Here is a 69,896-nt window from a genome sequence, read left to right on the forward strand (position 1 = left end):
ACACACATACACACATACACACATACACACATACACACATACATCAGCACACTCTTACACTCACACACAGACACTCACACACAGACACACACACACAGACACTCACACACAGACACTCACACACAGACACACACACACTGTCACACAGGTTATCTAGGCAGGGAAGATAAAGGTTAGAAAGCAGGCTGTTCTGACAGAGACCAAGGTTAAGTCCAGCTCAGATGGAAAACACTACAGCTGGACCACATGTTAGAGGTCTATATCTTAGGTCACATGTTAGAGGTCTATATCTTAGGTTACAGGCCACAGGATAAGCTAACTCTGGATGCTAAATTAGCTCAAACTTGACCTTTAGTCTATCATATATCTTTTACCAACTAGTTGTATACATCTCATGTTCATGTGAAGTCATTTAAGGACTTTATTTAAACCTTTACTGCTTCAAGATCACATTAGATGTTAACTCTCTTTCACTGTGTCTCTGCCAACGTTCAAAGACAACCTTTGCCCTTGCACACACACACACACACACACACATACACACACATACACACACACACACACACACACACACACACACACACACACACACACGCACACACACACACACACCTGTTCTCTGAACCTGGACCTGTCTGCAATAACATGTCATATCCAGTTTGTCCCAGTACAGCCTGCAAGCCACTTTTACAGGTAACATGAGTTCAACTATAGAATGGGATAGCAGACTTAAAACATACAGCATATTTAACAGCTTCAGTTGTATGGCATCGACTGCATCCTATAATATTTCTGTCATCTGGCAACATTCTGTTCGATAATGGGGCTACACTGCTATTATCACTGTGTGGTGCCGGCCTTGACTTAGCCTTCAAAGCTTTGTTTAGCAGGACTAAAGCGTGCTCGTGAAGCACGCGCGGGGAGAGTTCCCGGGAAACCCTGACGCCTTGTCATTCTGCTCGCCTGCCGCCTCTCGCCCGTTTACCGAATACTGCAGCGGAAAGGTGCGGCTCGGAATTCCCGCCACGTGCGCTCAAATCGCCCCGTCTACGATCATCAACGTTTATCGATTGGACGATATTGAAAACACGGTATTTATACCCTCCATCTGATTGGCTGGGAGCTGCAGGTTGACGGTGAACGAGAGTGCATCGAGTCCAGACAGGGGGTGGTTGTCGCGTCTAGTACTATGAGAAAGTAGTGCGTGTGTACATAAGCATAGCACCAAGGAATTCAACGCAAGGTCGTTTTTAGACGGACTGATAGAATACAACAATACCGTTAGTGTCAAATTGAGAAAGATTTGTAAGTTTCCTACGACAATATGTTGTGGAAGCATCGAAAATAGTCAGACGCGGAGGGATACCATCCCACTACGCGTCAAAATATTAGCATTATAAAGCCAGGCGGAGGACGCGGCAAAGCATAGACAGAATCTCCTGGAGTCAGCACGGTGTCATGTAGGGATAACCGCAATATCAGTTATACTACTGTACGGTATAGCTGCACGCGGCGGGGTGTAGTTTGTCCGTGTAGTCTTCAACAGGACCGTACTTGTTCCACTACAGGACTCTAATATAAAACAGGAAATCGTTTTTATCTCAAGCGTCGTTCTCCCAACGGGATAAGGGCAACAACTGGTGACATTTTTATTTGACAGCGCGGTGCAGCGGAGTTGGCGCACTGGATATATAACTGAGTCGTTTACAAGATCCGTCTTAAATATTTATATACCTATATTTCGCGTTTAACTGAGTTGAAATAGCATTTAAAGAAAACAAACGAGGAATACAATTGGCATTTTCGATGTGACTATGTTGCTGTCAAAGTTTGGCTCATTTTCACACATTTGCAATCCCTCAAGCATGGATCACTTGCCGGTGAAAATACAGCTCCAAACAGGTAGAGATTCCGTCTCTTTGTAGTCACCTTTACTGCGAGCTAACGCAACATTTATTAAAACATATTTAGTGGACAGATTATGTAGGCCTAGACCTACAGATATCGTGGTGCTAATGGTATAATTTGCATTTATGGACTCGCTTTAATAGCTTGCACTAGCGTCAACTAGATGCTTGCTATCTGGATAGTTGGTGCTAACGTCAGTAGTAGCAGATTAGCTGTACAGGACACGAAGCCTCTGGCCACTCCAGTCAGCTCAATATCCCGGTTGTCGAAGTCTGTTCTTACGAATGTCCTTGTTGATATTCACAGTTAAACTGGACAAGGAGCCTTTCGAGAAAGTTTATCAGGTCGGGACAGTGCTGGGAAGTGGGGGCTTCGGCACGGTGTACGCAGGAAACCGGATTTCTGATGGAGCACCGGTAAGGACGGAGAATTTGCAATGTTTTGATTCTGCCTAGCCAGCACATGGCGCCCGTTGTCGCTTCGCACTACAACCAACGGAATATTCACGTCACGTTTTGGTACCATTTTATGTGATTTCTTATTTATTTGGTGTGATCTAATTTCAGGTCGCTGTAAAACATGTAGCAAAGGAAAGAGTGACCGAGTGGGGCACAATTGTAAGTATCCTAATTTAAACCGTTACGAGTTTGTTTATGTTACGTCTAAGTGTGGCATTAAATCGTTCGTTCGCTTTTCACAGAACGGTGCCATGGTGCCTTTGGAAATCCTCCTACTGAAGAAAGTGAGTTCGTCGTTTCGGGGGGTTATTAAACTGCTGGACTGGTACGAGCGACCGGACGGCTGGTTGATCGTCATGGAGAGACCGGAGCTCGTCAAGGATTTATTTGATTTCATCACGGAGAAGGGCGCGCTGGACGAGGACACGGCGAGGGGGTTTTTCCGGCAGGTTGTGGATGCGGTGAGGCACTGTTACAGCTGCGGGGTGGTGCACAGAGACATCAAAGACGAGAACTTGCTCGTGGATCTCCGTACCGGGGAACTTACGCTTATTGACTTTGGCTCCGGAGCCATTCTCAAGGACACGGTGTACACCGATTTTGACGGTACGTAGCTTTTTAAATCCAACTGTTAATTGCTGTGCTTTTAGGGCGATGGGTCAGTACACATTGGCTATGTGACAATTATGTTTTGGTGTTTCTGTGGTACGTTGCACAGTTCTGTAAAACGTGGTGTGTGAATCACGACCGTATGTTTACATACTACGGATGTACGCAATTCCGTTGATTTGCCCTTGATAGCCTGCTGGGCCGGTAGCTCATGATAACGGCGGGGGCGTTCACGAGCCTGTGACGCAAATGTTTGTTTTCTGTGCCTCGTAGCGGATTTTCCCTCAAGGTGTAGCTCCGATGCGTAGGTAAGATTTATTATCGACGTATACCTGACGGAAATTAACCATTTTTATTACAACAACTTGATTATATAGAGGTGTAAATATAAACGTTTTGAACGTCGTGTGTGATGCAACTCGTTTTGTTTAGTCTACATTTAGATGTTTACCGCTGTTGTATTGGTCTAAGTCGCTCTGGATAAGTGCGTCTGCTAAATGACTAAATGTAAGGTTGTGTCGGTCTAAACGGCTGGCTTTCGGCAGGTTGTGTGGGTGTTGGGTCAGTCGCCACGTAACATCTGTTTGTTGTGAAACCGGAGCCTGGTGTTCACGTGATGGCTCTCATTGCGCATTCGAGTTTGTTTGGTTTCCAAGTTACTCTTGCCCGGGGGAGGGGGAGGGGGAGGGGGAGGGGGAGGGGGAGGGGGAGGGGGAGGGGGAGGAACAGAACAGGGGGAGAGAGGGGGGCAGGTCACGCGGATGGAAAGCTCTGTGCTAGAGAGAGGGAAGGAGAGATTTCATGTTTTGAAAGTATAAATATGACAGGGCCATATCAGATGACTGTCTACTTTGATGTCAACATTCCCCCCTAAAAGGACTCTTTCTTATGCATTTTAAAAACAAAACAAAAAACACCAGCAGTCATCACGATGTTGTTAACACTGACAGTGACGTTATAAAATTCACATAACATCACAGATCTTTGGAACGTCACCGCTCATCTGCTTCCTGTTTCCTGCCCCCAGGTACCAGAGTGTACAGCCCCCCTGAGTGGATCCGCTTCCATAGATACCACGGTCGCTCGGCAACGGTGTGGTCGCTCGGCGTCCTGCTGTATGACATGGTGTGTGGGGACATCCCCTTTGAGCAGGACGAGGAGATACTGAGAGGACGACTGTACTACAGGAGACGGGTGTCCAACGGTAAGTACACACACACACACACACACACACACACTTATAGGGAAGGGGCTCCCTCTACAGGAACAGGGAGTTATAATCACTGTTGGATGGAGAGACACTAACAGTGTTGTTGTTGTTGTACAGAGTGCCAGCAGCTGATCGACTGGTGCCTGTCTGTGCGTCCATCGGACCGGCCCACTCTGGACCAGGTGCTGGAGCACGTCTGGATGAGCCTCCCGCTGGGGCCCCCGTCTGGCACTGGGGGGCAGGGCCACGTCACCCTCACCAGTCTGGACCCCCTGCAGCCAGGCCCAGAGAGGCCCAGCCAGGACTCTCTCTGAGGGGTAGGAGAAGGGGGAGGGGGGGGGGGCTTTGATGAACATGCTGGTTTGATGAACATGCTGGCTGGCTGGCTGGTTTGATGGCTGGTCTCTTCCTGCCCTCACCTGATGAGTGAAAACAATTTATATTTTTCCTTTTGTGGGGAATTTAAAAATGTATAACCAGTTTGTTCTTCCTTTTTTATTTAAAAGTGGTCTCTTTTTCTCGGTCTGTCTCTTGACAGAAGAGTAGCTGTTTAGGTGGTCCTACCAGAACTATTTATTTATATTTACTTTCATTGTTACCTGGCTGGCTAATGCTGTTGGTGAGGCTCCTGTTCAGAGTTGGTTGTTTTTGTAGAACCTTAAAGAGAGACCGCGAGCCTTAAAGAGAGACCGCAGCCATCCGTCTCTCACGGGGAGAGATCATCTGGTCTCTCGTCTGGGAAAGAGACTCCTGTTGTTGACAGTGTTGAATCGTCTGTTGCTACACGTTCATCATCTGTTGTTCCAGAGGGGCTAGGCCTCCTGTCACTACCACCTGGAACTGGACACGCACGCACACACACACACACACACACACACACACACACACGCTCACACACACAGGGGACTAGCCTGGGTCCGTGTCCTGCTGGAGGGAGGGTTGTGTCCTGCTGGAGGGAGGGTTGTGTCCTGCTGGAGGGAGGGGCGTGTCCTGCTGGAGGGAGGGGCGTGTCCAGGTGGAGGGAGGGGCGTGTCCAGGTGGGATGCAGAGGAAGGCTGATTACGGCTCCTCCATCGCTTTCACATGAAGGTCAAAGGTCACAAGAGTTCAACCAGGGATAGAGGCGTTCAGAACGGAAACGTCTGAAGTATTTTTTCTTCTTCTTAATGACCTGACTGTTGATGTTGGAGGAGTGTTCTGGACGGGTCAATATTGAATTTGACCTCGTATGGCCTCTTCACCCCTCCCCACTCCCTCCTCCACCAGCCCCACAAAGATCAAATGTGCATTTTATCATTTTTTGTCAGACTCAGAAAACGTCTGATTTAAAAAAAAAGAATATGTGGAATATTGGAGTGCCTTTCTCTGTGTTTTATTTCTCTGGTTCAGTTTTTGAGGCCTTTGTCTAACGGGGCATTCACACCCGCACGACAAGGCAGCACTGTGATGGTCGGATTTGACCATCACACCATGCTAACATGATGTCATCACACACCATGCTAACATGATGTCATCACACACCATGCTAACTTGATGTCATCACACACCATGCTAGCATGATGTCATGCTTGCCGAGCAGTGCAGATCGTTGAATAGTCGTGTCACTGTTGGTGTGAATGCCCCATTAACGGTCAGTTTGGGGCGGGGCCAATGCTGTTGTCCTTGGTGATGATGTGAGAATGGCCAATCAGCCTCAAGCCCCCTCCCCTGATTGGGGGAGACCGTAGATTACTTGAAGCACTCTCCTGTCATGGTGTCAAAGCTGCTGTCTTCAACACCAACAGGTGTTGAAACATCATATCTTTTCTCTATGGATGTCTATGGACACAGTCGCCACACAAACACTACCCCCTCCCCCCTCCTTAAACTGCCCCCCTCCTTGTACCCTGGCACAGGTGCTCCCCCTAGAGGTGTGGGAGGAGAATGCACGATCAATGCAATAGTCAAGAACTCAGTTATGTACTTTGAACTTTATTTTTACGTATATATTTTCTCTCTACATGCATTTTAATTTATTTGTAAACATTGTAGACATTCCCCGATGTGGCTTATTTATTTTTATTTTATATTTATTTATTTTATTGTCTCTGCTTAAAGAACCTGCCCTCTGGTGTTTTCATATCTTAAATGGCCTTTTATTTGCATTCCTGTCATTTTATTTGAACATTTAGTATTTTTGAGTTGGTGGACAGGTGCACTGAAGCTGTTGATGTGAAAAGGAATAAAACTTTTAAAGGTTTACTTAAGGAAAATACAGAAAGAGGATTGAATGTTATTTAAGTAGGATTAGCGTTGGAAAACATCTGTCTATTTAAATGTTTCTTTCATAGAGAAACGTGAGGTTTAGGAGTTTGCTACCTGTCTCTCTTCTGTTCCCCCCCTCTGCTCTCTGCCCCGACCCCCCACCCCCATCTCTGCCCCCCCATCTCTCTCCCCCTCTCTGCCCCCCCCCCCCCTGTTCTCGTCCGTTTGTCTAGTTCGCAGTGACGGGTGACTGTACATCTGTGGTGGGGATATTTTTTTATCAGCAATAAAATATCTTTTTTTGTACACAAAACTGAGAGGGCTGTGTCCTTGGTATTCCTAAACACACACACACGCGTACATCAACTCATAACAGAGTTTCATATTATGGGATAAAAAAAATCCGCCAGAAAACGAACTTCATCGAACAGAAAAAAATATATCTTACTTCTCCGAGAAGGGTCCAACTGCTTGACCTCCTGACTTCTCTCCTCATCTTGTCAGATAAGTGAACCTTGGATTTTTGGATCAGATTTCTTTTTGTTGTTGAAATAAATTAATGGTTAACATTTGGGAGGTGAATTCAAAACCAACAAATTCGGTGGTGTTTGAATTTCAATACTTAGTATTCAATGCCTTTTAAAATTCCAAAACACTGATTTGCTTCCATAAGGAGGGGGTTGAGGAGAAGTGACAGTATCACAGTATGCTTCTCTCACGCACACCCACTCACTGCATTAAAGAAAAGTCATTCAAACAATCAAGGGGTTCTAATCATCAACGTTTCACGTTAGAAAACCTTCCGTGTCTTGTAACTCCCGAATTACGAAAAGTAAACCACCACAACTCCTGTCCTGTCGATCAGCGACAAGCTGATTGGCGTTTTTTCTTCTCTCGTCTCAAGACGGGGCATCTACCGCAACCGGGGGTAAGGGCTATTGTTTCTGTCGCTGGAGGTCTTTCACATGGAGATGAGCTACTTGTCTTAAAGAGACCTTCTGTTGTTAGCCTGGTCCTAACCAGACTCTCGAACATTTTATTTGTACATTTGTACCATTGATAAGCGTTAACTTCCTTGAAGGCGGGTACTCTGTTGAAGTTTAGAACTATTGGATCTGCCCAGAGCCCCTCTGGATCTGCCATAACCAATCGCTAGCGTTCGCCTTAGCCAACTCCTTCACCACTAACGGAGCTAGGCTAATGTACATTTTATTCGTCAAGTAAGTTCGCACAAACAAGGAATTTACTATGGCAGGAACTTGTATACGGTAAACATCGTAGGTAGCGTAGTTTCGTTCCTGTGTGCATTATCTCAGTTAGCTTGAAATAACAAATTCACACTGAATTATAAGCGTTAGAAATATTGATTGAAGAAAATAGATTATAGGTATCAGTGTGGAGGTTGGGTGTAGCTCAGTGGTAGAGTAGATCAAGAGCTTGCAGGTCACACCGGTACTGTCATACCCGGTACTGTCACACCCAGTACTCTGTCACACCCAGTACTCTGTCACACCCGTAAAGAGAATCATGTCCTGGCTGACAGAAGAGCTGAACATGCTGGAGAGACGTCTGGGCAGGTGGGCCAGTCAGCACGGAAGGATGAGCAGAAGCAACACAGAGAGAGAGAGACAGATAGAGAGAGAGAGCGAGAGAGAGGGAGGGGGGGGGGGAGACAGAGAGAGTGAGAGAGTGAGAGGGAGGGGGGGAGGGAGGGAGGAAGGGAGAGAGACAGAGAGAGAGAGAAAGAGAGAGAGAGGGAGGGGGGAGGGAGACAGAGAGAGAGAGGGAGGGGGGAGGGAGGGAGGGACAGAGAGAGAGGGAGTGAGGGAGGGACAGAGAGAGAGGGAGGGACGGATGTAGTGTGGGAGAAGGGGGGAGAGGGGTGGTTGGCGTGGCGACATGTGGAGATGTAGTTGAGGCTGTGAGACAAGGAGGCGCCAGATGGCACAGATGGAGAGGTGGGCGGAACACTGGGGGGTGCTGCCACGGCGATGGTTGGTGTGGGGGGGGTGCTGCCACGGCGATGGTTGGTGTGGGGGGGTGCTGCCACGGCGATGGTTGGTGTGGGGGGGTGCTGCCACGGCGATGGTTGGTGTGGGGGGGGTGCTGCCACGGCGATGGTTGGTGTGGGGGGGTGCTGCCACGGCGATGGTTGGTGTGGGGGGGTGCTGCCACGGCGATGGTTGGTGTGGGGGGGTGCTGCCACGGCGATGGTTGGTGTGGGGGGGTGCTGCCACGGCGATGGTTGGTGTGGGGGGGTTCTGCCATGGCGATGGTTGGTGTGGGGGGGTGCTGCCACAACGATGGTTGGTGTGGGGGGGTGCTGCCACGGCGATGGTTGGTGTGGGGGGGTGCTGCCACGGCGATGGTTGGTGTGGGGGGGTGCTGCCACGGCGATGGTTGGTGTGGGGGGGTGCTGCCACGGCGATGGTTGGTGTGGGGGGGTTCTGCCATGGCGATGGTTGGTGTGGGGGGGTGCTGCCACAACGATGGTTGGTGTGGGGGGGTTCTGCCATGGCGATGGTTGGTGTGGGGGGGGTTCTGCCACGGCGATGGTTGGTGCGTGGGGGGACACTAGGGGTATGGGGGTGGGGGGGTAAGGGGGGGGTGAGGAGAGGAGAGGAACAGTAGAGGCAGGGCTCCAGTAGAACAGTAGAGGCAGGACAGGGTACTAGAGGCAGAGCTCCAGTAGAACAGTAGAGGCAGGACAGGGTACTAGAGGCAGGGCTCCAGTAGAACAGTAGAGGCAGGATACTAGAGAGCAGAGCTCCAGTAGAACAGTAGAGGCAGGACAGGGTACTAGAGGCAGGGCTCCAGTAGAACAGTAGAGGCAGGATACTAGAGAGCAGAGCTCCAGTAGAACAGTAGAGGCAGGACAGGGTACTAGAGGCAGGGCTCCAGTAGAACAGTAGAGGCAGGATACTAGAGAGCAGAGCTCCAGTAGAACAGTAGAGGCAGGACAGGGTACTAGAGGCAGGGCTCCAGTAGAACAGTAGAGGCAGGATACTAGAGAGCAGAGCTCCAGTAGAACAGTAGAGGCAGGACAGGGTACTAGAGGCAGGGCTCCAGTAGAACAGTAGAGGCAGGATACTAGAGAGCAGAGCTCCAGTAGAACAGTAGAGGCAGGACAGGGTACTAGAGGCAGGGCTCCAGTAGAACAGTAGAGGCAGGATACTAGAGAGCAGAGCTCCAGTAGAACAGTAGAGGCAGGACAGGGTACTAGAGGCAGAGCTCCAGTAGAACAGTAGAGGCAGGACAGGGTACTAGAGGCAGAGCTCCAGTAGAACAGTAGAGGCAGGACAGGGTACTAGAGGCAGGGCTCCAGTAGAGGAAGGACACAGTGTGCTGCAGATCCCTGAGGTTTTTCCAGGAACAGTCTGTTTACATCAGCCCTTGACAACAACCTCAACATGCAGCACACTGTTATGGAGGGGCAAGATAAGAGAGGAAGAGAGAGAGGAGAGACCTCTGCTCTGTTCTCCTCTTTCTTTTTGCGTCCATGGTGATCAGATTCCACAGGCATTTCCCAGGAAGACAGACTTGTTGCCGTGGCAACAAGCACCTATTGTTCCGGAAGGTTCCATGAGGTCAGCCGTCACCTGAAACCGTGACAACCAAAAAGAGGGCAGTGTTGCTATGCATAACGCCCTGACAACCATCACAGATAGACAGCGCTGTATTGCCATGTAGTTGTCACGGCAATGCCATCCCAAATCAGGTCCAACATAAACTGTTCAATAAGGGATGGAGATGTTCTGGTATTAGGGTCTGCCTCTGATCCAGGGACTGAGAGTGAAGGAGAGTGAATGAGAGAGTGAAGGAGAGTGAAGGAGAGAGTGAGAGAGAGAAGGAGCGTGAATGAGAGAATGAGAGACAGAAGGACAGTGAATGAGAGAGATGCAGGGATAGAAAAGGAGGGAGGGAAGGAGGGAGGTTATTTAGACCTGATGTGCACTAAAAGCTTGATGCCGCCAGTCTGTGGAACACAGTGTGCCTGACAGCCTGAGACGAAGCCATGTTGGGTCAGGAGGTTCTCTGAGGGAGAGGGGGGAGGGGGGAGGAGAGGGAAAGAGGGAGAGAAGGGAAATACTCTTCTATAGCTCATCAACTAGACTGTTATCTACCTCTCCTCCCCTCCTGAAGTTCAGTGTGTGTGTATGTGTGTTCTGATAAATATGATTTTGCCACTGTTGACAGAGTGAGAGAGATGGATGGGGGGAGAGAAGAGAGGCTCAGCGTGCCTGGTAACTAAGGAACAGGTTTGGTAACTAAGGAACAGGTTTGGTAACTAAGGAACAGGTTTGGTAACTAAGGAACGAGGTTGGTAAGTAAGGAGTGGTGCTACTGGGAATCTCAGCGAGATTACCCAGAAGGCTTTGGGGTTCATCAAGAGTGCAGGGCTCAAATCTGGGACGAGGGGGGGGGGGTAAAAATGTCTCTCTCCCTCCCTGTCCTCCCTCTCTCTCTCCCTCCCTCCCTCCCTCTCTCTCTCTGTCTCTCTCTCTCCCCCCCCCTCTATCCCCCCCCCCTCTCTCTCTGCTTTCTCACTTATCTGCCATTTCAGGACTTCTCTCTCCTTTCTTACATAATCACTGTTCTGACCAGGCCTGCTGGTACTGCCTGGCTGACTAGATGCTTGTGTGCCTCTGTGTGTAGGTCTTCTATGGTGAGTGTGTGTGTGTGTGTGAGTGTGTGTGTGTGTGTGTGTGGGCAGCAGCAGGGATGGTGGGTGGTTCACACCATTCATGCCTACAGATCAGATCAAACGCGCCTGTCGCCATGGCAGCCTCACTGCTTAATCAACTCAGCCAGGAACTGAGTCTTGGCTGGAGACACACGCACACACACACGCACATACACATACACACACGCACAGAAACACGCAGACAGACACACACACACACACACACACACTGAGACTGTGCCATTTATGATATAACTGTATCAAGCTGTTGATTCATTCAGACAGTGAGTCCATTCAGACAGATCTCAGTGATGAACAGCCCCTGTCCCCTGACCCAGAGAAAACAGGAGAGCTGAACTGTTTCTCTCTCTCTCTCTCTCTATCTCTCTCTCTCTCTCTCTCTCTCTCTCTCTCTCTCTCACACCCACACACACACACACACACACACACGTGGCATACGTGTGTGTGTATGTGTGTGGTGGTGTTGACACCTCTGTTGTTTCTTCACAGAGATGGCAGACAGACAGGACAGACAGACAGACAGACAGACAGGACAGACAGACAGACAGACAGACAGACAGACAGACAGGCAGACAGACACACAGACAGGCAGACAGGACAGACAGACAGACAGACAGGCAGACAGACACACAGACAGGCAGACAGGACAGACAGACAGACAGACAGACACACAGACAGACAGACAGACACACAGACAGGCAGACAGACACACACACAGACAGGCAGACAGACAGGCAGACAGACAGGCAGACAGACACACAGACAGGCAGACAGACAGGCAGACAGACAGACAGAAAGGTCAGAGGGTTTGATGTACTCTGCTTCTCTTTCATCTGAGCACCTGTGTGTGTGTGTGTGTGTGTGTACCTTCTCTCTGATCTTACACACTTCAAGAATGAGGTACAATAGACTTTGATCTCTCAGGCTTCCTCTCCTCCTAAATCCCATGCGGTCTGGTAATCCTTCCTGGTTTTCTGATTAGAAACTGTAAACATTGCAGGGATTGGCTGCAGGTGAAGGGACTACTTCACCTGGCCTCTCTCGCTCATCTCTGCATCAGAGCTGGCTGGAGGCCTGCAGTCTGCTGCTCAGACAGTGAGGCCATGTGTGCATGTGTGAGATTTGACGCCTGGTCTGAGAGACAGGACTCTGGTGATGATGGAATCTCTTACAGCATGCTGTGACACGAACACACAGTTCCCAGCTGCTGTGTGTGTGTGTCAGCTAGGTGTTGATTATGAGGTCTTCATTCTGTTTCCAGCCTTTAGGCTGCTGAGGTCATACACTGACACACAGACACACGCGTAACCTCTTTCTGCAGAAGGAAGATCTACTGTCGCAGCTAATGAGAAACACACACACACACACACACACACACACACACACACACACACACACACACAGCGGCCCAGTCCAGTGTGTGTGTGATGTCGAGAGAGACCTCCAGGCTGGTATGAATGTGCTGACTCACATGGAAAAGATTCATAATTCAAACACAACAATCTGTCAAGGGTGGTATCAATATGGCTGCTGCTGTTTTACAGACCTTGCATGTTCCTGCGTTCTGAAGCTTGCTGTGACATCACTCTCGTAGACCCTGGGGTACCACAGCGCAGGACACAGAGGTGTGTGTGTGTGTGTGTGTGCGGGGAGGGGGGGGTGGTAGTCTTGACGACCTAGACAGATGAGTGGAGGGAGGAGGGAGACTGTTATTATCGGGGGAGAGCAGAGCTGGTCTAGACAGGTTCAGACTGGCTTCACACCTCTCCTCCTTCTCTTCTCCCTCCTCCTCTCCTCCTTCTCTTCTCCCTCTCCCTCTCCTCCCTTCCCCCTCTCCCTCTCCTCCCTTCTCCCTCCTCCTCTCTTCCCCCTCTCTCCACTCCATCTCTTTAGAAGACCTGCTTAAGCAGGATTCAAAACAGCTGAAGACACACACTCACAGATACACACAAACACACACACACAACTGACTTCATCCCTGAGGAACTCAGCCAGCATGATTACAGTCAGAAGCAGGTTACTGGAACAGACAGGAACCAGGAGACAGATTCCCTCCCTCCCTCCCCCCCTCCTCCCCCCTCTTCTTCCTTCTCTACTCTCTCTCACAGACACCGTCCTCCTAGGTGGATGAAAGGTAGGTTTTCCCCAGGAAAGTGTGTTTGATGAGAACAGGGGGGTGTTCCATCAACGTAGGTTAAGGAAAAGCCAGGCTCATTTTGAAGTCTTGCTTACTTCAGCGACAGTTCTGTTCCATTAAAAAGGCTTATTCTAGTTCTAGCTAAGTAACCAAGGTAACTTATACTTCTGAACTAGCTTGCTCAGTGTCAGGCTAAAAGTCGAGCTAAATGTCGAGCTATATTAAGTTGTGTTGCAAATAATTTCAAACAGGCGGAAACAGAAATGTCTAAAGACAGTTCCGTCGAGTACATTTCAGCCTGCAAAACATTTTTGCCCGCAAACCATGGGGCTGCATCTGTACTTGTGAAGGCAGAGTATGTTCATTGGAAATCGTTCCTTACCCTAAATGTACAGGTGTGCATTTAGGTTATGGGGAAGCTGTCCATACACTGTCGGTCAGAATAGTAATCATTGGATTATTTCCCTTTTATTTTAAAGCTTCGTGTAAGCGTGGCTTTCGTTAGCGACATTGATGGAATACCCCCCCCCCCCCCCCCCAGAGTTTCATAAACGCATCCAGTCGCAACGGCTCATGGTCTGTGTTTTGTGTGATTACAGCACCACTGTGTGGTCAACAATAGGCACTGCAGCCGTAAAAAAAGAATCCTGGTATAGATTGCCCCCTAGAGGCCTTATTACATACAGAATAACTATTATTCTGATGATGATAAAAATCAAACATCTAAACAAACTCTCTTTCTTTCTTCCAATTTTATTGAATCATTTCCTGAATGTTATTTATTTATTTTTAAAACCAGACATCATTTTACATCATAATCAAAACATAGGAGAAATAATCATGACAAAAACCAGCAATGATTGAATAAACTAATACTTATGTTTCTTGAACATGAAAATGTCTGTGGGTGTTTCTCAGCCTCAGTGAGCCTGTGTCTGTGTTCACGCTCCAAGTCCCTCCTCAGGGACAGTACAGGGAAGTTAGAGCGTTTGGTTCATGAGGAGAGGGCTCAGACTTCCTGCTGTGATTTGTCAACCAATAGTAACTCCCTAAAGTTCTTTTCTGGTTTGCTCCCATTGGTCCTCTCAGGGTCAAAGGTCCTCGTGTCCCTCTGGGTGATTGGCGGTCTCATTTGCTGGCTCCTCCTCTTCCCCCTCTTCAACTTTTGAGGTAGAAAAGTACAGAATACTTTTAGTCCACATACATACAGCCTCCTATAACCAGGGGCGGACTGGGGGGGAAAAGTGACCCGGGAGTTACTGTCAGACCTGCCCACTCAGTACATGGCGCGTTGCCCTCTCAGTACATCGCACGGATCCACCAGTCAGTGGCCTACTTGGAAAAATACCCATACACTTAACATTATTTTTGATGATTACAAAGAAATTACATAATATATATTTTTCTTACGTTGAACGTCCGAAGTCCGTAAGAACACATTTCAGAAGACAGTAAAATTTTTTTAGGTACCATGAGTGTGAATACAGATTGCAGTATAAAACTCAGTCAGTGATTTCAATCCGGCGTAGAGCAATTTATACGTGTTCAAGCTGTGTAATATGGAAAATAGTTAGAGGTGCCGGCGATGTCAGAGGGGCCAGTTGGTGATGGAAGTGGGACGGTGTTTTGGACCATCACAACCCCATCGGCCCACTGGGGATTCCCCTGGTATCCCCGATAGCCAGTCCGCCCCTGCCTATAACCCTACTGCACAATTCTGGTAACAAGTAAAAAATAGTACGAGCTCTTGATCCACAGTCAAATGCTCTTCCACTGAGCTATACCCATCAACTAAGGTAACCAAACACGTACCATGGCAACCTGGCTATGCTAACAGAGTATGGGGTAGCTAGCTAACAGAGAATGGGGTAGCTAGCTAACAGAGTATGGGGTAGCTAGCAAATAGAGAATGGGGTAGCTAGCTAACAGAGAACGGGGTCGCTAACTAACAGAGGTCGCTAGCTACCTGGTTCAGGTGTTTTGATGCAGGCTCCTTCCTGTTCCTGGAAGCCCTCTAGGCAGTGGCAGGAGTAGCTCCCCCTGGTGTTCACACACCGCTGCTCCTCCGGACACACTGCCTCCGGCTGGGAACACTCGTCCACATCTGTTTAAAGGACAGAGGATAGTCTCACCTGTACAGGTGTATTTAGGTAGAGGATAGTCTCACCTGTACAGGTGTATTTAGGTAGAGGATAGTCTCACCTGTACAGGTGTATTTAGGTAGAGGATAGTCTCACCTGTACAGGTGTATTTAGGTAGAGGATAGTCTCACCTGTACAGGTGTATTTAGGTAGAGGATAGTCTCACCTGTACAGGTGTATTTAGGTAGAGGATAGTCTCACCTGTACAGGTGTATTTAGGTAGAGGATAGTCTCACCTGTACAGGTGTATTTAGGTAGAGGATAGTCTCACCTGTACAGGTGTATTTAGGTAGAGGATAGTCTCACCTGTACAGGTGTATTTAGGTAGAGGATAGTCTCACCTGTACAGGTGTATTTAGGTAGAGGATAGTCTCACCTGTACAGGTGTATTTAGGTAGAGGATAGTCTCACCTGTACAGGTATATTTAGGTAGAGGATAGTCTCACCTGTACAGGTGTATTTAGGTAGAGGATAGTCTCACCTGTACAGGTGTATTTAGGTAGAGGATAGTCTCACCTGTACAGGTGTATTTAGGTAGAGGATAGTCTCACCTGTACAGGTGTATTTAGGTAGAGGATAGTCTCACCTGTACAGGTGTATTTAGGTAGAGGATAGTCTCACCTGTACAGGTGTATTTAGGTAGAGGATAGTCTCACCTGTACAGGTGTATTTAGGTAGAGGATAGTCTCACCTGTACAGGTGTATTTAGGTAGAGGATAGTCTCACCTGTACAGGTGTATTTAGGTAGAGGATAGTCTCACCTGTACAGGTGTATTTAGGTAGAGGATAGTCTCACCTGTACAGGTGTATTTAGGTAGAGGATAGTCTCACCTGTACAGGTATATTTAGGTAGAGGATAGTCTCACCTGTACAGGTGTATTTAGGTAGAGGATAGTCTCACCTGTACAGGTGTATTTAGGTAGAGGATAGTCTCACCTGTACAGGTGTATTTAGGTAGAGGATAGTCTCACCTGTACAGGTGTATTTAGGTAGAGGATAGTCTCACCTGTACAGGTGTATTTAGGTAGAGGATAGTCTCACCTGTACAGGTGCCCTCTGTGTCTTGGTACCCGCTGGCACAAGCCTTGCACTTATCAGGACCCTCTCCTGTACACCCAGAGCATACCTGGTCACAGGCTGGCACCGCACACACACACACACGCACACACACACACACACACACGTCAAGGTCAAAAGAACAGGCCAGTGTTTAAAAGTAGCAAGTAGAGGCAGCTTCAGTAGAGGCAGCTTCAGTAGAGGCAGCTTCAGTAGAGGCAGCTTCAGTAGAGGCAGCTTCAGTAGAGGCAGCTTCAGTAGAGGCAGCTTCAGTAGAGGCAGCTTCAGTAGAGGCAGCTTCAGTCTCACCTCTGCAGGAGTACGATCCGTCTGAGTTCAGGCAGTGCTGCTCTTCCTGGCAGGGGGCGGAGTCTGTAGAACACTCGTCCACATCTGAGGGTCACATGATGTCACAACAGGAACTCAGACCACGAACGCCCAACCAATCAGGTAAGAGTCGAAAGCTGCCGTCATTGGCTGGCTCACCAATGCAGGCGCCCTCGTCGTCCTCCTCCCAGCCTGTCTTGCACTCGTCACAGTCGTCGTTGGTCGGGCCAGAGCAGGTCTTACAGGAACCATGGCAACCTGGGAGGGACCACATCACCATCACCACCATCATCACCATCACCACCATCATCATCATGAAACTCAACCATATGAACGTCAAGCAGACCACATGTAAACCAGAACCATGTTGTAACCCTACCTGTACACAGAGAGAAGGTGTCGTTGCGAAGCTCTTCGAAGAACCCGTCCACGCAGTCCAGACAGAACTCTCCCTGGTAACCGTGGTTACAGCTGCACTTGCCCTTGCCCCCTCGGGTACCGTCGCCATCACACGCCCCGTTGCCATGGCAAGGCCTCTCAGAACCACCAACGCATGCTGACGACACAGGATGCAACAGACATGAGGGCCAGAGAAGAGGGGGAGAGGGAGAGGGAGAGGGGGGAGACGCAGAGGGACAGAGGGGGGAGACGCAGAGGGACAGAGGGGGGAGACGCAGAGGGAGGAGCATCAATGTAGTTTGATGGTTTGTTTACCGTTGCAGTCGGGACCAAACGTTCCTTTTGGGCAGCAGACTGTGATGGTGTCAACGCAGAACCACTTAAACAGGTCAGGATGCTTGGCTTTCCTGTGTCCAGCGAGAAGAAATCACACATACACAAACCTTAGATGTGAATAAGTGCTGGATTGATTAATAGGTGGATGGCGGAAAGAGTGAGAGCTTCACCTCTTGAACCACCAGGTCTCAAACTGTTCCTCGTGTTGCTCTACCATGTGGTTACATTCAAAGCTGCTGCTGTCACACAGAGACTCCAGGATCTCCACAAGGCGGATCTCACTGGGGAGGGAGGGAGGGAGGGAGGGAGGGAGGGAGGGAGGGAGGTGGAGAGAGAGATGGAAGGAGAAAGGGAAGGTAAAATAATTAAAAGGGGAGGGAGATCAAAGTCTAAAAGGTGGGTTCTTTGTGACATTTGCACAAGGTCGTCATGACACCGAACAGCAGCACAGGCGATTCTTGACTTCACTGAATGACCCTTAATGATGCGCATCCCATCACTGGTCGGTGTGTGCGCATGTGCTGAATACCAAACGGTTAGATTAGGATGCGAGTGTGTGGACAGGGGAGTGGTTGGGCACGTCTCACCTGGTCTCATATTTAGACAACTTCCTCTCCTCCCAGGCCGTGTTACCTCCACCGAAGTTCTGCTTCGCTGTCCGGTCAAACCCCTGGTTAAACGGGCGGGCAGGAAACCGTAACACATTTCCCGTTACACCACACGTGATGCTACGAGGTTATTATATCTAATGCAGTTAACAAAGTAGTACAATGTTGCACAAAGCACTGCGTTTCAGGTTCTCATTCAAAAGGCGTAACTATAGTCACTCTGGTAGTGACCTACGGAAATACCTACCTTGTTGAAGTTCTCGGTTATCTGTTTACAGGTTGAACAGAGGCTTTTTACATCTTTAGCTACAGTGCATTGTGACAGTAAAATAAAAGTTATGCAAGAAAATAGCCGCCCTTTCGAACCGGTGAAAAGCATGTTGTCCAATCTCAGCTTCCTAGCTAGCAGTAACACTGCTGCAACCGAAGTATCATATCAAGAATAACGCCAGATGTAGCCACCAACAGCGACCCGACTCACTATCCTGTCTTTACTTTAACTAGACAACTGTTGGTGTAAGATTCAGTTTGAAATTATCATTCTGAGTCCACATTGACAACGCAATGCAGACGAGAGTATGTTCATATTTACATGCCGGTTATTTTTACGACCAAAAAAAAAAAACACTTGGATTTCCGCGTCAGCCTCCTATTACAATTGTGGCCTATTACGATTCGCTATCATGACCTATCAATTAGATTAACGACCAATAGTATCCCGCCACGTGCGGGACAAACGTCTTTCTTTCCCCACGTGTAAAAATGAGAGAGCGTAACGAAATAGAGTTTCCCCCCCCCCCAAAAAAAAATAATTATGAATGCATGTACACTTTTGGAACTGTACCCTTATCAAATGACCAAATTTATTTACATTTTCAAATTGCCTATATGTCACTGTTTTTAGTTCCGCAATAACCGGAAGTTGTTGGGCTTCTGACAGGTCCTGTCATGGCTGAAAAGAGGCATGTTTCTGGCATTCCATTGCTGTTATTGTTCATTTCTACTATATTCCTGCATTTATTTATTTGCCCATTCACTAAAGTCGAAGAGAGTTTCAACTTACAAGCAGTCCATGATATTCTTTATCACAGATTCGATTTTGAAAAGGTAAGGATATGAAATCTCGCTGTAAACAAAGCTAACTTGCTAGGCCATTTAGATCTGCCACAGAGGCAATGAATGGCACCAACACCCAACTGCCAGTAGACCTAAACTCCTCAACTCTAAGCGATGTGTTTCTTTTTCTGCTTCTCAGTATGACCACCATGAGTTTCCCGGAGTGGTTCCAAGAACTTTTCTCGGACCGCTGTTTCTGTCAGCGCTCTGCTCGCCGTTAATTTACGTCCTCTCTCTGCTCGATGCACCGAAGTTCACCACACAATTTATAGGTAGAGTTTACATCTGTTACCTACGACGGCTAGTCAGTCGACGTGCTAGTCTTAGTCCTATTATTATCTGATAATTATGACAGGACAAAATATACACGTTGGATTGATATCTATCAACAAGTCTGAAGTAGCTGTTATCTACTGTACTACAGTCCCAGATATCAGTGTATAGTACACACGAAGCCCGTTCTCCCTGTCTAGTCTGAGGTTATTGTTGCTAAATATTGAAGATATTGGCGCATTTGCAGTATCCTGTTTTTTACATTTACTATTCATACGTTGCTTTGAATAAAAGCGTCTGATAAATGAATAGTATGCTAAATGTAAACATTGGTTTTTCCCAGTCCGGGGGTGTCTGGGGTTGTGTGTTGTGGGGGCGCTATGGCGACTGCAGCGGGAGGTGAGGAAGCAGTTTGGTTCCACGGTGGCGGGCCTGTTCTGCCTGATCTGCTGCTCCCAGTTCCACCTCATGTTCTACAGCAGCAGAACGCTCCCCAACGTGTTCGCTCTGCCTCTAGGTAAGACACACAACACAGCATTAACATGACTCGCTCTGCCCATAGTTAAGACACACAACATACAACATTAACATGACGAACATACAAATATGTCGCATAGGACACTGCTTGCATGGAGACGTAAGTCAAAAGATCTCCGTCTGAATCATTCACTGACTCAACCAGACATCTGTCTGAATCATTCACTGACTCAACCAGAATCTGGAGAAAGTAGCTTTCTCTTGTACAGATCCAGCGATTGATTCATTGCGTTTGATTGATTGATGAATTGACAGAGTGATTAATGGGTGGGATCAGTCCAGTAAAGCTTGTCTTCCTCTCCTGAACAGTGCTGCTGGCGTTTTCCAGCTGGATGGGTCAGCATCTGGCCTGGTTCATCGGCCTGTCTGCCGTGGTCATCATCGTGTTCCGCTCTGACCTCTGCCTCCTCCTGGGTCTCATGCTGATGATGTCACTGCTGAGCAGGAAGCTGGGCTTGGTGCAGCTGTTCCTCCTTGCCATACCTGCTGGCCTGATGTCGCTGGGTGGGCGTTGCCTAGAGACGCACCGTGACAACATGTTGCTACTTAACTGTTGTTACGTCATACTGCTTTAGAGTTTCACCCAGTTCACCTTTCACCTTTGATACAGTGGACCAACATATAGATACACTTACTTTGTACACCCAGGAAGAGCTATGACTCATGGCTAATGTTGTGCTGTCTGTGTATATACATATGTGTGTGTATATTACATTTACATTTAGTCATTTAGCAGACGCTCTTATCCAGAGCGACTTACAGTAAGTACAGGGACATTCCCCTCAGCCATCTGACTCCCTATGTGTGTGTGTATATGTGTGTGTGTGTCCCAGCGGTGAGCGTGGCTGTAGACTCGTTCTTCTGGAGCAGGCTGCTGTGGCCTGAAGGTCAGGTGCTCTGGTACAACACCGTCCTCAACAAGAGCTCCAACTGGGGAATATCCTTCATGTACCTCCCACACACACCAGCTCACACACACACCTGGACACACACCTCATCACACACACCTCGTCACACACACCTGGACACAACACACCTGATCAACCCTACCCGCCCGTCCTGTGTGACCCTTGACCCTCTTCCCCAGTAAACCTCTCCCTTCCTGTGGTACTTCTACTCTGCGGTGCCTCGGGCGCTGGGCAGCTCTGTGCTGCTGCTGCCCCTGGGGCTGCGGGACCGGCGGGCGGGGCTGCTGGCTCTGCCTGTGCTGGGCTTCCTGCTGCTCTACTCCCTGCTGCCCCACAAAGAGCTCCGCTTCGTCATCTACAGCTTCCCCCTGCTCAACCTTCTGGCTGCCAGGGGGGGCTCCTACATGTGGGTGTTGCTGCCACCAGGCTGGAAGAGTGTGTGTGTGTGTGTGGGGGTGTAGGTGGGTGTGTGTCTGAGCGTGTGTGTGTGTGTGTGTATGACTGTAGGTGTTTGGGTGTGCGTGGGAGGCGTGTTGCTCTGAGAGAAACATTGTGTTGTCTAAATGTTCAGGTTGAAATCCCCCCCGTGTAATGTGCTGAATAAAGCCATGCTTGTGTTCCTCCCTCTGCAGCTTGAACAACTACCACAAGTCATGGGTGTTCAAGCTGGGCTCTGGCGTAGTGGTGGGCCACCTGCTGGTCAACGTGCTGTACTCTGGTGTATCCCTGTACGCCTCGCGCCACAACTACCCCGGAGGCCACGCCCTGCTGGAGATGCACGCCACGCTGCCCGCTAGCACAGGTGGAGCCAGGATCAGGGGTTACAGCATTACATGCTTGACTTTAGATCATGAGGTTGCAGGTTCAAATCCTTCCTGTGTGTGTTGTTTTCGAGGAAATGTCTGTCATATTCATACGTTGTTACTATGGTAGACATGCAATACTTCACTGAGAGATAGTCTGTAGAAACACAGTACAGTACAAATACATACTAGAGACACTGAACACATGATTAGACACAACATGCATACCAATGAACAAACAAGGTTTATTTCTGTTCATAACTATTACAGCTGTTTTAGGTATTGTGGTCTACTTCCCTCCTCCCCCCCCCCCCCCCACTGTCTAGATGTTGTGGTCCATGTTGACTCCTACGCAGCTGAGACAGGAATCTCACGCTTCCTGGAACAGAACCCCAACTGGAGGTGAGTGTTCTAGAATGGAACCCCCGAGCCTGGGTGTTCTAAAGCTATTGTGTGTCGCATTCAACTCATTCCGAGTGTTCCTTCCTCTTTTCCTCTTGAGGTATGACAAGAGAGAGGACCTAATGCCGGGCCATCCTGACATGAGGTTGTACACCCATCTGCTGATGGAGGTGAACAGCACTAAGATGGCCCAGCTCAGAGACACTCACAGGGCTGTGTCCTACACCCAGGGCTACAGCAGAACACAGCTCTCCCTCCTCCAGTTCCCTCCTGTCAGCATAGTGCTAGAGAACAAAGTCGTCTTAATGGAGAGGATACAGAACCCTGGGAGAACCGGATGATGTGTGAGGATTGTGGGTTTGTAGTTCTTTTGGGGGGGTATTTGTAGTTTTTTGTATGGTGACCAGAAGCATAGTTGACCTAGTTGTAGGTGGAGTCATGCTTGGGTGTGGATCTTCTAGGTGGTCTCACCTGTTTTGATCTCTCTCCACCTGTCAGTACAACACAAACTAGTCTCACAGGTTTACATGCAGTTCCTGTTCTAACCCTGTCAGCCATGTGCAAACCAGGACCAAATCTGTGTTCATGTTCTCAGGTGGTGGGATTGTCTTTGTGTTGATGCATGTCAAGAACATCATAATTAAAGGCAAAGTTTCATGAGAACATGTTTCATGTATTAATTTCATACAGGAGGGATTTGAAGGATTGAACCAGTGAGCTGTACTTGTCCTCTGAAGGGGTCTGAAGCAGAGAACAGGAATAGTGTGCTGGTAGTGTGCTTTAACCACACCAAGCCTTCCTGTAGAACTGACCTACACTGTTCTGTTGGTCTGAAACAGACACCTGCCCTCCCCCCTCTCTCTCAAACACACACCCTCCCCCCTCTCTCACACACACATCCTTCCCCTCTCACACACCCTCCCCCCTCTCGCGCGCACACACACCCTCCCCCCTCTCTCTTTCACACACACCCTCCCCCCTCTCTCTTTCACACACACACACACACCCTCTTCTCCCCCCTTACCTTCTGGCTGTAGCATACAGCACTTTTTTTTTAAGACAACATTAACAAATATACTTTAGGAAAACCTTTATTTACAAATGACCACAAGATTTGCCTGGCTCCATTCACAATGCTTACACATGTATCAAATTAAGCTCAGAATCATTATTTATAAAAATGTACAGTACAATATTTCAACTTGACAAAAAAAACATAATTTAATCCCTTGGTAATAAACTTAAAATTGTGCTTCAGAGACAACTTGTATATTTCAAACAAAACTGCTTGTTGCGAAAATACAGCAATATCTTACATAATCTTTTAAGAGAAAATTCAGCAAGTAAAAAAAAAAACTATTTCTATATTGACAGTACCATGAGCCACATGTTCACGAGATAATTAAATAACAATAAACTTAAAACATTATCTTTCAATCACAGCATTTGTATTTTGCGCCATGTTTTCACTTAGAAAACAGAATTTCATTTCTATTTTAAGTCATTGTGTAATCAGAAGGACTTATGACATGATTTGCGCATCGTAAAAAATATTTACAGCATTTTGACCTGAAGTAGTTTGTATAAGGCACAAGGAGAGAGACACACAAACGTAGACATAAAAAAAAATAATGTACAGCAACAAATATCAACAAACCCTACAGCTAAACAACCCCTCCCTTCCTGAATAACTGAGTCTGACGAGTAGCTCAGTGTTGACAGTAGTACACACAAATGCAGTTCAGCTAAAAACAAAAGTTCAAATCCTTGTTTGTGTCGGATGAACCCAGCAGTGTTTACATTTTGTTCTCTTTTGTGTAAAAAAAGAAAAAGGGCCGCATTCAACAGTTTTCTGTCATTTGGTCCTTGACATTTTTAAGCAACGGTTCTTTATCAGTATTGAAAATAAATCAAAGGGAGGTTGACCTTGAGAAAGAGGAGGCCCTCCATGTTGTCTAGCAACGGCCTGGGCTGGTTCAGGGCACAGTTCACGGTGGCAGTGCTGAACAGGGTCTCTGCCGGGACGATGCTGGGCGGGCAGCCCACATAGCGCACGGCCACTTTGGCAAGATCCGGCCACTGGAACTTTTTAAGGTTCCAATAGTCGAGGGGGTCACAGCTTTGATCCAGTATGTCCTCTTCCAGATACTCCAGGACGGCCAGCTCAGAGGACTTGGGCCTCTCCTCTTGCTTAATCTTGTGCCTGATGTCTTTCATGAGAGACCAGAGGTTGTCCTTGTTTGAAGGGGAGCTGTCGGGCGAAGTACGGCCTTCGCTGCAGCCGTTGGACAACGTCTTGGTTCCGGTCGAGGTAGAAAGGGACACCTCAAGCTCTCTGATTAGCTCTTGTTTGCATTGCTCCGCCTCTTCCTCCGTGAACAAGGAAGTTTTGTAGCGGGGATCCAGCATGGTGGCCCAGGTGTATCGTGGGTCTTGTAGTGTCGAGGACATCCTGCTGACCATGGAGTCCTTCAGGGACTTCAACATGTTGTCGATGCCCATCGTCTCGTCGAAGAGCATGTCTATCTTCCTGTTGAGGATGTGGATCAGTGGTATGACTTGCCCCAGCGTGGCCGTGCGGCTGCACATCTCACTGCAGGCCACATCGAAGGGTTTTAACGCGTTGCAGACGGACTGCATCACCTCCCACTGGTCGCAGCTGATCATTTCCCTGAAATTGCACTCGATGGACATCTCGTCGATGACCTTCTTCTGCTCCACTAGGCGCTCCAGCATGATGAAGGAGGTCCTCCACTTGGACGGCACGTCCTGGACCAGCTGGTTCTCAGGGAGCTGGTAGACCTGCTGCAGCTGGGACAGCTTCTCCTTGGCTTTGGCCGAGCGCTGCACGCGCTCGCAGATCTTCCTCGCGATGCTCAGCAGGTTCTGAACCATTCTCTGGCTCTTTATGGCTTCGTTCACGATGAGGTCCACGGTGTGGCCAAAACACTGCACGGTCTCGTGCTCCGCGTCCTCCAGGACGATGCGGACGGCGTTGTCGTCGGTCACCGTGAATCCTTTCTTGAGCCCAGAGGAGGTGACCCAGGTGTCCCAGAGGTATTCCAGCTGCTTCTGGATCCTCAGGGAGTCGCGGTCGCCGTCGATGAGCGAGACGCTAAGGAGAGCAGAGCAGTGGAAGTCCTGAGCCTGGGGACGGACGCTGGACTCGTAACATGCCCAGTGGGCCGTGAGAGTCAGATACTCCCTGGTCTGACTGCTGACCCAGACGCTGGTTGTGAAATGGACGACGCTGCTTTCCGCCTCCTTCAGGTGAGTGAGAACGACCTCCTTCACCCTCTCGTACATGTCGGGTATGGCAGTGCTGGTGAAGAAGGAGGAGGACGGCAGGGAATACTGAGGCTGGAGGTATTCCAGTAGCCGGTTCAGGCCGGCGTTCTCCACCAGGGCTGACGGTTGAAGATCCAGTGCAAGCATTTCTGCAATGAGCGTGGTGATTTTTTTGGCAACCGGGTGGAACTCGTCAAACTTCTCACCGTTGTCCTCATACGCGGGCGTGGCATCCATGAGCTCTTGTTTGACGTGAAATTCAGCAGACAGCGCATCACCTGAGTTATTTTTGTTGCTTTCAAGAACGTGTTCGTGAAATCTCTGCATGTGCCTGAAGAGGCAGCTGGTGCCGAGGTTTGTTGTTTTTTTCCCTCGGCTAATTGTGCGGCTACAGTGCAAACAAACCACCTTGGTGGGATCGGAAGGGGATATGGAGAAATGGTTCCACAGTTTTGACGTCTTTTTACTGAACACTGGCAGAGCCAGTGTCTTTTTTTCAACAGCTGGGTTTCTTTCGGTCTCTTTGGGTGAGACTGCGTGGGCGCCGGCAGAGGCGTACGGATGAGAGGAGGGCTCCTCTGGGTTTTTTTGGTTTTTGAGGACGTCGGGGTGACGCCTCATTAGATGCCTCATCAGGCAGCTGGTCCCGAAGTCTCCGCGTTTCCCCCTGCTGATGACGCAGGGGCAGTACCGGCACAAGGCCTTGAGCTGGTCCACCGGAGACACTATGAAGTGGTGCCACACCTCCGACTTGACACGCTTCATGATCTTTTTGTTTTGCTGGAAAACCGAACTTTGGTCCGGATTGAGGCTGGAGCCTTCAGAGAGGTCGAATGGCGATGAGGGGAGAAGGGATTCGTCCCCTTGGAGTCCTTTAAAGGACAGGTTGAGGGAAGACTCCTGCCCTGATAGGTTGACAACATCCTCCGACTCCTCTTTCACTTCCATGTTGTCGTCTGCCTGACGGGGCACTTCGTCTGATATGGTGTCCGGCGAGGACGGGGGGAGGGGAGACTCTTTTTTAATCTCCACGGGATCCTGTGTCTGCGTTCGGGACAGGAGCGTGGGTGGGTAGGTGTAGGGCGGAGGGATATTGGAGCCCTGTCCGTTTTCCTCGATGACAATGTCCTTGTGGGCCCTCCACATGTGTCGGATCAAGCAGCTGGTGCCCAAGTCCTTCCCGTTCTTTCCGCGGCTGAACTCGTTCATGCAGTGGATGCACACTGCTTTGGAGCTGTCTGCCGGGGACAGGTAGAAGTGTTTCCAAACGGCCGACCTCCGCCGAGAGCTGGAGCTTTTGGCTGCAGAAGGCTGGAAGGCTTCAGTCGCCATGTCCATCGCCTCGTCCCCGTGGCTATCGGTGTGTGGCAACGGTGAAACTGCAGCAGAGACGTTTTTGGCGCACTGTTCTAGTTTTGGTTCGAGTTTTGGTAACGCGTCTTTGGACGACGTGTCTGAGCCCTCCGCAGAGGAGGTGGAGGGCGACGCGTGGCTCTGAGAGGGGGTCGAGTTAGCTGCCGGGAGATCTCCGTTTTTTGGTGAGTTTGAGGGAGGTAATAGAGAGGCGGCGAGGGGATTGGTCAGGTGGTTGGAGGAGGAGATGGAGTCGCCGTCCTGCAGAAGCACAGTGGGGTGAGCCCTTCTCACGTGTCTCATCAGACAGCTGGTGCTCAGGTCTTTCTCGTTTTTCCCTCGGCTGAACTCTTTCATACAGTACATACAGATTGCTTTGGTGCTGTCGCGTGGGGAGATACAAAAATGGTTCCAGGCGGGAGATTTTTTTCTGGGGTTGGCGGGGCTCCTCATGGATGAGAGGAGGCTTTGGGTAACCGCGTCCATGGCAACGTCGTACAGGGTACTCGTGTACCCACTCATCAGATTACTGTAATCGTCTGTGTCTCTTGTTGCAAAGGGACCCGACGAGCTGTCGAAAGATAAGCCTTCGTCTCGGACGCCGTCCTCCCCTGTTCCGTTCTGACCCCCCTCCTCCCCTGTTCCGTTCTGACCCCCCTCCCCCTCCTCCTGGATATGTTCATCCGGATCCTCCTCCTTTATCTCCATCGACGTTTTCAGGACGTGTGAAGGAGCAGCAGCCTCTGTCGCCTTGTCTGACACTGTGTCTGACACTGATACCTGCAGATCAACCTGAGGGGGTTCCTCATCTGAAGGCCCCCCCTGAGCAGGGGCCCTAGGTGGCGAGGGGGGGCCAGGTGGCGAGGGGGGGCCAGGTGGCGAGGGGGGGCCAGGTGGCGAGGGGGGGCCAGGTGGCGAGGGGAGACCTGTCTGTGCTGCAGGGAGTCCAAGGGGGGATGGTTTGACCTCTGCGGGGTCCCGAGGGGTCAAGCTGTAGGATTTAAACACGTAGCCGTCCTGGCCTTCGATTTTCAGACAGGTTCCGGTCGCTTCTCTTCTCCTGCTCTCCACGCTGCCCTCTGGCTCTGGGCTCGCTTCCATGTCCTCCCCATCGCGGGAGACGCCATCTTGGCCATCCATCTTGGCAGACCGGGGAGTTCAGCAGGGTTGGGTGGAGGGGGACGGGGAGAACGTCTGGTTTGGCTATCAAAGGCAGTTTGTAAGTGTTTTATGGGTCATGGGTGTTGCTCAGGCAAGTTCGGCCATCAGTGTTTTTATGTGTAGATCAGATGGTGCGTGCATGTCCTCCATTTAATGATGCCCTGCTGGATCCCACTGCTTGGATCTGGAGAGAGAAGGAGAGAGAAGGGAGGGGTAGAGCGAGATAGAGAGTGGAGGGGGGAGGGGCAGAGAGAAGGAGTTCAGAGTGAAAAAGAGAACTTTGAAATTTGGCAATTTGTATTTTTGAAAGTCCAAGTCAAAATAATACTTGTGTTTAGTTCATTCATAAAAACTTTAAACATTCACAGCATGTCTGTTTGCTATTCAGTTCAGGCTGGGATAAATGGACAAACATACCACACCGAATAGCCAAAACCACTGAGACGCATTACTAGGCTACTAGCTATGTTAGTTTAAGTGTTTTCATAAAAATACACGAGGTGAAGGAAATTTAGACAAGATTTATACCAGCCAAACATTTATACCATCTTTTGTCTAAGATAGACTTTTCCCGTAGAATAATTAATTTAAAAAATAATCCCGATAACCACTTCATTTTATAATATGACTTGGCGACATAAGCCGGAACTTAAAAAGGGGTCTTAATAATCAAAATAGATTTTGATTATAGTAGTCCAACTACCACGGCACAGTCTAACACTTAAGATTGAAATTGAGGGTGAATGAGGATACGTTAATGATTCGTGTAGTAGACAGGTCTACAATTAGCAAAAACGCTGAATAGAAACTAAGGTCTTTCTCTGAATTAATAGCAAAGACACAGCTTTGAACTTTTCCGGGTTTGACTAGCTAGCTTTCGACGGGACAGCAAGTGGCTAGTCCACTAGCTAGCAAGCTACAACTACCTTAAATGACTTCGGGTTATAAGGTTATACTGATTGGATAAGGACACAATACCGGATAATATATGGTGGCGCTGTACACATTTTACTGTAACCTTTCATAAATTATATAATATCAGTGACTAGTTTCTTTCATACAAATTGCATTGCTTGGTAGGGGCGGTAGTGACATTAGAAAGACTCCTAGCCTATAGCTAACCCCTGACCTAGCTACGCTACTACTACTAGCGGTCTACACACAACAACAAACACGCACGTAGTTAGCTAGCTAGCTTAGCTTGCTAATCTCCTGTCAAGTGTCACATGGGAACCTAAAAACAGATAACTGGGGAAGGCACAAACTTCACAAACAGATCTTCCTCAATACTGGGACGAGGTAGAGGTGTTTTTGGCAACACACGCGTAGTGATAGTGACTGGACACGGTCAACTAGGCCACACGTACAGGACATGGCTTAGCTAACGTTAGCCAACCTGGCAGAACCCGACTGCCCTGGCCGGAGAACACAAGAACCACACGGAGAACCGAATCAGTCCAGCACTCACGACGACGTTGTCTCAACACGAACCATCCGAAATCGTATTAGAGCTACATAGCATACGTACCATTTGGTCGTGGCGTGTAATCCAAAAGGTTTCGGTTACTAAACAGTTAAATATGACACATTTGATTGATCCGGAGGAGGACCAGTTCGTTGCTTTGTCTCCCGAGCAGCAGAGCTGAAGCAGCTCCACACAGCGTTGGACGGAAGGAACACGCTTTCGTGATGTCACTCGGTTTACGAGCTACAATATGGCGACAGTGTCATAAAAACAAAACAAAACACTCGTGGTTAAAAGACGATTCCTTTGATGTAAACTTTACACTACGGACGAGGTCTGTAAATTGCTACAGGCGCAGGCGCCTAATAACACTACCCCCGTGATCGTATAAAGAGGTTCTGTATTTCCCAACATGATTGTTTATTTGTTTCCCCTTATCTCTGCCCTTAAAATTTCTCCTCCTACCAACGGGGTTTCTTGACCCCAAGGGTCTGAAACAGGGGCGATCAAGTTGTCAGTGTAGGGTGCGGCAGTTTCACAACGTAAAGACTGCCAGAGACTGCGTTGAGATAAATAAATAGGCTACTCTTAGTTAAAGGTTATCACTATTTATGTACAACAAAAATTTAACCGATAGTGTACCGCCATAGTATAGTAATGAATGGATCAAAGTGTCAACAACAACAACAACAAAAACGGACAAACACACCGTAAGGTGTTTTTGTAATTCAACTACAAACAGCCTACTATTTGCGGTGTTTTCTATTGTCGACATGGGTGCTTTGTTCAGAGGCTCTCTCTGGGCAGGGGCCCTGCGGTAATAGCGGGGTGTGTGAAAGGGTGGGGGTCACTGGCTTTTGTGTGTGAAAGGCACCCCCCGCCCCCTAGTAACCACGTTACAAACACAACCTAGCGTCGCTGCTCTACGTATGTTGCGTTCAGCGTGGGGCGGGTGGGACATTCTACCGAAGCGCATTGTTGTGTTGGGGGATGCGGATCCGACAGCAGCAGCCCTGTACGAACCAATTGAAGCCTTCCGCGCTAGGAAGCGAATATTTCACACCCATGAATCTGTCATAAAGTACAGCGTTTATGCTCATGGTAAACCGCATTTCAACAGCTTCTGAGACGCCAAACGCACTAAACTTTGAACTCATATTTTATGTCTGAATAGCTCAAGCATTGCCCGTTGGATGAGAACATTGCGTACGGAATCCCAGTCTCTTTTGAGCAGGCCGTATCGCCATTGCTTTGAAAGACTGCTGGTGACACACTACCCACGGCTAGCAAAGCTGTCTGAACCGAGGTAAGCTTTGCGTGTTTTTGTTTATATTTTGTACCATGCATTCACGGGCAAATAGCGGAGATATATTCCAAATTCCGTGCTTAACAGCCAACCAGCTTCAATCTGCATTGCCAGCTAACTTGCTAACATATCAAACTAGCTACATGTTTAAAGCCCCATTGCCCGTTCTACTGACGCCATTTGGTCGTTTCCTAGCTAGTTGAAGCTAGCTTGCAAATGTTATTGTTCGGAATTCGCTTCTGGCTTCCCGTGCCTGCTGTGGGCAGTGAAAGATCCATCGCTTTTGTGATGAACCAGTGTTGCAATGGTAGGAAAGCTTTACACCAGAGACTTGCTATCCATACACGTCCAGTTAAATGCCACCACTACTTAAACATAACATAGATATGACTCTGCCATTAGTTTACAGAAGTAGTCATAACCCTCGGTATTGCATTGTTTATTTTACCAACATCTCAACTCAAAACATTTTCCTCTTACTTTCCCAACTTTCCCGATTGTTTTGAATCTCTCGGAGTGAAAACGCCCCTTATCCAGACCAAAGCCTGGACGCTGAGATTGAATGAAATGTGTTAAGTTCTGCTGTTATCTTGACAGTTGAATCCACTGCGGGGGGAAGTGGCAGCGGTTATCGCGGAAGGAAACCTATGTTTATCTCTGCAACACAAACCAGACATGTAGCTTATCATTATCACACCTATATGCTTTTAAGTGGCACATTTTAGTTACTAAGTGCCCCCCCCGTCGACCCCCCCCCCCCCCCGTCGACCCCCCCCCCCCACACACACACACACGCACATGTTAATAGCTTTTAAAGCAAATCAATGTTGAATGGCCTTGCACTGTAATGTTACCCCCCCAACCCCCAACAACCCCCCCCCAGGCAATTTCATCCACTCTGGATCAGCAGTGAGATGGAAGGGCAGCCTTTTAAATTGTTCAGTCAATGGTGCTTGGTTGTGTTATGGAGTTGTGGATTAATGCTTGCATGATATATAGGATTGCTCCATCTGTACACATGCCTTGTCAGTTACATGTCTACTTCCTGGTTGCTCTTACCGTCTACCTTGACTGAACCAATCAGATTGTTTCCTCAGCTGAACCTTACTCTGCTTCCTGTCTGCCTCCCTGTGTTTTCTCACTTGCATGTCTATTTCCTGGTTGTCGTTATCATCACTACCTGGATTGAACCAATCGGTGTTTTCTCTACTCTGCTTCCTGTGTGTCTCTCCTCTCTCCGTTTACCCAACTTCCTGTTTTTTCCCTTCCCATCTCTCAGTTTCATGCCCTCTGATCCTGACCAATCAGGACCTGACACTCAACTCTTCCTCACCTCCTTGCTCCTTGCTGTCCTCTCACTCTTCCTGACTTCCCGTCTGCCTCTCCTCAGCTGCCGTCGCCTTTGTGATGAGGAGGAAGTCCCGTCACCCCCGGACCCCCGTCCCCCAGCGCCCCCCTCAGCGGCCCCCCTCCCCCATCCAGCCGTCTCCCAACAAGCACACCCTGACCTACGCCCAGGCCCAGCGGCAGGTGGAGGTGGAGGTGGCTGGGCGAACGCACCGACTCAGCATCTACGACAAGCTGGAGGTGGTCTCGGACGATGACCCTGTCTCCCAGGAGATCCTGGAGTGCAACAGCAATAAGGAGAACTCCCAGCAGCTCCAGCGGGCGCCGCTCCGCTCCGCCCGGCTGAAGAAGAACCAGGAGAGGAGAAACGCTGCCGCCGCCATGGCTGCTCCCGCCCCCTCCGCTCCTGGGGGGAACTCTCGAGGGGGAGGAGGAGGGGGGGGAGCACAGACTGGCCCAGCCCTGCCTGAACCCAAGCTCCGCAGGGTGGAGTACAACCTCCCAACTGTTCCCCGGAGGCCCTCCTCGCTGTACCGCTACGAGGAGAAGACGGAGGAGGAGCAGGACGAGGAGGTGGAGTATGACCTGGACGAAGAGGACCACGCCTGGCTGGAGCTGGTGAACGAGAGGAGGAGGAGCGAGGGCGTGGGGCAGGTCTCCCACGGCGTCTTCGAGTTCCTGCTCGACCGCTTTGAGAAGGAGGCGCACGCGGAGAGCGTGGCGCGGGGCGGGGGAGGCGCGGGGGCCGTGGACGAGGACGCCGTGTGCTGCGTGTGTTCAGATGGCGAGTGCTACAACAGCAACGCCATCCTCTTCTGCGACGCCTGCAACATGGCGGTCCACCAGGACTGCTACGGGGTCCCCTACATCCCAGAGGGCCAGTGGCTCTGCCGACACTGCCTCCACGCCTCCCGCCAGCCCGCCTCCTGCATCCTCTGCCCCAACCGGGGCGGGGCGGTGAAGCGCACCGAGGATGGGCGCTGGGGTCACGTGGTGTGTGCTCTGTGGGTCCCCGAGGTGGGCTTCTCCAACAGCACCTTCCTGGAGCCCATCGACGGCGTGGAGAACATCCCTCCAGCGCGCTGGAAGCTCACCTGCTACCTGTGTAAGCAGCGCGGCGCTGGAGCCTGCATCCAGTGCCACAAGGCCAACTGCTACACAGCCTTCCACGCCAGCTGCTCCCAGAGAGCCGGCTTGCTCATGAAGATGGAGACCATCAGGGAGGGGGGCGGAGACGCCAGCTTCTCCGTGAAGAAGACGGCGTACTGCGGCGCTCACTCCCCCAGCAGCACTCCCCGCAGGCCGCTGACCGTCTATGACGAGGTCAGGACTGTTTACTCTCTTTACGTGACGATTAGATCCAGGATCAGTGAGTGTGTATTTGTAACGCTGTTTTGGTGGTCTGTATTTTCCAGACGCTACCAGGCACAGTACAATAACAATAAATACTGCAGCATTGTTAACAATAACATTTGGATTACAGTAGCTAGCTAATTAAGGTATGACAAACAAAACAATTGTACTACTGGGCTATAATAACATCTCCACTCATCAGATCCCGCCCAGGAACGGCGTCTGTAGGCGAAGAGGCGGGGTGAAGAGGGGCAGGGGGAGGGGGAGGGGCCGTGGGAGGTCGAAGGTCAAGCAGAAGAAGAAGAAGAGCAGGAAGGTGGAGGCTGAGCCAGAGGAAGTGACATCACCACTTCCTGTCCCTTGCTTATCCTCTGAGAGGTGAGTTTCTCTGGCTGAGATTAAGAACAACGTAGAACTAACTTGAGTAACGATCTAGTGAACGTATAAAAAATAAAAAAACATATACCTTAACCTATAACTTAACCTTTTTCTGTATCTCTTCACTCCCATAATGTCCCGCGTCTGTGTGGCCAGGTTGAGCAGCATCCTGAACCAGGTGTCGGTGCAGAGGAAGAGGGCCTTCGTGGGGCTGGTGCTGAGCTACTGGGGCCTGAAGAGGCAGGCCAGGAATGGAGCGCCGCTGATCAGACGGCTGCTCTCCAGCCAACAGGGCCAGAAGACTGCCCAGCTGCCGGTCAGTCTGCCTGCCTGCCTGCCTGTCTGTCAGTCAGTCAGTCTGCCTGCCTATTTGCCAGTCAGTCAGTCCCAGTCTGTGTATTGATATAGACCTGTGTGTGTGTGCGTGCGTGTGTGTGCAGAGGCAGAGTGAGGAGGAGTGCCAGGAGCTGAGGCAGAGGTTGAAGGCGTGGCATGGTCTGAGACACGACCTGGAGAGAACCAGACTGCTGCTAGAGCTGGTCCACAAGAGGGAGAAGATCAAGAGGGAGGAGGTAGGACTGCCTGTCTGTCTGTCTGTCTGCCTGTCTCTCTGTCTGCCTGTCTGCCTGTCTGTCTGTCTGTCTGCCTGTCTGTCTGTCTGTCTGTCTGTCTGTCTGTCTGTCTGTCTGTCTGTCTGTCTGCCTCTCTGTCTGCCTCTCTGTCTGCCTCTCTGTCTGCCTCTCTGTCTGCCTCTCTGTCTGCCTCTCTGTCTGCCTCTCTGTCTGTCTGCCTCTGCCTGTCTGTTTGCCTGTCTGTCTACCTGCCTCTCTGTCTTCCTATTCTGTCTGCCTGTCTGTCTACTTGCCTCTCTGTCTGCCTGTCTGTCTGCCACTCTGCCCGTCTCTCTCTCTGAGGGAGGTAGGAGCCCTGCCCGTCTCTCTCTCTGAGGGAGGTAGGAGCCCTGCCCGTCTCTCTCTCTGAGGTAGGTAGGAGCCCTGCCCGTCTCTCTCTCTGAGGGAGGTAGGAGCCCTGCCCGTCTCTTTTCTCTCCTTCAGTACCTCCCTGCTCCTCCCCCCTGCAGGTGAGGCTGCAGCAGAGCCTGCTGGAGATGCAGCTGGCCCCCTTTACCCTGCTGCTCAGGGCCCTGCTGGACCAGCTGCAGGACCGGGACCAGGCCCGCATCTTCACCCAGCCCGTCGACACCTCAGAGGTGGGGAGGGAGTTTGGAGGGGGAGGAGGGGAAGAAAGAGAGAGGGAAGTCGAGAGAGAGACGTAACCCTGTGCCCCTGGACCAGGTTCCAGACTACCTGGACATCATCCAGAACCCCATGGACTTCTCCACCATGAGGCAGCGCGTGGACGCGCAGGCCTACTCCTCGCTGGACAGCTTCGAGGCCGACTTCAACCTCATCGTGGCCAACTGCCTGAAGTACAACTCCAAGGACACGTACTTCTGGCGTGCCGGTGTCCGTCTGCGGGACCAGGGCGGCGCCGTGCTGAGGAAGGCTCGCCGAGACGCCCAGAGGATCGGCTTTGACGTCACCAGCGGGATGCTGCTACCTACGCCACCCAAGATTGAGGCTCCGCCCACCTTCTCCTGGGAGGACGGTGAGGACATGAAGGAGACTACTTTGTTCAGGGACATGTTGGCTATCAAGTTAGGTTTCTAAGCCTGAAACTTCAGTGTGAAACTGTACATATGTAACTGTACATAATTCGAGGCATGTATATAACTGTGTGTAACCCTATCAGTGTGTGTGTGTGACGCTCTGCCCTCTGTCTCAGTGGACCGTCTCCTGGTGGCGTCCCAGCGGCGACACCTCTCCCCAGAGGAGCAGCTGCAGCAGCTGCTGGAGAGGCTGGACCAGACCAGCGCCGTGAAGGCCTCACCCTCCCGCTCCAGACGCCTCAAGCTGCTGAAGAAGGCCATCAACGAGGTCCGCAGCGAGGCCAGCCTGCAGAGGGTGCTCCCCTCACACTCCTCCTCCTCCCTCCTTCAGCGGGGGAGACCCCCTGGGGAGGAGGAAGAGGCCAGCAGTCCCCATGGTGATGACGAGGGTGAGTACTCACCGACCGGAGAGACGGGAGAGGAGAGAGACCCAGGTGCTCCAGAGGGGGAGACTTCTGACTGACACCCCGGGGACGAGGGAGGGAGGGGGAGGGAGGGAGGGAGGGAGAGATATGACATGTTTATGACGCCTTTGTTTCTCTGCTCTCTCTGCCTCCCTCCAGGTGACAAGTCTCTACCTCCTAAACTGGAGCCCTCTGACTGTCTACCTCCCCCCCCCGCGTCAGAGCGAGACTCCGAGCCCCCCACTCTCAAGCCCATAGCCCCCCACGCCCCCACACCCAGCCCTAGACGGGTTACATTCGACGGGAAGGTCAGCAACGCCCCCCCTCACAGCCGTCTAAATGGCCACTCCCACCCCCACCCGCTGTCCCAGGATGCAGTGCTGCTGTCAGAAGGGGACGTGAGCGTGGTGGCCACTTCCACCTTGGCCCCGCCCTCAGGCACCGTCAACAGACGCACCGCCGTGCTCTTCCGCAAGTCCAAGAGCAGCAGCCCACGCAAGGCTCCGCCTCCTGGGGGAGGGGGAGGGGGAGGAGGGTCAGGAGGAGGTGGAGGAGGAGGAGGGGGAGGAGTAGGAGGAGTAGGAGGAGTAGGAGTAGTAGGAGGAGGAGGAGGAGGAGGAGGAGGAGGAGGAGGGGACAGTGGAGGAGAGGAGGCCAAAGAGGAATGCTCTCAGCTAGGCAGCAGCAGCTTCCTGTCGGTGGTGATCCCCAGGCTGGAGACTCTGCTTCAGGGCAGGAAGCGCAGTCACAGCGCCTGTAAGACAGGGGGCGCCGGAGAGGAGCAGGGGGAGGTTCCCATCAAACGCCTCGACACAGGTAAACACTGACTCTGGTATACAAAACTTTGTGTGTGAAAAAAATTGTTCTTTCAATGGTTCAAGTTTTTAAAGCTTGAAAAACAATTTTAAACTTTCATGGAAAAAACGTTTAGAAAAAAAGCTTTCAAAGGTTTGAAAAAAGTTAAGTTATAAAAGCAATTGGGGGAAAAAGGTTTTGTTCAACCGTTGTTCATAGGAAAATGATTAACCATAATATCCCTTTTTAGAGAGTAAGAACAGAAACACTTGGTGTAGCTCAGCCTTTATGCTCACAAAACCAAGACGTTTTGAATGGCGGTTAATAGTAAAATAGGTTAATCGCTTCATCCCTACTCAGGTAAACAACAACACTAACTCGGGTAAACAACAACATTCTCAGTACAACAAGATACCAACTTGGGTAAGAAATCAATAGCGGTGAAATATGGGAAGAAGGCTAGTTGAGTGTTTAATCTCCCCCAGGGCTGACCAACGGCTTTCTGGAGAAGGAGGAAGGGGAGGAGGAGCTGGTGTCCAGGAGGAGTCTGGAGGAGAAGGAGAAGGAGGAGGAGCTGGTGTCCAGGAGGAGTCTGGAGGACCTGGTGTCCAGGAGGAGTCTGGACGAGAAGGAGGAGGAGGAGGAGCTGGTGTCCAGGAGGAGTCTGGAAGAGGAGGACCTGGTGTCCAGGAGGAGTCTGGAGAACGAGGAGGAGGAGGAGCTGGTGTCCAGGAGGAGTCTGGAGAACGAGGAGGAGGAGCTGGTGTCCAGGAGGAGTCTGGAGCCCCGAAGACGATGGGCCTCAGAGTCCAGCATCTCCTTCAGCAGCAGCATGCCTGGAAGCACCAGGTACCGCCTCCTCTCTCTTCCTGGTGTCTATCCCTGGTCTCTCTCCCTGGTCTCTCTCCTTGGTCTCTCTCCCTGGTCTCTATCCCTGGTCTCTCTCCTTGGTCTCTCCCTGGTCTCTCCCTGGTCTCTCTCCCTGGTCTCTCTCCCTGGTCTCTCTCCCTGGTCTCTCTCCCTGGTCTCTCTCCCTGGTCTCTCTCCTTGGTCTCTCCCTGGTCTTTTCCTGGTCTCTATCTATCTTGTCTCTCTCTGATCTCTATATTGTCTCTCTGATCTCTGTCCCTTCAGCTCCCTGCTGCGCCTCCCTCCCTGTGGGAAGGGCAAGCCGGCGCTGGTGCGCAGGAGCACCGTGGACGACAAGAGCGAGCTGATTGCCTGCATCCAGAACGGCAACTTTGCCCGCGCTGCCAGGATTGCTGCTGGTAGGATGCCGGGCACACTACAATCATTATTATTGTTTATTTTAAGTGTCATTATATAGTATATATATGTATATATATATTCCAGAGGTGGGTAATAGCAGTATCTGGATGCCTGCTAGTGCTGCTGCTGTGGTGCTGGAGCCTCTGAAATTGGTCTGGGCCAAGTGCAGTGGATACCCCTCCTACCCCGCCCTGGTGAGTTAGTTACCCCTCCTACCCCGCCCTGGTGAGTTAGTTACCCCTCCTACCCCGCCCTGGTGAGTTAGTTACCCCTCCTACCCCGCCCTGGTGAGTTAGTTACCCCTCCTACCCCGCCCTGGTGAGTTAGTTACCCCTCCTACCCCGCCCTGGTGAGTTAGTTACCCCTCCTACCCCGCCCTGGTGAGTTAGTTACCCCTCCTACCCCGCCCTGGTGAGTTAGTTACCCCTCCTACCCCGCCCTGGTGAGTTAGTTACTAGTGCTGTCAAATGATTAAAATGTTTAATTAGATTAATGTCAGAGTTAGCTCGTGCTTAATCCCAAATAATTGCACATTTTTATCAATTCTAAATGTCCCTTGATTTCTTTTCGTCCCATAATTTCTTCTCATTTTAATGCTCTTATCAACATGGAAAAGTGGATGGGCGTATCTAGCCCTATTTTGGGGGGGGCTGGAGCCCCAAAAGTTTCATTAGCCCCCCAAAATGTAAATTTTCATATTTTAAATCAAAATGTGTTAATTTCTCTTCCTAAAACCCACTAGAGGACACTATTTAAAAGGATATTTTCAAAAATGTCTTTCCCCAGACCCCCCCCAGTTTTGCTGGGTCACAGGAAAAATTATAGGTTTTATCAGGGGGCTGAGCCCCCCCAAAAGTGGGAACCGAGATTGGCCCCTGGAAAAGTGGATTGGATTGCTTGGTGCAAATGTTTTATTTTAATTTTTTAAACAACATGGCAATCGCTTGGCTTTGACGAGGGGGCAAAGAATTTGAAAAGGTGTTGTAGTTTTTCTAACGTCAGTAGTTGTTGCAACAGCATGTGAAAAAAACTACAAAGTTTGCTAGGCAAAAAAGAACATAAATCTTGCAATAAAAATGTTTACGTTGTTAAAATGGGTTTACGTTAACGCAGTTCATAATGCGTTTAACTGGCAGCACTATTAATGACCCCTCTCTGCCCCCCTCTCTGCCCCCCTCCCCAGATCATCGACCCCCTCATGCCCCGTGCGGGGTGCCAGCATAACGGGGTGTCCATCCCGACGCCTCCCCTGGAGGTGCTGAAGGTGGGGGAGCAGATGAAGCAGAAGGCTGAGGACACACTCTTCCTCGTCCTCTTCTTCGACAACAAACGCAGCTGGTGAGAAGCCTGTCTGTCTGCTTGTCCTGTCTGCTTGTCCTGTCTGTCTGCCTGTCTACCTGCCTGTCTACCTGCCTGTCTGCTTGTCCTGTCTGCTTGTCCTGTCTGCTTGTCCTGTCTGTCTGCCTGCCGGCCTATCTGTCTGCTTGTCCTGTCTGCTTGTCCTGTCTGTCTGTCTGTCTGCCTGTCTGCTTGTCCTGTCTGTCTGCCTGCCTGCCTATCTGTCTGCTTGTCCTGTCTGCCTGCCTGCCTACCTGTCTGTCTGTCTGTCTGCCTGTCTGTCTGCTTGTCCTGTCTGTCTTTCTCTCTCTGTGTATGTCTCTCTCTCTGTGTGTCTCCCACGCATGGTAACGTGCTGAGCTGAGCATGGTGTGTCTGTCCTCTAGGCAGTGGCTCCCCAGGTCCAAGATGGTTCCCCTGGGCGTGGACAAGACCGTGGACAAGATCAAGCTGATGGAGGGTCGCTCCTCCAGCATCCGCAAGGCGGTGCTCACAGCCTTCAGCCGCGCCCGGAGCCACCTCAGTGTGGTCCAGGACCAGCCCGACAGCGACCTCAGCGACGTGGACTAACACACACACACACGGACGCACACACACGGACGCACACACACACACACACACACACACACACAGACGCACACTTCCTCTGTGTCATTTCCACCCCAGATGAACTTTTATAACCTTGCACCCTTGATAATATCGGACACTAACTTATTTTGTAGATTTGAGGAACAAAACAATATGATGGGTACAGAGAACGACTTTTTGTAGTATTTATAAATATATTTTTTGCTGAATCATGTTCTGACTGGGCTGTGTTCTCTGTGTCCTTTGCTGTAAACCTGAACAGTGTGTGCATATAGTACACACACACACACACACACACCCTGTTATGATCAAACATGGCAAAGAGACCCCTGCTTTCTAAGTATTTTCCATACTCGTCCAGGTGATGTTTTTTTAAGTGTTAAGTTAAAGTTATTGAGAGTTTAAAAGTGTTTCAATTTGGCATTCTTTTTTTTTCTTTTTCATCAAGTGAAATCACTTTTTTTATGATGGTGTTGACTATATTTTTGTTGATACATACTGTGTTTTATGATTAAGTATATATCCTTATGTTACACTGTGTCACAGGGCATGTCGTTGTTATGGAAACCAGAAGTGCGCTGTTCTCAAGAAACCAAAAGAAAAAATGCTGCCCAGAAATATATATAAAAAGAAGTTTATACTAATGTTGGTGTGTGTGTGCGTGAGAGAGAGAGTGTGAGAGAGAACGTTATTGCAAAACAAACATATTTTTTACATCCTGACTGATTGACTGTTACCAGAGCCCTTGATGGTAGATGTGTTAATTTATTGTAAAATATTTTGGACAAAAAAAAGCTCATAAATCAGTAAAATATCAACTTTTGTTGCCTTCTTTTGAGTTGCTTATGGTGAATTTCACAATTGAATCTTCACATTACATTTGTTATTGTAAATGCATACTGATGTACTTAGACTATGTACTGGGTAGCATTGGGAATTGTTTTGGAATTTCAATTTTTTTATACTTTATATTAGACTTTTGTTGACTTTTTGTATATTTGACTTTTGATCTGGCCATGTCGGCTCTGGCCGTGACTTAGTTTCTTTTGTTAAGGAAACGCTGTTAATAAAGAAATCCAGATTTGAAATCGTGAAGACTTGTTCCGGCAGTTTCGTCACCTGAGGTTTGGTCTCTTGCTGAATGTTAATGATAATTATAATATATTTTATTTGTAATTCGGTTTTTGGTTAGAGAAGCGGCGAACAAGCCACGACAACGTCCTCTCTTTTCTTCACAATTCTCTCATTAACTAACACACGCACACGCACACGCACACACACACACACACGTACACACACACACACACACACACACAAACACCATCCTTATTCAGTAGCCTACTGGTTTGTCGTTCCCGTTGATATTAAAAACGTACTCTAACATAGAAGTCCGTTCCAGTTCCGGGAGATGACTCGCATTACCAGCAAAGACCACAAGAAAGCGCTGTTGCTTCATTCTAGTGATGGGAAGTTCGGATCATTTTACTGATTCGGTTCTTTGAATCTCGTTCAGTAAAATGAACAAATCTTTTTTCGAGTCATTCGTTCATTTCAAAGGGGGGAGGGGGGCATTAAAATAATGTATCATAAAAGTTTGTATGATTTGGTCATTTATTATCACACTAGCATTTAATTATCACGGAAAAAAATTACATTGCACTAAACTGTAAGTGTAAATGTAAAGTGAAAATGACAAAACCAGTCAGTATGATGACTTGAGCAAATATCATTCACGTCTTACTAAAATAGCGGCCACACGAAAGGGAATAAGGAAACTGTTTCCTCTACAAAAAAATACAATGCGGGTCACGTGAAAAATGATCCAAAGACTCGTAGAAAGACCGAGTCGGGAAATGAACGAATCGTTCGTTTCCTCAAGCTACCAGTACAGAGCCTATGCAGGTAACGTGAAAAATGATCCAAAGACTCGTACCCGAAGACCGAACGAATCGTTCACGAACGACACATCACTACTTCATTCTCTTTGCGAAGACAGCTCACCAACGGCAATAGCTCCGGTTTGACAACCCTACAGGTGTGTTTTACCACTCCACAACGACATGTACTCGGTGTGAAGTTCGACATTTTTAAAGCATTGCTTTCAGAACTTCTAAAAAGAGAGGGAGGGGGTGGATGGCTGTGACTCTGGTCTATTGTAAGCTATGGCGACGCCAACCGCTAAATCACCTCATTCTCCCGCCGATTTGCGTTGATGAATATGTAAAACGGAAGTTTCTTCGAGGCGCACGAATCCAATTGTTTGTTTCGGTTGGTGTCCACAGGTAGACACGGTCATATGCTAAAGAGATGCTAATGTCCCTGCAATGTCTCGCACTAACGGCGGCCCACCGTCGAGTGTCACTTCTTTAATACGGATAAAACTAATGGCATCAAACCCGCAGCTGTCTATCCCGCTGTCTATCAACCGAACAATCAGCTCCTAATGGAGCGTTGAGGTAAACAGACAGGTGTGTGTGTGTGTGTGTGTGTGTCGGAGGAGGACAGGGAGTCAAGCGTGAATATCAATATCTCCACATCAGCGTCCTCATTCGACTTTGACAGAGTTGAGGGGAGCTAATGAATGTTTCCACGCGGTTGGAGCAAGGCTTCTGGACGTTGGACCGCTCGGGGCTCTGTAATGTCGTGTTTGGTCGGAGCCACTTCCTGATGTTACAGCCCAACGACTGAAAGGTTTTGACTTATAACATGGCGAAGGTTCGTTTTTAAATGTTCAAGAATTGAGGATGAGGCCCTTAAACGATTTGCCGCTTTCATAAAGTATGTATAATGAAAGCTATGCCACCTGATCTATATTACGTGTCACCTCCATCTCTACCAGATGTGTACAGTGTAACAGATGTTACGCGTTATTTACGCTGGTCATGCTTACAGGCACCACTTTAAAGCATTCAGACCTTCAGGCGGATGTTAAGTTTTAAACAAGGAAACTGCATTTGAAAGTGTTTTGGTTTGTCTCATGTAACTTTAACACCGCGGTTCAGATTTTGTGAAAAAAATCCATGTCTTAAATGATAACATAGAGAGAGAGGGGGGGGGGGAGAGAGAAAGGGAGGGGGGGGGGTAGAGAGAGGGAAACAAATGGATGAGAGAGAAGGGGGGAGAGGACAAGCTTGAGGATGGGATAGTGTAGTTAATCTGGGGTCAGATGGCTGAGTGGTTAGGGAATCGAGCTAGTAATCAGAAGGTTGCTGGTTCGATTCCTGGTCGTGCAAAAATGACGTTGTGTCCTTGGGCAAGGCACTTCACCCTACTTGCCTCGGGGAGAATGTCCCTGTACTTACTGTAAGTCGCTCTGCATAGCCCTCCCTCCACACACACCCCCCTTTTGGTTTCAACAGCAAAGACAAGATGCAGGATCACTCATGTGAGCCGCCATGAGAACATGGGTTATTGAATTATGAAATGATCCTATTTGACTTATTGTATTCTGAAATGTTTGTGTATTGATGCAGTCTTAAGCACACACACACCGGATGCAAAATCCCTGGCTGAACACACACACACACACACACACACACTACCAGCCCTACACTAGGCTGGATCTGAGGGCTCTGTGATCACAGATGAAACAAGCTGACCAGCTGGGACACACACACACGCCAGCATGCACACACACACACACACACACGCTCACATGCACACACACACATACTCACACAAACACACTTACACTCAAGTCTATCAGCTCTGTTACCAGAGCTTAGTGTCAAGCTACTGAACCTGTGTGTGTACCTGCTTGTGTGTGTGTGTGTGTGCCTGCTTGTGTGTGTGTGCCTGCTTGTGTGTGTATTTGTGACTGTAACCAGGAGAGATGGAATGTGGCTCTGTCTCTCTACAAATCCATGTAATCAGAGTTTTGGGATGAGCCTTTGGGGTGAGTCTTTTGGATGATTTCATTCCATAAACCTCTTGTGTCTTGAGTTTCCTCATACATTCTGTTGACGTAGGAATTTGGCCTGATTATAGTTTGGGAAAGCAACTGACACCTGGAAAGCAACTGACACCTGGAAAGCAACTGACACCTGTGTCTCTCCCTCCTGCTCCACAAGAACATTCCTAGTTTTCCACCTTGACAGACGGTTGACGGTGCTGCGATGCCTGTGATGTGATTCTCCGTTAACTTCATTGGCTTAAACAGAGAAGTTCTGCAGCTTGTGTTTCTCTCCTATAGGACTTCATGACATGGAGAGTCTCAACAAAGGTGAACAGACACAGATATTCCTGGGTTTATTATATGGGTATATTATATGGGTATATTATATGGGTATATGGGTTTATTATATGGGTATATGGGTTTATTATATGGGTGTATGGGTTTATTATATGGGTATATTATATGGGTATATTATATGGGTATATGGGTTTATTATATGGGTATATTATATGGGTTTATTATATGGGTATATGGGTTTATTATATGGGTATATTATATGGGTATATTATATGGGTATATGGGTTTATTATATGGGTATATGGGTTTATTATATGGGTGTATGGGTTTATTATATGGGTGTATTTTATGGGTATATGGGGTATATTATATGGGTGTATTATAGTTAGATAATATAATCGGCACAAACACGCATGCACTCATTCACACATGCATAGGCACGCAAGAAATCATGCACACACACACACAGTACCGCAGCTTGGTAGAGCAGGGTAAAACTTTGTTTGCATACATTATGCTAATATTTGTTCCATTTGCCAAGCAGAGCTTTTGGCTTTGTCAGCCGTCACTCATTTATATTAACTAGAGGGAGGGGGGGGGGGGGTGGGGGGGGGGGGGGAGGGATTTGAATACATTTTCTTTTAAATGGTCCAAACCCTAATCTTTCTGGAGTTGCCAGTTTGTGAAGGTGTGACTTGGATCTGTCATGTTTACTCCTCACAGCGGAGGAACAGATGTGTCAATAACTAACTTACACACACACACACACACTCTCACACACACACACACACACACACACTCACACACACACACTCACACACTCTAACATACACACACTATCTCACACACTCAAACACTCACACACTCACACACACACACTCACACACACACACTCTCACACACACACACACTCACACACACTCTCACACACTCACACACACTCTCACACACACACTCTCACACACACACTCACACACTCACACACACACACTCTCACACACACTCACACACACTCTCACACACTCACACACACTCTCACACACACACACACTCACACACACACTCTCACTCACACACACTCTCACACACACACTCACACACTCTCACTCACATGCCAGATGAACATGTTGGCAGAGGCCTCTCTCCCAGAAGGACCGTGTTGGAAGGACAGAAAGCAGAGTGAGTGTTCTATTGTGACTTTCTGATAGGTTGGTGACATGCCCTCCTCTCTCTCTGTCTCTCTCTCTCTCTCTCCTCCCCCCCTCTCCCCCCTCCTCTCTCTTCCCTCTCCTCTCTCTCTCTCTGCACCAAAAATCATGTGATTGAAACCCTCTTATTTCACAGCACCACTGAAGATTCAGTAAGTTGCGAGGGCTTTGTGACTGTGTAACTTTGAGTTAGTATTGAGATTTATTCCGGTGTTATTCCCAGAGCAGAGGGATGTTCCCACACAGCACGCTAGCAGGTCCCCCAAACACCTGACGGCTCTAAAATAGAGTTCAGAAAACAAATGGGAGAACAATCTCTCTCTCTCTCTCTCTCTCTCTCTCTCTCTCTCTCTCTCTCTCTCTCTCTCTCTCTCTCTCTCTCTCTCTCTCTCTCTCTCTCTCTCTCTCTCTCTCTCTCCCTCTCTCTCTCTCTCTCTCTCTCTCTCTCTCTCTCTCTCTCTCTCTCTCTCTCTCTCTCTCTCTCTCTCTCTCTCTCTCTCTCTCTCTCTCAGAGGAGGACTGTAATAATAATAGCTGTAATAAGAATACATTATTGAAGGGACAGATTTATACTAGCCCTGGTCTGGTGCTGCAGAACTACACAGTAACAAGTTCCACTAACGAGCTTGTTAGCATAAACTCCACCCTCGTTACTCCTCTGACCAATCACAGGGATACCAGGCCAAGAGATGAGGAAAGAAGAAGGGAGAAGAGAGCGGGTGGGGGGGGGGTCTTGTTGAGTGTGAGTATCATACTATGACAGCTGCCAAATAGCACATCAAAATAGACTATATTCACAGTAACACACACACACAGACCGTGTTCACAGTTACCTCGCTCTGAGATAAAATCGACATCTGGGCCCTAAACAGTTATTGTGTCTCTCGTAACCGTTGAGACAGGGAGCTACACAGTCGTAAATATGGACTAATATCCAGGTTATGGGTCTTTGATGAGCCTATGTGTGTGTGTGTGTGGACATGTCAGGGATGAGTTCCGAGCTAGCCATGGTAAACTCCTACACTCCACCACTATCTAGCAAGGTGTGTGTGTGTGTGTGTGTGTGTAGTCGTCAGCCTGCAGCAGTATAAATGTTTGAGAGTAGGGTCGAGTGTCTCTGGTCTGGACGGGTGTCAGTGTTCCAGCTCTCTGATTGGCTGATGTCGTTGTTGTTTGTTCGGAGGCCAGCAGCAGGTAGGAGAACTCGTCGCCGTGGTGATCGTATTCTGGTTTTATTTGGTCTCACGGTTGCTATGGTTTTATTGACGTCTTGTTTGTTTTGACCATTTAACACACAAACACACACTGTAAATCACACATTCATACTAGCCCTCACACACATACACAAACCCATAGATATACACAGACAGATTTAGTACACACACACACAGTCACACACACCTGAAGGGTGTCAAGCTGCATGGGGTTGTAGGAGTTTAGAGTTGATTACTGTAAAAGACTAAGGCTAAATCCCAATACTCTGTGGGTAAGGACTAGGTAAGGACTAGGGGACTAGGGGTAAGGACTAGGGGACTAGGGGTAAGGACTAGGGGACTAGGGGTAAGGACTAGGTAAGGACTAGGGGACTAGGGGACTAGGGGTAAGGACTAGGGGTAAGGACTAGGGGACTAGGGGTAAGGACTAGGGGACTAGGGGTAAGGACTAGGGGACTAGGCGTAAGGACTAGGGGTAAGGACTAGGGGTAAGGACTAGGGGACTAGGGGTAAGGACTAGGGGACTAGGGGTAAGGACTAGGGGACTAGGGGACTAGGGGTAAGGACTAGGGGACTAGGGGACTAGGGGTAAGGACTAGGGGTAAGGACTAGGGGACTAGGGGTAAGGACTAGGGGACTAGGGGTAAGGACTAGGGGACTAGGCGTAAGGACTAGGGGTAAGGACTAGGGGACTAGGGGTAAGGACTAGGGGACTAGGGGACTAGGGGTAAGGACTAGGGGTAAGGACTAGGGGACTAGGGGTAAGGACTAGGGGACTAGGCGTAAGGACTAGGGGTAAGGACTAGGGGTAAGGACTAGGGGACTAGGGGTAAGGACTAGGGGACTAGGGGTAAGGACTAGGGGACTAGGGGTAAGGACTAGGGGACTAGGCGTAAGGACTAGGGGTAAGGACTAGGGGTAAGGACTAGGGGACTAGGGGTAAGGACTAGGGGACTAGGGGTAAGGACTAGGGGACTAGGCGTAAGGACTAGGGGTAAGGACTAGGGGTAAGGACTAGGGGACTAGGGGTAAGGACTAGGGGACTAGGGGTAAGGACTAGGGGACTAGGGGACTAGGGGTAAGGACTAGGGGACTAGGCGTAAGGACTAGGGGTAAGGACTAGGGGTAAGGACTAGGGGTAAGGACTAGGGGTAAGGACTAGGGGTAAGGGGTAAAACAGAGTATTGGGATTCAGCTTACAACTCCCACAACCTTGCCTCCTGTGCAGCCTTCCACCCACTCCTACAATAGGAACATGATTTAGAACGACCACTTTATAACTTTTTCTCTCTACCCCTCCAACTCCCTTCTCTTCCTCTCCTCATCTCTCCTCCTTCTCTTCTCCCTGTCTCCCCCTTTCCCCTTATCTCTCCCCCCCCCCTCTCTCTCTCTCCCTTCCCCTCTCCCAGATCCAAACAACAGCAGATCTCTCTCTCGTCCTCCTCCTCTGTCTGGATGAAGTTCATTTAATGAGCATTATCGCCCGCTAATGGGAATTGTAATTAGTCAGATGAAGAAGATTATCTTGGAATAATTAGCTGTGTCTGTCGGCTTAAATTAGAATGACACAGGGAGATGAACGTGGAAGAGTTAGAGAGGACAGGAGAGGAGAAAAGAGGAGGAGAGAAGAGGAGGAGGGGAGGGGAGGAGGGGAGGGGAAGAGAGGAGGAGGGGAGGAGAGGAGATCCTCTGAGGTCTTGTGTGTGTTAAATGAAATCTGATCAGAAAGATAAGTGTGTTACAGCTGAGTGAGCCCTCTCTGGATGTGTGTGTGTGTGTGTGTTTAGTGATACACACACGCCCACATACACATGCACACCCACACACAGACACACATAAACACACATAAACACACATACACACACATACACACGGCGCCTGACAGACATGCTACCGCCCGTTAAGGCTTGCTGGGTGTTAAACACATCATCTCTGTGTTAGTCATGTTTCTAATCAGAACCATCAAGCCATCATCATCAAACCTCCTTGGGGATGCACACACACACACACATACACACACATACACACACACACAGCCCCTAAGGCCTGCATGGAGCCCCTGAGTAAACAACATTGATCTCGAAGATTCTTTGAGTTATTGACCTGCTGACATCTACATAATGAATGCTTGGCTCTGCTGATGGACGGGGCAGGCAGGCAGACAGACTAGACCACATTGTGTGTGTGTGTGAGTGAGACATTGTTGTATCTGTGGATTACCGGGACTGATCTTGACAGGACAGGTTTGTCAGGGTGACGAGTGTTTACTGGAAACCACCCCTGCAAACCTCACAGACCCAAAAGCAACACAGGGGACGACCAAATAACAGCAGAAAAAACAAGGATGAATGTTTATGTTTCCAGTTAGTTTAATCCTGATCAGAAATGCTCACATTGACCTGTAAAACGTTATTTGGGCGCTGGGTGGTTGAAGGAGAATTAAGTTTAGCTTTGTCATTAAACAGATTAGCTAGTTTATATCTTAAAGTAGAGAGACAAGGATGAGAGAGAAGGGAGAGTAAGAGGAGAGAGAAGGAGAGGGGGGGAGAGGAGGGAGAGGAGGAGAGAGAGGTGTGTGGAAGTGACTGCATCTCTTGTGATCTTAACGTGATTTGCATACTTGTTTGTTTTTGTTTTTCTTTTAATATCTCTTTCATCTCATCCCCTATCAGCTCAGTCCGTCAGAGGACCATGTCACTGGTGTCACCATGGAGATATCCTTCTGCATAAACCTGTCTTATTACAACAACAGATAATCATCTTGTGCCTCATCCTCATCCTGCCCCCTCCCTCCCTCCCTCCCTCCCTCCCTCCCTCCCTCCCTCCCTCCCTCCCTCCCTCCCTCCCTCCCTCCCTCCCTCCCTCCCTCCCTCCCTCCCTCCCTCCCTCCCTCCCTCCCTCCCTCCCTCCCTCCCTCCCTCCCTCCCTCCCTCCCTCCCTCCCTCCCTCCCTCCCTCCCTCCTCTGTGATCTGTTACGTATTGACAGGGATGAGAGTCTTGGGTATCCCTGAGAGCCGTTCTGCAGGTCTGGCTCAGAGCTGAGCCCAGCTCAACATCCTTTCTCACTCACAGTCCTCTCTGCGACACACACGCCTCTCTTGTCACACACAGCTAATGTATGCACCCTCATGGATGTAATTATAGTAAGGTGTCCACAGTGACGGAGGGAGGGATGGAATTTGAAGAATGGGAAGGGATGATGCTAGGATAGAGAGATGGAGGGATGAAACAAGATCTGTCTCAGAATAGTCATACTCTGAGTTGCTGGCCTCCTGTAGAAAGGGACTGGATTAGCTCTCTAAGCTCAAGCCTAGGTAGTAGACTGGGGATTCAAGGTGATGACTGTACACACACACACACTAAACCACCTGCACTGCATCAGGCTCAAACCACTTCCTGTTCGATAACTTCCTGTCTGTAGAGAGGATCAATAAAGCGCTGGATTGAGAGAGGGAGGGAAGGATAGAGGGGCCGGGGGGCCTGGCGGGTGAAGGGTTAGAGGGATGGATGGACGAGGGATAAAGGAAGGGAGAGATGGTGGGGAGGAGGGAAGACGAGATGGATGGAGGGCGAGAGGGACAGGTGGGCTGACTGATTCACGATGCTGGAACGATCGATAGAAACTTTGCTTAGCTCAGATAAGAGTGCTTGTGCGCGCATATGTGCATCTCTGTGTGTGTTGCTGTCAAACCTATACTGATGCAGTGAAGCTCATCAGCAAAATACACACACACACACACACAGTTGTGATTGACAGTGAGAACATTAACATTTAAAGGGTGAAAAAGTTTTCCATCAAACTAACATGTCCTGTCAAAGCCTCTGTCTCTCCCTAGTGGTGGAGGCAGGGAAGTTCTGTGTGTGTGAGAGTGTGTGTGTGAGAGTGTGTGTGTGAGAGAGTGTGTGTGAGAGAGTGTGTGTGAGAGAGTGTGTGTGAGAGTGTGTGTGTGTGTGAGAGTGTGTGTGTGTGAGAGTGTGTGTGAGAGTGTGTGTGTGAGAGAGTGTGTGACAGAGTGTGTGTGAGAGTGTGTGTGTGTGTGAGAGTGTGTGTGAGAGTGTGTGTGAGAGTGTGTGTGTGAGAGAGTGTGTGTGAGAGAGTGTGTGTGAGAGAGTGTGTGTGAGAGAGTGTGTGTGTGAGAGTGTGTGTGAGAGAGAGTGTGTGAGAGAGTGTGTGAGAGTGTGTGTGTGAGTGTGTGTGAGAGTGTGTGAGTGGTTCTAATAACTTAAGACTGTAGAAACTACAGAAGAAGAAGCTCCTTGCTTAGTGCTACACTCTCAACAGAGAGAGAGAGAGAGAGTGCTACACTCTCAACAGAGAGAGAGAGAGAGAGTGCTACACTCTCAACAGAGAGAGAGAGAGAGAGTGCTACACTCTCAACAGAGAGAGAGAGAGAGAGAGAGAGAGAGAGAGAGAGAGAGAGAGAGAGAGAGAGCAGGGGGATGGAGAGAGAGATCGATATGGGGCTAATTGAAAAATGGCTCCAGGAAGTGATAATCGAGTTGTATCTCTCAGGGTCTAAACCTGTTCACACACACACACCTATTCCTTTTTAATAACAGTGGCTGCAAGACTGGCCTAACAACACACACACTGACACACACACACTGACACACACACACACACTGACACACACACACTGACACACACACACACTGACACACACACACACACTGACACACACACACTGACACACACACACACTGACACACACACACACACTGACACACACACACTGACACACACACACACTGACACACACACACACACTGACACACACACAGGCAGGCAGGTACACACAATGACACAGGCGGGGAGTAAGGGAGGGGGGAGGGGGGAGGGGGGGATCTTGTAACAATAAATGCCATCACCATATGTGAGCCTCATCCATCACCATATGAAACAGTCATCTTTAAAAGTCTTCTCTAGTGTCATTGTGTTTTATATAATATTTTACATTCCTGGATTGTAAAGAAGAATTTTGTGATTTGAAAGTGTAGTGATTCTCTCTCCAGTCCTCTCCTTGCACAGCTTCATGTAGCTTAGCATTGCCGTACGTAGCCTAGCATAACCTAACGTAGCCTAGCCTGGCCTAGTTTGTGTCTACATAACACCTCTCTCAGATAGTTACCTCTTTACCCAAGTTTCTATCTCTCTGCCTCTATCTCTCTGCCTCTATCTTGTTCTGCCTCTATCTTGTTTTGCCTTTATCTTGTTCTGCCTCTATCTTGTTCTGTCTGTTTATTTGTATCTCTCTCATCTCTATCTTTCTCTGCCTTTCTTCCAATCCTTGTCTCTTTTTCTGTGCCTCTCTCTCTCCCCCCACTCTCTTTCCCTTTATCTCTCTCTCTCTCCCCACCTCTCTCTCTCTCTTTCTCTCTCTGTGTAAGTAATAAATTGCCCTCTATCTTTCCATCGCTCTTTTTGAAAGTGGGAAATTCTGTCGCTCAGAAAGACAGCAGTGAAGCGGGTACTTTAACTGCTGCAGATGATGAATGAGATTCAGGGTTTCTGGACTGGGGAGAGGGGGGAGAGAGATGGGAGAGAGAGGGAGAGAGAGAGGAGAGAGAGGGGATAGAGAGAGGAGAGAAGGGAGAGAGAGGGAGAGAGAGAGGAGAGAGGGGAGAGAGAGGGGATAGAGAGAGGAGAGAGAGGGGCAGGAGGGGAGAGAGTGGAGCCAACATGCCCGGCCATGATGAAGTGGGAGAGGGATGAGGGAGAGAGAGGGGCGGAGAGAGGGATGAGAGAGAGGGATGAGAGAGAGGGGCGGAGAGAGAGGGATGGAGAGAGAGGGGCGGAGAGAGAGGGGCGGAGAGAGAGGCGGAAAGAGAGGGATGGAGAGAGAAATGGAGAGCGATTTGGCAAGAGGGGTGGACTCATTGACCTGTAGTTGAAGATTCTAGAACCTTGCTAACTAAAGTTACTAGTTATTAATTAAAGAATGATTCCATTTGCTTTTGGTGTGAACACAGCATAAGAGTCACTTGTGTCTTACCCCAGTTGACCCCCTGACACAAACACCCATAAAACACCCTCACCATGACAACACACACACTTCCTGCACCCCCTTGTACTGAGCATGCTCAGTGGTACACCCCGCCCCCTGGTGACCAGAGAAGGGCGACGGGCCGCAGGTGAGTTTGTAACGTTTGACATTTTCAGCTGTGCTGTTTTCATGCTCAGCGGCCTGAGCGAATATGACATTTAATTACTGGAGAGTCTTCATGCAGCTAGGATAATTACATCCAGGCTCGAAAGCATCAACTCTAATTAACTTCTAGTTTCATGAAAGCTTAATGCTGCGCCACAAACCTCTGCAGAATGACTTTTCACAAATACTGACAACGGTTTGGAAATAAAACTAATGTCTTCTTCTCTCCTCTCTCTGTTCAGGATGAATTCTAGATCAATATAATCAATACAAGTGGAGATGGCTTCCACAACACAAGTGATGGATTAAACACATCAAGTCACCGGCCGCAAGCCAGAACCAGGGTATTGATTGGTAACTGTTAAGTTCATGTGTTTAATCTCCATTTTTATTGATAAAACTGATCGCTGGAACCTTTTGTGTTTTGCTTTGTGTGTTTGTCTGCCTGTGTGTGGTGTGTGTGTGTGGTGTGTGTGTGTGGTGTGTGGGTGTGGTGTGTGTGTGTGGTGTGTGTGGTGTGTGTGGTGTGTGTGTGTGGAGCCAGGAGTGATGTGACACCCTTCTGGACCCAGCATCCCTGAGAAGCTGCTAATTGGTTGTAAATCCCCCGGTCTCCTCTCAGGGTATGTAAAGGTCAGCGTTGTCACGGTAGCAGGGGCTAGGTGACCAGCAGAGATCACACAGCTGAAGCAGGAACAGTCTGCGGGGAACGCTAATGGGCTGAGAACGCGCTGTGCAGATGAACCTGAAACATGCGTCACGTGTTCAGGAGATGAACCTGAAACATGCCTCACGTGTTCAGGAACCTGAAACATGCCTCACGTGTTCAACAGATGAACCTGAAACATGCCTCACGTATTCAGCAGATGAACCTGAAACATGCGTCACGTGTTCAGGAGATGAACCTGAAACATGCCTCACGTGTTCAGGAACCTGAAACATGCCTCACGTGTTCAGCAGATGAACCTGAAACATGCCTCATGTGTTCAGCAGATGAACCTGAAACATGCCTCACGTGTTCAGGAACCTGAAAAATGCCTCACGTGTTCAGGAACCTGAAACATGCCTCACGTGTAAAGCAGATGAACCTGAAACATGCCTCATGTGTTCAGCAGATGAACCTGAAACATGCCTCACGTGTTCAGCAGATGAACCTGAAACATGCCTCACGTGTTCAGCAGATGAACCTGAAACATGCCTCACGTGTTCAGCAGATGAACCTGAAACATGCGTCACGTGTTCAGGAGATGAACCTGAAACATGCCTCACGTGTTCAGGAACCTGAAACATGCCTCACGTGTTCAGGAACCTGAAACATGCCTCACGTGTTCAGGAACCTGAAACATGCCTCACGTGTGCAGGAGAAGATATGTAGGTATTATTATTCAAGTGTTATGTTTTGGTGAGTTGTAAACATCATTATGTATGTAAGTGTGTCTGCTAAATGACTAAAACGTGTCTGTGTGTGTGTCGCGACACACAAGTTTCCTGACTATTGGATGGAAACATTTTCTGACTTGGTTGAAATGGAGAGACAGAGAGAGAGGGAGAGAGAGAGGGAGAGAGAGAGGGAGAGAGAGAGAGAGAGAGAGAGAGAGAGAGAGAGAGAGAGAGAGAGGGAGAGAGACAGAGACAGAAGAGAAACAGACAGAGAGAGGGGGATATAGAGACAGAGACAGACAGAGACAGAGAGAATGGTTGTTTATATCTTAACCTTTCCATCTTGTTCCTGTAGACTCTGTCAACGGATGACAAATTATACTTCCTGCTGTCTGATTGGCTGACCTTAATTTGAGTAAGAGATCCATGGGTTTGACAGCACTTAACTCTCACAAACACAAACTCACTCACACACACACTGAGGAGGAAAGAGAAGAGGAGATGGGGGTGAGGAGAGAGGGGAGGGAAAGAATGAAGGACATAGTGAGAGAGAGAGAGAGAGAGAGAGAGAGAGAGAGAGAGAGAGAGAGAGAGAGAGAAGAGGTAGAAAAGAAAGGAAGAGAGAGAGGAGGGAAGGAGAGAGAGCATAAAGGAGATGAGGGAGGTACAGGTGGATGAAGGGGAGGGCAAGGGGCCGGGGGGGTTACCACGGTGATGTTAAGGTCAGGTAGATGGTTAACAGGCTCAATTCATCAAGCAGCACATCTCTCCTGTTGGAGAACACCTGACAGGAAATTACACCACAATGTGTCTGACCTCTGACCTCTGCCATCACAGCAAGGCAAACCGTTAACTCCACTCTCATCTTTGTCTGGGTCCCACAGCTCTCTGAGAGAGGGCTGGAAGGGATAGAGGGAGAGAGAGGAGAGGGCTGGAAGGGACAGAGGGAGAGAGAGGAGAGGGCTGGAAGGGACAGAGGGAGAGAGAGGAGAGGGCTGGAAGGGATAGAGGGAGAGAGAGGAGAGGAGAGTAAGAAAGGGAGGAGCGTGAGAATGAAAAGGTCATGAACTCCTGTTCTGGGATGGGACACAGACATGTTTACAGAGACAAGCCACACACACTCACACACTCTTTTTTAAAGGTCAAGTTCTGTCTCTTAGATCCTGGAGTTCTTAAGCTGAAAACACAGAGGCAGGCTCTGACCCTCACAGGAAGTGAAGCCGGAAAGAGGACAGGAAGTGACTAGTAATGGCTCATAAAAAGGCTGGGTGCTGATGAACAACAATCTACCGTCCATGACTTGTTTTCCAATTAAGGACGTTTGTCTTTGAACAGGTCTTTAACCTCAGCAGGTAGAATCTGCTAATTAGCAGGAGGACAGGCTGTCTGCCCCCCCCCCCCCCTACGGGCCGTCTAGACACCAGGTCCATCTGGGCTTCAGCAGGAAGAGAAGCTCAAACACACCCAGCCTTCATATCACCATTACCCTCCATTCATTACTCATCATTATTTATTCATTCCTTGTGCGTGTGCATGTGTGTGTGTTGGTGTGTGTGTTGGTGTGTGTGTAGAGTCATTAGCATGTCCAGGGACTTGGTTGATTAGAACCCTCTGACAGTCAGGGAGTACAAGTTTGACATCTCCCCCATCATCCGCTTCTCTGTTCTCTCCACCTCTCTCTCCTCTCTCTCCTTTCTCTCCTCTTTCTCCTCCTCTCTTCTCTGTCTCTTCTCTGTCTCTTCTCTCTCTCTTCTCTCTCTTGTTCTCTCTCCTCTCTGTTTCTCTTCTCTCTTCTCTATCTCTGTTTTTCTCTCGTTCTCTCTCTTTTCTCTCTCCTCTCTCTATCTCTGTTTCTCTCTGTCGTTCTCTCTCTCTTCTCTCTCTCTCTCTCTCTCTCTCTCTCTCTCTATCTCTGTCTCTTCTCTCTTTCTCCTCTCTCCATAGTTTTGTCCTGGTTTGCAGAGCAGAATAAGACTGTCGTGTTTGACAAGTTTCCTCATTTCAACACTCCCTCCTCCTCAACCTCTTCCTCTCTTCCTGCCCCCAACACCAGAGTTACCCACCCCAGCCTGTCTTCACTCGCAGCTCAACACCAGAGATACCCACCCCAGGTGCTTCCTGGTGCAGAATACTTATCTGCAGGCCACGAGGTCACAGGCTCAAATCCCCATGCATGTCTCATCAGATAACAATGTTTCGTTATTGTCCTGATAGGTCGATTCATCCAGAGAGAAGCTGAGTTGGAACCCTTTTGTGTGTGATAGAACATGTGACTCCTTTGCATCCCTCCATTTCTCCATCCCTCTATCTCTCCATCCCTCCATATCTCCATCCCTTCACCCCTCCATCCCTCCATCCCTTCACCCCTCCATCTCTCCATCCCTCCATCTCTCCATCCCTTCACCCCTCCATCCCTCCATCCCTTCACCCCTCCATCTCTCCATCCCTCCATCTCTCTATCTCTCCATCCCTCCACCTCTCCACCCCTCTATCTCTCCATCTCTCCATCCCTCTATCTCTCCATCCCTCCACCTCTCCACCCCTCTATCTCTCCATCCCTCTATCTCTCCATCCCTCCACCTCTCCACCCCTCTATCTCTCCATCTCTCCATCCCTCTATCTCTCCATCTCTCTATCCCTCCATTTCTCCATCCTTCTATCTCTCCATCTCTCCATCCCTCCATCCCTCCATCCCTCCATCTCTCCATTTCTCCATCCCTGTATCCATCTTTCCATCCCTCTATCTCTCCACCCCTCCACCCCTCCACCCCTCCATCCCTCTATCCCTCCATCCATTCAGCACAGGACAGTGTTACCCCCCAGGCATTGATTACCTCTGTAATCACTACCTCATCAACCCTGTGTGCTCCCACACACAGAAACAGCAGCTCAATTAACCTGTCACCCAGAGATTCACATCTGCATGGCCTCTCTCTCTCTCTCTCTCTCTCTCTCTCCCTCTCTCTCTCTCTCTCTCTCTCTCTCTCTCTCTCTCTAGACAAAGTGACACAGGAAACAACACACCCCAATGTTGTTTCTGATGGACGTAGAGAGAGAGAGAGAGAGAGAGAGAGAGAGAGAGAGAGAGAGAGAGAGAGAGAGAGAGAGAGAGAGAGAGGGAAAGGGGACTTAGAGGGGGACATAGTGAGTGAAGGAAGAAGCTGGAGATGGGACGCTAAATGGCAGGTGATGAATATATAAATCTTTAAATAAACACACACACCACTTGCCTCTGCTGTTGCACTGAGTAATCCATCTCTCTGCTGTAAAATGACTCGATTACACAGCACCTGACTGACAGCCAATCAATAGCTGCCGTCCTTGTTGTCACCCTTGAGGTCTATAGTGATTGGTTGGGGGGGTGGGTGGTCATGGCCTTGAACTTCCTCCTGAGACAGGAAGTGACATCAGCCATTAAACATCAATACCAATTATCTCTGCTCTGTGTGATAGTCTGACCAGACAGTTTGTGTGTGTGTGTTTGTGTGTGTTTGTGTTTCAAAGAAATTGAGGTGGACGTACTTCAATACACAGATGAGATGATAGTAGGTTGAGTGTGTGTGTCCGTGAGAATGTGTGTGTGTGAGAGAATGTGTTACTGTACATAGAGACAACCAATAAACAATGATGAAAATCAAAGCCTTAACACTTGTCTACCATGACAAGGTCTTGGCCCTGGACTGGGGAGGTAGGCAGTCACTTGATCACATGATTTGACACTTTCACAGATCCTGTTTGAAGAGCAGGTGAAGAGTGGCTGTTGAATACAGTATGTGTGTGTGTGTGTGTGTGTGTGGGAGGTGTGATGTACATTCAACCAATGTCACCGTGGTAACTTGGAGAAGTACTGGCTCTCCCACTCTCTCTCCACCCCTCCCCCTCTCTCACTCTCTCTCCTTCTTCACTCACGTTTCATCTCCCCTCATTCTCCTTGCCTACCCCCCCTCTATCTCTATATCCCACTCCCCCTCTCTCTCTCACCCCTCCCTCCCTCTCTCTCTCTCTCCCTCCCTCCCGCTCTCTCTCTCCTCTCCTGCTGTAGATCTGGATTCATCCTCCTTGTCAGAACAGGAACGGCGGCTCACTAATTAAATCCTGATGGTAGTAGTAACCAGAGAGGCCTGTTGATGCAGGCGTATTCAGAGGTGTGTCTATAAAAAGATGAGTTTTAATTAATACACACGAGAGAGATCATTTAGAGAGATGTCTGCATGTTTTGAGGTCGAGAGGAAGTTCTATAATTTCCCTGAAAACTAAGTTCTGGAATGTTTACAAGGTTCCAGAACACGTCTATGCACGGCCTGTCTCTGACACAGAACGTAGGAAAGAAAAACTTGTGGTTGACAACTGTGATCGTCTTATTATAGAACATCCAAACACCAAAAACAAACATGTTTATCAAACACTGACCTGCTGTGGCTGGATGAGCACTGGGCTGATCTCTTCTCTCTCTCTGTGTGTGTGTGTGTGTCGACATGTCTGTGTGTGAGGCCTCGTGTGTGTGTGTGTGTCGACATGTCTGTGTGTGAGGCCTCGTGTGTGTGTGTGTGTCGACATGTCTGTGTGTGAGGCCTCGTGTGTGTGTGTGTGTCGACATGTCTGTGTGTGAGGCCTCGTGTGTGTGTGTGTGTCGACATGTCTGTGTGTGAGGCCTCGTGTGTGTGTGTGTCAACATTGGGTGTTAGGTAAGTCCATTTGTAACACTGTGTTTAAATGTAATATACATATAGACATGGATCCAAGGACAAACTCACACAGTCCCCCTGGCCACCACCTCGTCTCCTCCACCCCCTGCTGTCATGGTAACAGGCAGATGAGAGCAGCTCTGCCACTTCCTTCCAGAACAGGAAGTGACACACACACGCATCCTGCCGTGCTCTCTGGAGCGTTCTATGGTAATGTAGCACGCACACGCACACACACCCACACACACACACACCCTGTGTGACTGGAGTCTAACACATGGGGCTGGACCACAAACATCTCCCTGAACACGCCTCAGGGTGTGAGTGTGTGTTTCAGAGAGATTGAGTGCGTGTGTGACAAGAATCTCATCATTTGGTTCATTCTCTCTGCTGGCTGATGAGATCTAAAGGAGACATGACTTTAGTGTTTACGTCCAAACCACGGCATGCATTAGTAGAAGCACTATGCTATCCCAAAACAAGTTTCTAAAACAAATTCATATTTTCTGTTGTTTAATTTGAATCTCATAAGCGATCACATCATGCGCTCATGAATTGACAGAATGAGACTTTTCCCGAAGATAGAGTCTCACTCAGATAAAAATCTGTTTACACACTAACAAATGTCTTCATCACTGAGGAGAAACAGTAGAGATTTCTGGAGCCCTGCTTCTGAGGTTTATGACAGCAATATAAACAATTCAGAGATATTTGTGTTTGCAACAAAAGGAGACTACAGACAACAGGAGAAGAACAAACAATGTAAAAACTTTTAAAAGGGTGAGAAAGGGGGATTGGAATCTCAACACTCCTCCTCTCCTCTGCCCTCCTCTCCCATATGTACATATGTATATACCTCAATCTATATCTAAAGGACATAGACATATATGTATATACCTCTATCCATATCTGAAGGACATAGACATATATGTATATATGTCTATGTCCTTTCCCACAGAAGATTTGTCACAATGTAGTTGAGGACATGTGATTTACATTAGTCATTTAGCAGATGCTCTTATCCAGAGCGACTTACAGTAAGTACAGGGACATCTCTCCATGTCTCCCCGAGGCAAGTAGGGTGAAGTGCCTTGCCCAAAGACACAACGTCATTTGGCACGGCTGGGAATCAAACCAACAAACTTCTGATTAATAGCTCAACTCCCTAACCGCTCAGCCGTCTGACCGGAGCTTGTGGGTCAATGGAATGTCCATCGGCACTAAAACAGCAACCAGACGTAGGGAACCTGTTCTTAGGACAGAACAATAAACGGAAACAGAATCACGCTGGTATCCAGCAGAGCTGTCAGAGATGATCCTGATGTCTAACATGCTCTCTGAACATAAAACGTGACAATACCTGACAAATGACAAACACAAACTCACATCTTAAATACATAAACATAATTGGCTACAGGAGAGGACAAACAGGTCCCTAGCATCCCTAATCTACAGGAGAGGGGACCTGGATCTCCCAGTAGGCGTAACAAGATGGTGTCTCTTTCTTTGTTACTTTCTGTCTCTCATTTTGTCCAACTGTATCTACTCTCTCCTTGTAATGATGTCTCTCTCTCTGTCTGTCTCTCAGAGCACGTCTCTATCTGATTTATTTGATTTTGTCTTTCCGTCTGACATCCAACAGGAATCCCTGCTCTCCCTCCCCTCCTCCCTCTTTCCCCCCTTCTGCCTCCGTCTCCGATGTTACATTTTGTTAGAAAACGTAGCTATTTTATACTTCCAAATGTGAAAAAATGAACATGAAAAATTAAAATGCAAACAATACAAACTTATCAGCACTGGAACAGCAATAACCAGCAAAATAAATAAAGAAATAAACAAATACATAAAAATGTGAATATATTAAAAATCCCAAAGCCAAAACAAAGACAGTAAAGTGTGTTAGTGCTGATTAAGCCGCTGCTTCTAGGGCCGTCCATGCATCTAACACAAACATTAAACACAACAGCTATTCATGTCAAAAACAGTAGAAAATTGAGATTCAGCTTTTGGTGTTTTGGGAGCGTTCAGGGTGCGCGTTCAGGCAGGAACACTAGTAGTTAGTACTTTATTGACAATGCAGACGCATCGTTTTGATGTCATGGTTCTGCTCGCTCCACTCAACCGCTCTGTGATAGAGAGCTACGATATCCAGCCTTCAGGAAACACAATGTGTCTGACGTGGAGCCATGTCGGAGTGCCCGGCTCCTTAAATAGACCATCCCGTTAACGTAGCAGTGGGGATGACTGGGTAATATGACGTGAGATACTGACTGACAGCGTACGGGAGTCTCCAGCAGGAACTGAGCTGCCTGGGTGATGGGACAGCCCGTCATCTGTAGACCATGTTTACGAGTGTTAGAAAGGAGAGCAGCCGCCATCGTTAAGATGGTTAAGATGAGCTGTGTGTCCTTGTGGACTCAGCGGAGCAGAATGATCCAGGATTACCATCAAGATTCTCCTCTGCTGCACTGATGCATCCCTAGAAACCTGGCCTTCGTTCTGGGGGAAGCCAGCCAGTCAGGCAGTCAGGCAGTCAGGCAGTCAGCCAGTCAGCCAGTCAGCCAGTCAGCCAGTCAGTCAGCCAGCCAGTCAGCCAGTCAGCCAGTCAGCCAGCCAGTCAGTCAGCCAGCCAGTCAGCCTGTCAGCCAGTCAGTCAGCCAGTCAGCCAGTCAGCCAGTCAGCCAGCCAGTCAGCCAGCCAGTCAGCCAGTCAGTCAGCCAGTCAGCCAGTCAGCCAGTCAGTCAGTCAGCCAGCCAGTCAGCCAGCCAGCCAGCCAGTCAGCCAGTCAGCCAGACAGCCAGACAGTCAGTCAGCCAGTCAGCCAGTCAGCCAGTCAGCCAGTCAGCCAGTCAGTCAGCCAGTCAGCCAGCCAGCCAGTCAGTCAGTCAGTCAGCCAGTCATATACACACACACACTCACATCTATACATGTGTAGTTATGTATATACGTGTGTTCTACTCCACAAAAATGTGATCACTTTATTTAGGTCAAGTGTGCGTGTGTGTGTGTGTCTGTGCATGTGTGCAAATGTGTGTTTGTGTGTAGACAACAGTGTGTGTGTGTGTGTCTGCAGATGTGAGTGTGTCTAAAGACAATAGATTGTAAGAGGATTTTTGACAGGACACAACCACGGCAACAGAGATTTTGCAATTAACCTTGATGTCACTGTAATTACTGAGTCACTTTAGTATAACAAATTAATTTCCCAAATGGACGAAATGTAACATGCTCTTCTCCAGCGGACAGGAAGTTGTGATTACTGTTCCCTCTCTGCTTCCTGTCCTGGTGTGTGTTGCGTGTGATTGGTCCACAGGGACAGGCTGTGATTGGGTGGAGACTCCTGAGTGTCTCTGCTTCCCGTCAGCTGACCACATCCTTCTTCTGTTTAGTGTGGGTGTGTCTGTGTGTCTGTCTGTCTGTGTCTGTGTGTCTCAGTCAGCCCCTGCAGAGGGCTGCTCTATGTTAATCGCCCTCATTAGATGCCTGCACGCAATCCCTCACATTCTTTCTCTCACACAAACACTAATCACAAGCCTTAATGAGGCCAGCAGTGAGTTGAATCCAGCGCTGATGTTCACAGAACGAGAGATCTGATTGGTTTAAGACGTTTCCGAGACGTTGGTTTGGCCAATGACCGGCAGTGTATGACTCATTATGAAAAGGTCATACTCTCACTGTAGACTGTCCTACAGTGTCCTACACTGTACTGTAAGTCAGAGTTCAGAACAAAATAAGGACTAAACTATGATAGCTGTCATAATAGTAACTCAAATAACCTTCACCTAGTAACATACCTACATAGCCGGTTGAGTGTGTACCTGTGTGTGTGTACATTTAGCAGACGCTCTTATCCAGAGCGACTTACAGTGAGTACAGAGACATTCTCCCCAAGGCAAGTAGGGGGAAGTGCCTTGCCCAAGGACACAACGTCATTTTGGCACGGCAGGGAATTGATCCGGCAACCTTCTGATTACTAGCCCAACTCCCTCACCGCTCAGCCGTCTGACTCCAGCCGTGTACCTCTCTCTCTGTGTGTGTGTACCTGTGTGTGTGTGTACCTGTGTGTGTGAGTGTGTACCTGTGTTCCTGAGTGACAGACAGCCAGCTGACTCAGTGAGTGACAGATAATCACTGACAACAGCTGATGATGTGTTAGCATTCAACTCCTGATGAAGAAGGACACTGTGAATTCAGACTCTGCCCTTGAACACACACACACACACACTCACACACACACACACACCAACTTTTGTTTTAAAATGAAAAAACATACATAATTAAACCATTTATCAAAGAAAGGCTAGGATCTCAGCTGACTAAAGGGCTCTAATGAAAGCATCTTCATGAAGAGGGCGGAGCTCTCTGGACGTGACGCAGAGAGAGAGCGATGAAAGCTTCCGGGAGGATAATTATACACACACACACGCACACACACACATCCCACAGGAACACACACACACCTGCACACACATCCCCCCAACACACGCACACAATTCCCAATATGTGCATGATTTATTTTTACGTATGGACATTCTGCATGTGAGAATAGATTAAGTCAAATTCTCTCAATCTTTCCCTCACTCTCTGTCTCTCTCCCTCACTCTTTGTTCCTCTGTCACAATCACAGTCACTATGTGGCTGTGTGCTTGTGTGTGTTGTGTATCTTAGTATGTGTGTGTGTGTGTGCAGAGCGGAAGAGAAAACAGTAAACAGATAATTTTGTTGGATGAATCGCCAGTTAGTATAAACTCATTAGAGAGACAGAGAGAGAGGATGAGAGGATGAAAGGAGTAGAAAGAGATCTCTGTGTCTATAATATATACTATATTATAAGATAAAGAAGTAAACTAATGAAAAAATCTGTTTGACATTACTAGCATCACCACCATCCAAGAGTATTTCCCAGAGACCAGAGTATAGGAGTATAGGAGTATAGGAGTATAGTCTCTCTCTCAGCCCCTCTCTTTCAGTTTCTCTTGATGCCCCCTCCCTCCCTCCCTCCCTCCCTCCCTCCCTCCCTCCCTCCCTCCCTCCCTCCCTCCCTCCCTCCCTCCCTCCCTCCCTCCCTCCCTCCCTCCCTCCCTGTCCTGTAATGTCACAAGATGGATTATCCCTCTTATTACCACCCCCCTGCACACACACACACACACACACAAACCCTTTCTCACCCACACACACCCTCTTTCACCCCCACACACACACACACACACCCACACCCACACACACATACACACACCCACACCCACCCACACACACACCCACACACACACACGCACACACACACACCCACACCCACACCCACACACACACACACACCCTCACCCACACACACACACACACACACCCACACACACCCCCCCCTCCTCAGTGTCACTAATGATGGATGCAGAGGCAGTTCTCTGATGATGACCCAGGGCCTGTCTAACAGGACATGTGTGTGTGTGTGTCTGTGTGTGTGTGTGTGTCTCTGTGTGTGTGTGTGTGTGTGTGTATTTGTGTGTGCTTCTGTCTGTGTGTGTATGGCCCAGTTCTCTGGCCCCAGGGGTGTGAACCCAGTTCTCCGTGTCCTGAACCCCTCAGGTCCCGCTGGGATCTTAGCCCAGCTCAAATCCTCCTCCTTCTCCTCCTCCTCCTCCTCCTCCCCCTCCACCTCCTCTTCCTCTTCCTTCTCCTCTATGGAGCTAGAAAGCTGACAAAAGTATCTGAATTTATATCCTCAAAACTTAGTATCCTTAAAACTGAATTAAGGTAAAGGTAAACTTTGGTCGTTCTGAAATCGTCTACTTTTCCCTGTGAAAGCAATCTGTTTCACCTTTGGTCTAGTTAAGAAAAAATCTGAAATTCAAGAATCTGCATTCCTGCAATCTGAATTTTAGAATGTGTGTTTTTTGATCAAAATAATTCAGTTTTATTAAATTCGGCATACAAATAATTAAGAAATTATATACTCAACAGCAAAATATTTCAGTTTTATAAAATTCAACACACAAATATTTCATATCTTTCATATTCAAATTCAGATACTTTTGTCAGCTTTTTAGCTCCATACTCCTCCTCCTCCAGCAGGTGAACTGGCACCTCCACCTGGCTCTCCCTCTCTTCTCTCTCCCTCTCCCCCTCTCCCCCTCTCTCTCTCTCTCTCTCTCTCTCTCTCTCTCTCTCTCTCTCTCTCTCCCTCTCCCTCTCCCTCTCCCTCTCCCTCTCCCTCTCCCTCTCCCTCTCCCTCTCCCTCTCCCTCCCTCCCTCCCTCCCTCCCTCCCTTTCTAAAAACAATCTGTCCACTTAGAGAGGGTCTGGGATCACTACATTTGTTATTATTCATGTAAAATAGGACCCAATAAAACCTACTTGTGTAATTCAGGAGTGCATCACAACCCAGTGTGGATCTCTAATGTTAGAAAACACCCATTAGTATGTTCATGACATCAGACCCATTAGTATGTTCATGACATCAGACCCATTAGTATGTTCATGACATCAGACCCATTAGTATGTTCATGACATCAGACCCATTGGTATGTTCATGACATCAGACCCATTTCCATACAGCACATCAAACTATTTTCACCTATCTTTTGGGTTGTTCATTTATCCCTCTGCTGTTGAGATGTGATTTATCTAGAACCGCAGATCTGGGAGTTGATCCCTCTCCCCCCTCCTCCCTCCCCCCTCCTCTCTCCTCTCTCCTTTCATCCTTCTCCTTCTCTCTCCTTTCTCCTTTCATCCTTCTCCTCCTCTCTCCTTTCTCCTTCCATCCTTCTCCTCCTCTCTCCTTTCTCCTTTCATCCTTCTCCTCCTCTCTCCTTTCTCCTTTCATCCTGTCTCTCCTCTCTTCCATCCTTCTCCTCCTCTCTCCTTTCTCCTTTCATCCTTCTCCTCCTCTCTCCTTTCTCCTTCCATCCTTCTCCTCCTCTCTCCTTTCTCCTTTCATCCTTCTCCTCCTCTCTCCTTTCTCCTTCCATCCTTCTCCTCCTCTCTCCTTTCTCCTTTCATCCTTCTCCTCCTCTCTCCTTTCTCCTTTCATCCTGTCTCTCCTCTCTTCCATCCTTCTCCTCCTCTCTCCTTTCTCCTTTCATCCTTCTCCTCCTCTCTCCTTTCTCCTTTCATCCTTCTCCTCCTCTCTCCTTTCTCCTTCCATCCTTCTCCTCCTCTCTCCTTTCTCCTTTCATCCTTCTCCTCCTCTCTCCTTTCTCCTTCCATCCTTCTCCTCCTCTCTCCTTTCTCCTTTCATCCTTCTCCTCCTCTCTCCTTTCTCCTTTCATCCTTCTCCTCCTCTCTCCTTTCTCCTTTCATCCTGTCTCTCCTCTCTTCCATCATTCTCCTCCCTCTCTTTTATGCTATCACATGTTTCTCCTCTTCCCCTCCCACTTCTCCCTCTCTCCTCTTCCCCTCCCACTTCTCCCACTCTCCTCTTCTCCTAATGATAGCTAAGTACAGCACAGTAAGATCCCTATTGCTCCATCACCCCCCCTCTTCCTCCACCCTCCCTCCCTCCCTCCCCCCTCCCCCTCCTCCCCCTCCTCCCCCTCCTCCCCCCTCCTCCCCCTCTCCTCTGCTCCTCATGATAGCTAAGTACAGTAGTGAGATCCTGATAGTTTCTATTTAGCTGTGTGAGTGTACTTGTTAATATTCCCAGCTGGTGATGTCATAAACTTCAGACAAATAGAGCTGAGCTCCAACTCTGACACTTGGATTACCCAGAATACATCTGGGGTCCATCTCTCTCCTGCCAGAGACCACAACAAGCCAGGAGAGGAGACAAGGAGAGGAGAGGAGAGGGGAGGGGAGGGGAGAAAGGGGAGGGGAGAGACTCTCCAGTAAAGGATCATAATGACACCAGGATAAGGTGTTCCCTCTTTCTGCTTCTCTAGGACAAGCTGGTAACTGTGTCCTGTGAGGACAAACATGGCAGCTACACCCTGCTGTCCACGCCAGCTTGTCGACACCAGAGCACAGCAAACGCCAGCTGAGAATATTAACACAGACTGGATAGCAGAGCGTTTGTGTGACTCACAGGGGTGTATGTGTGTCCTTCTATAAATGAGGGGCACACACACATATACAGTACACACACATAAAGTACACACATACAGTACACACATACAGTACACACATAAAGTACACACACGTACAGTACACACATATACAGTACACACACATACAGTACACACATATACAGTACACACATACAGTACAAACATACAGTACACACACATACAGTACACACACGTACAGTACACACATATACAGTACACACATACAGTACACATATACAGTACACACATAAAGTACACACACATACAGTACACACACATACAGTACACACATAAAGTACACACATATACAGTACACACATACAGTACAAACATACAGTACACACACATACAGTACACACACGTACAGTACACACATATACAGTACACACACATAAAGTACACACACATAAAGTACACACACACATTATCACCTGTCTTGGCAGCCATGGAGGCTATGATTATTTACCATAGAAGAGAAGCCTCAGACAGGGGGGGGGGGCAGCAGGACTGTCAAGGATTCAAGGGAACCCCCAGGTATGGAGGGATGGAGGGATGGAGGGGTGGAGGGAGGGAGGGATGGAGGGGTGGAGGGAGGGAGGGATAGGGGGATGGAGGGATGGAGGGATAGGGGGATGGAGGGGTAGGGGGATGGAGGGATGGAGGGATGGAGGGGTGGAGGGGTGGAGGGATGGAAGGATAGGGGGATGGAGGGGTGGAGGGATAGGGGGATGGAGGGGTGGAGGGGTGGAGGGATGGAGGGATAGGGGGATGGAGGGATGGAGGGGTGGAGGGATGGAGGGGTGGAGGGGTGGAGGGAGGGAGAGGGATAGGGGGATGGAGGGGTGGAGGGGTGGAGGGAGGGAGGGATAGGGGGATGGAGGGATGAAGGGGTGGAGGGAGGGAGGGATAGGGGGATGGAGGGATGGAGGGGTGGATGGATGGAGGGATGGAGGGATGGAGAGATGGAGGGGTAGGGGGATGGAGGGGTGGAGGGATGGAGGGATGGAACTAAATGGAAAAAGGAGGCATGAGGATTAGAGGAATAGATCACACACTCACACTCACAGTCCAGCATGTGTGTCACAGGAGAGCACAAACATTCACATTCAAACATCCAACCCAGCCAGCACACTTCCACATGTGTTCCTCAATATATTCACACTCTGGTCTTCCTTACGTCATTAATCTCAACCTTCATATGTACCCCCACAGCCCCCCCACCCCACAGCCCCCCCACCCCCACAGCCCCCCACCCCCACAGCTCCCCCACCCCCACAGCCCCCCTACCCCCACAGCCCCCCACAGCCCCCCACCCCCACAGCCCCCCCACCCCCACAGCCCCCCACCCCCACAGCCCCCCTACCCCCACAGCCCCCCCACCCCCACAGCAACCCCCACCCCCACAGCCCCCCCACCCCCACAGCAACCCCCACCCCCACAGCCCCCCCACCCCCACAGCCCCCCACACCCCCCCCACCCCCACAGCCCCCCACAGCCCCCCCCACCCCCACAGCCCCCACAGCCCCCCCCACCCCCACAGCCCCCCCCACCCCCACAGCCCCCCCCCCCCCACAGCCCCCACAGCCCCCCCCCCCCCCCCCCCCACAGCCCCCCCAACCCCCCCCCCAGCTGGGTCCCATGAAAGGATGAGGAAGACCTTTTCATTCACTTCTCTCTCCATCTCTCTCTCCATCTCTCTCTCCATCTCTCTCTCCATATCTCTCCATCTCTCTCTCCATCTCTCTCTCCATCTCTCTCTCCATCTCTCTCTCCATCTCTCTCTCCATATCTCTCCATCTCTCTCTCCATATCTCTCCATCTCTCTCTCCATCTCTCTCTCCATCTCTCTCTCCATCTCTCTCTCCATCTCTCTCTCCATATCTCTCCATCTCTCTCTCCATCTCTCTCTCCATCTCTCTCTCCATCTCTCTCTCCATCTCTCTCTCCATATCTCTCCATCTCTCTCTCCATATCTCTCCATCTCTCTCTCCATATCTCTCCACCTCTCTCTCTCCATATCTCTCCATCTCTCTCTCCATATCTCTCCATCTCTCTCTCCATCTCTCTCTCCATCTCTCTCTCCATCTCTCTCTCCATCTCTCACTCCATCTCTCTCTCCATCTCTCTCTCCATCTCTCTCTCCATCTCTCTCTCCATATCTCTCCATCTCTCTCTCCATATCTCTCCATCTCTCTCTCCATCTCTCTCTCCATCTCTCTCTCCATCTCTCACTCCATCTCTATAGGCCTGCTGTTGAGAGTGATGTCATCCTCTCTCCCATAAGCTACTGCAACGCCTGCTTACCGTAACATGCTCCTCCAGAGAGGGAGGGAGGGAGGGACCGGAGAGGAGCAGGATCAGCTCCTCGTCTGTATAAGTGAGAGTAAGGGACGTTTCAGGGTGACTTTCATCCTGTAATTAGGAGCAGGACTGCCAGCTCTCCTCGTGACATTTAACGGACGGCCGCGAGAATGTCACACCGTCGCAGCACGCCCGGTGAACGGATGCATCACCAACTGCTAAATAACCTTTCTGGATCCCTCTGCCAGGAACACAGACTCCATATCTCCTGCCTTGCATCCATAAACCACACACAAGCCCCAATCAACAAGGTCTGTGTGTGTGTGTCAGATTGAGATTGCGTGTGTGATATATGAGGTGTTCCTTGGTCTCGGAAATGCGTGTTTGCGTGTGTTTCATCTGTGTGTGTTTGTGTGTGCGTCATCGTGTGTGTGTTTGTGTGTTTCTGCATGTGTGCATGTGTGTGTGTGTGTTCCAGGTCAGGGAGGTGGAGGTGACCTATGACCTTACTGCTTTAATCAGAAACACGAGAACGTGGACCAGGCTGCATCACCTGATGACATCACAGGACACGCCCCTGCAGGGACCATACAAGGTCATTATGACATCACTGTGACATCACACAGGACACACCCCATGGACCACACAAGGTCGTGATGACATCACAGAGTGCTGGCTTGCAACTGTGAAAGAAACAGCCAAATGTCTGTCTCAGCTTAAAAACGGATATTTTTTAAGACTTTTCAATTAGTTGGTGCTGTCATGTCATTCTGAGAATCCTTCTCTGAGTTTCCATTTTAATGAACAAAACAGTCTTTGGCTGTAGACCCTCTCTGGAG

General features: G+C 49.1%; 5 protein-coding genes across 6 annotated transcripts; 3 read left to right on the forward strand and 2 right to left on the reverse strand.

The window, feature by feature from the left end:
* Positions 1–1,393: 1,393 nt before the first annotated feature.
* Positions 1,394–6,742, forward strand: LOC146276259 (serine/threonine-protein kinase pim-3-like). The gene is made up of 6 exons (XM_084701742.1): positions 1,394–1,902; positions 2,215–2,324; positions 2,475–2,525; positions 2,609–2,972; positions 4,003–4,179; positions 4,303–6,742. Exons 1-6 carry the CDS (start codon positions 1,815–1,817, stop codon positions 4,497–4,499), a joined length of 987 nt encoding a protein of 328 aa, XP_084557868.1. The 5' UTR covers positions 1,394–1,814; the 3' UTR covers positions 4,500–6,742.
* A 7,262-nt stretch (positions 6,743–14,004) lies between these two features.
* Positions 14,005–18,782, reverse strand: creld2 (CRELD disulfide isomerase 2). 2 transcript variants are annotated; one of them, XR_014762493.1, is made up of 11 exons: positions 18,386–18,782; positions 18,118–18,200; positions 17,701–17,811; positions 17,510–17,601; positions 17,175–17,351; positions 16,955–17,053; positions 16,778–16,861; positions 16,454–16,549; positions 15,238–15,375; positions 14,540–14,606; positions 14,346–14,433 (listed from the first exon to the last, which is right to left on the reverse strand). XR_014762493.1 is itself a non-coding variant. In XM_084701821.1 (10 exons), exons 1-10 carry the CDS (start codon positions 18,515–18,517, stop codon positions 14,363–14,365), a joined length of 1,083 nt encoding a protein of 360 aa, XP_084557947.1. In that variant the 5' UTR covers positions 18,518–18,777; the 3' UTR covers positions 14,005–14,362. The 2 variants fall into 2 exon arrangements, 1 of the variants encoding a protein (XP_084557947.1); XM_084701821.1 differs by lacking the exon at positions 14,540–14,606 and having other exon boundaries at positions 14,005–14,433; positions 18,386–18,777.
* A 263-nt stretch (positions 18,783–19,045) lies between these two features.
* alg12 (ALG12 alpha-1,6-mannosyltransferase) lies at positions 19,046–22,840 on the forward strand. Its single transcript, XM_084701820.1, has 9 exons — positions 19,046–19,245; positions 19,394–19,526; positions 19,871–20,044; positions 20,374–20,568; positions 20,898–21,000; positions 21,154–21,378; positions 21,605–21,774; positions 22,102–22,177; positions 22,278–22,840. The coding sequence occupies exons 1-9, from the start codon at positions 19,087–19,089 to the stop codon at positions 22,516–22,518; spliced, it is 1,476 nt and encodes a 491-aa protein (XP_084557946.1). The 5' UTR covers positions 19,046–19,086; the 3' UTR covers positions 22,519–22,840.
* A 412-nt stretch (positions 22,841–23,252) lies between these two features.
* Positions 23,253–29,926, reverse strand: zbed4 (zinc finger, BED-type containing 4). Its single transcript, XM_084701340.1, has 2 exons — positions 29,508–29,926; positions 23,253–28,163 (listed from the first exon to the last, which is right to left on the reverse strand). The coding sequence occupies exon 2, from the start codon at positions 27,956–27,958 to the stop codon at positions 24,071–24,073; it is 3,888 nt and encodes a 1,295-aa protein (XP_084557466.1). The 5' UTR covers positions 27,959–28,163; positions 29,508–29,926; the 3' UTR covers positions 23,253–24,070.
* Positions 29,927–30,275: 349 nt separating this feature from the next.
* Positions 30,276–40,709, forward strand: brd1a (bromodomain containing 1a). The gene is made up of 15 exons (XM_084701341.1): positions 30,276–30,750; positions 32,141–33,420; positions 33,653–33,828; positions 33,985–34,144; positions 34,269–34,400; positions 34,910–35,038; positions 35,124–35,436; positions 35,614–35,886; positions 36,061–36,447; positions 36,535–36,717; positions 37,182–37,545; positions 37,831–37,964; positions 38,050–38,159; positions 39,149–39,303; positions 39,690–40,709. The coding sequence occupies exons 2-15, from the start codon at positions 32,158–32,160 to the stop codon at positions 39,871–39,873; spliced, it is 3,963 nt and encodes a 1,320-aa protein (XP_084557467.1). The 5' UTR covers positions 30,276–30,750; positions 32,141–32,157; the 3' UTR covers positions 39,874–40,709.
* The last annotated feature ends 29,187 nt before the right edge of the window (positions 40,710–69,896 follow it).

The sequence above is a fragment of the Hypomesus nipponensis genome, chromosome 7, assembly GCF_054491055.1.
Source record: "Hypomesus nipponensis isolate SF chromosome 7, ASM5449105v1, whole genome shotgun sequence".
NCBI classification, from domain to species: Eukaryota; Metazoa; Chordata; class Actinopteri; order Osmeriformes; family Osmeridae; genus Hypomesus; species Hypomesus nipponensis.

Coding starts and splice junctions, on each gene's coding strand:
- LOC146276259 (XM_084701742.1), top strand. CDS start 1,815: ATGTTGCTGTCAAAGTTTGGCTCATTTTCACACATTTGCAATCCCTCA. Junction 1,903..2,214: donor GAAAATACAGCTCCAAACAG/GTAGAGATTCCG, acceptor TGATATTCACAG/TTAAACTGGACAAGGAGCCT. Junction 2,325..2,474: donor GGATTTCTGATGGAGCACCG/GTAAGGACGGAG, acceptor ATCTAATTTCAG/GTCGCTGTAAAACATGTAGC.
- creld2 (XM_084701821.1), bottom strand. CDS start 18,517: ATGCTTTTCACCGGTTCGAAAGGGCGGCTATTTTCTTGCATAACTTTT. Junction 16,550..16,777: donor CGGATCGTACTCCTGCAGAG/GTGAGACTGAAG, acceptor GTGCGGTGCCAG/CCTGTGACCAGGTATGCTCT. Junction 15,376..16,453: donor CACAGAGGGCACCTGTACAG/GTGAGACTATCC, acceptor TCCTTTAAACAG/ATGTGGACGAGTGTTCCCAG.
- alg12 (XM_084701820.1), top strand. CDS start 19,087: ATGGCTGAAAAGAGGCATGTTTCTGGCATTCCATTGCTGTTATTGTTC. Junction 21,001..21,153: donor AACAAGAGCTCCAACTGGGG/AATATCCTTCAT, acceptor TCTTCCCCAGTA/AACCTCTCCCTTCCTGTGGT. Junction 21,775..22,101: donor CACGCTGCCCGCTAGCACAG/GTGGAGCCAGGA, acceptor CCCACTGTCTAG/ATGTTGTGGTCCATGTTGAC.
- zbed4 (XM_084701340.1), bottom strand. CDS start 27,958: ATGGATGGCCAAGATGGCGTCTCCCGCGATGGGGAGGACATGGAAGCG.
- brd1a (XM_084701341.1), top strand. CDS start 32,158: ATGAGGAGGAAGTCCCGTCACCCCCGGACCCCCGTCCCCCAGCGCCCC. Junction 33,829..33,984: donor CCTTGCTTATCCTCTGAGAG/GTGAGTTTCTCT, acceptor CTGTGTGGCCAG/GTTGAGCAGCATCCTGAACC. Junction 34,401..34,909: donor AGAAGATCAAGAGGGAGGAG/GTAGGACTGCCT, acceptor TCCCCCCTGCAG/GTGAGGCTGCAGCAGAGCCT.